Genomic DNA, 63,898 nt, shown 5'->3' with positions numbered 1-63,898 from the left:
TCGCAACCAGTTGAGGACATTAATATCATGGGGTGTACTTGTTTTCCCAATCCGCTGTTTGAATGGACTTAATTAAAAACCCGGCTAATACAATCACGATTGCATCACACTAGTTAGGTTGGCGACTCGACAGTTGAGATTGCAATGAGGGTGGTTGGTCATACACGATCGTTAGATGGAGTCGCTCGAGGGAGTGTTGTTGCGAGGGTATGCATCATATCATAACACATGCACATGCATTAACAAGATTAGTTAGAAGAATGTATTGGCTTTCATTAAATTCATAATATAATTTATGTTTGTGTAACTTAAGACTATAGCACCTACTGAGTTAATCACTCACTCTCACTCTGGGACGGTGTTTTAAAACATCAACCAGACTCTTCAGTAGATGCAGGTGATGCAGAGTACGAGGAGCACAGCGGCACGATACTGGATGAGGAGGACGAGTTGTCTTATTTCTAGTTGATGGGCGGCTCGCCCTGGTTTTACGGGCGGACATGGATCGCTAAGTAGGGGACTTGGCAAATCATTCTTTTGGACATACCATTTTTTGTACTTTTGTTGGGCAACGCCTTGTGTGACCCATAGTTATATTTTTGGACTTGTAAACCCTTAGCCTTTTCCATTAAAGTAGATTAATTGTGAATTGTGATTTATGTTTCAAGTAATTTCATGCTGCACACTTAAACCTGATTAATTATAAAAACTTGATTATAAGTGATACCTGGGAACTTGGGAGTCGAGTGTATGCACGACCCTCAATTTTCAAGGTGCTATATCCACATGGTCCATCCGTTTTTTTAGCTCATTTTAGTGGTTGATTGGAAAATTAAAGCGCGACCAAATCTCATGTGAACCACACCACAAGAAACAGTGGGAATAATGACTTCCACCAATGAAACCTTGATAGGGCCCACCGTGATGTTTGTTTGTTATCCAGCCTGTTCATATTATCACATAGGAAAACACAAATAACAAATTGATCCAAAACTTCTATGGCCCCAAGAAAATCTCGACGGTAGAATTTCAATTCACACTGTTTCTCGTGTTGAGGTACACTTGAGATTTGGATATACTTAGTTTTTAGGCTAAAGCCCTCAAATTATCGGTTAAAAGGGATGGATGGAGTGGATAAAATATGTAAATCATGGCAGAGTTTACTCAACACTCTTAGCATGATGAGTTACTCACTGCGCAGTCCGCGTCTAGTCCGACGCTGATTTCTTACTTAATGCTTTCGTAGGAAGTTCCTGCGCTAGGAACCTACGTGGGGCACGATGATGTTTTTAATAAATCCACCACGTCCATCCTTTGTTTGACCTCATTTTAGGACAAGAGGCCAAAAATAAGCCCGATCAAAGACTCAAGTGGGCCGCAGTAAAGGAAAAGGTGGGTAGAAAAATTCTTACCATTGAAACCTTCCTAGGGTCAACAGTGATGCTTACATGCCATACATACATTTCATAACGCCATTGCTACGTGGATGAACTAAAATAAAAATAAAAATTACTAGCTGTTCATAACATCATTGCTACTGGGATGAACTGAAAACAAAAATACTAGCCTGATTTAAAACTTCCGTGGCCCACGAATATTTCAACTATGGACGTTCAATTCTCCTCTACTTATTTGGCCCACTTGAGCTTGGATCCGGATCATTTTTGACCACTTGTCCTAAAATAAACTTACAAAACTGATGGACGTGGTGAATTTATTAAAAACATCATGGTGGGCCCTACAAAGGTTCTCGCAGGAACTTCATGCCAAAGCCTTTTGCATGATATCAGCGTCCGTCCTCTGGGGAATGCTCGTGCACACATGAGTTCCCCTTTTTCGCATTCTATCTTCGCATGTGAGGGCTTAGTGTGTGAGATCTAGTTTGCTCATTAGGTAGGTTTTAGTGGATTGAATAGCCTCAGACGAAATTAGATTGCGAACTGAGTTACTCAGTACGCTCTTATGGTATTAAGTAGGGGTGTACATCAAGTCGAATGAGTTGAACTAGCCTCAGCTCGAACTTGGCTCGGCCACTGGCTAACCTTAGCTCGAACTCAACTTGGCTCGGTCCTCGAGCCTGACTGGCCAGCTCGGCTTGGTTTGGTCAGCAGCTCGAGCCAAGTTCAAGCCAAGATCGAGCCGAGTTCGCCATTGAGGCATTTCCACAAACACTTGAACTGCAACTTCAAAATCCCACTGTTTTACAAACAAAAGTAATGGTTTTACATATATTTTATCAAACAGCTTCTAAGCAACATAAAAACCAAGAAAAAATAAAGAGAAAAAGGGTATTTGTTTCATGTACATATCTTCCTTACAACCAGCCACATTTTGTTGAATCATTTTATCAAACAGTTGGTGAGCAACATCAACGGCAAAGTAACCAAGTCATCGAACTGGTTAGATTCGAGCTGAATTCGAGCCGAGTCAAGTCGAGCTAGGGCCTGCTCGAACTCATTTTTGAGCTCAAAAAATTAGGTCAACCCAGCTCAAACTCAGCTTCCAACCGAGTCAAATCGAGCTTTCTTGAGTTGAGTCGAGCGAGCTAGCCTAGATCGGTTCGTGTACCCCTAGTACTAAGTAAACTCGGTTGGGCCCCCCTTGAATTTATTTAGTCTATCCAAGCTGTCCATCTATTTTCCATATAATTTAAGAGGTTGAGCTCAAAATTGAAGCATATCCAAAGATCAAGTGGATCATACCACAGGAAACAGTCAGGATAATGATTTCCACCATTGAAACCTTGCTAGGCCCCACAATGATGTTTATTTGTCATCCAACCTGTTTATAAGATCATACAGACATATACGAAGTGAAAACACAAATATAAGTTTGATCCAAAACTTCTGTGGCCCTCAAGAGTTTTTCAACGGTAGACATTCAATTCAACTGTTCCCATGGTGTGGTCCATTTGAACATCGTATGCGCCTCATTTTTGGGCTCTAGCCCTAAAATTATCCGGTAAAATTAATGGACGGAGAGGATAAAATACAAAAATCATGGTGGACCTCACAGAGTTTACTCAGTACGTTAAGTACAGTGAGCTAATCGCGCGCAATCCGCCTCCGCCTTAGACGCAGTTCCTGTCCTAAGTGGGCCCACTGTAATGTTTGTGAGAAATTCGCCGGACGCGGTCTGGTCAGGGACCCAGCACCAGCTGGCTAGCTTTGTGCCCCAACCATGATGTATGCATTTCATCCATATCATCTATCCATTTTTCCAGCTTATTTTAGGTAATGAAATTGAAATTGAGTTAGATCCGAAACTTAGCTGGACCACGCGACAGAAACAATGGTGATTGAACACTTAACGGTTGAAAACTTTTTCAGGACAGAAGTTTTAGATCAACCCGATATTTGTGTTTTTTCTTCATTTAGTTACGTGTGACCTTATCAGCCGGTTGGAAAGTACATAAATATTACAGTGGGCACTTGGAATATTTTAATGGTGGAATTCAATCACTACTGTTTCCCTGTTGTGTGGTGTACCTGTGATATGGATCTGCCTCATTTTTGGGATCATAGCCTAAAATAAGATGGAAAGATGGATGGATGGCATGGATAAAACACAAATATCATGGTGGAGCTAGCGTTTTTAGTTTGGCTATGACTCTTCGTATAAGTCTTAGGAGCTGTGATTTCTTATAAATTAGGAGAATAACGCACTAGCACCAATACATTCACATCGTTTTTATTTTTATTTTTTGTCTTCCTTTGGATGTCTTGACTTCTCGTAATAGGTAGGACTGCGTCCACGGAATCTCTCTTCGACCGGCATCATGTACTATTTTGCCCTTGTTGAAACACAAAAGCCTTATAAATTCCGTTCTTGTTTCCCTTTACTTCCAGCAACCTACATCCCCTTCAATCCAACAATCTCAAAGCCATGGTATTTTCATCTCCTCTTTCACATATAGCTACTGCATTCTTCATTCTTCCAGTTTAGCCCTCTTAGATTAATGTTATTTCCATGCAGGCCTACGGTGAGCTAGTTGAAGTTGAAGGGAAGGTGGATTGGAAAGGAAGACCGGCCATCAAAAGAACGCATGGTGGAAGACTCGTTTCTTTGCTCATACTCGGTAATGAAAATTTGAATGGCTTCTGTAGTGTATTTCGTACAATTCAATGGTAATAATCCTGTGATGTATGCTTAGGAAGCGGAAAACGCATTGCCTGGTGATTGGAGATATTTCTGATGGTCCAACATGGTGAGATTTGATTGAGCCATGTTCATCTATTAGAGATGAGATCAGTTGATATACTTGACCGAACAACTTTAAAACATGATTTCTTGAACCCATCTTTGCCAGTAGAGTATTGCTAAATCAAATCCCATCACGTTATTCATGGCGATTCAATCACCAAGCAATTTGCTTTCATGGGCTTATGGTACATTCATATTGGAAGTGGATTGCATGGTGACAAGATGTAGCAGGATTTGATTCGACCACATGCCACTATCACGGATGGACCCATGTAAAGCACGTTAGAAAGTTGTCTGGCTATTCAACTGGGCTCACCTTTGAGAATGACATATAATCTAATTAAATCCTGTCATATCATGTCAACAGGAGATACTAGTGATCCAGTCACTAGTCAATCTACTTCCATTCATATCCATGTAGTTTTGTTCAGCTTGCAACTGGAGTAGACAATTCTGGACGCAGGCTTACCGCAGCTGGTCTGGGTCAACAAAAATCTATTGATACATGCACGCCAGGCCCAGGCCTCACCCACGGGCTAACCTAATGAGTCCAAACCCAGTCAGTCTTGTCGCGTGATGCAGGTCACCCATCTGAGTGCCGCCCTTTATTTTAGGCAGATACACGAGCTGAATAGTAGTTCAGATCCAAAACTTGCGAAGGCCCAGATTGTGGTCCCGCTGTGGGCCCAGGTTCCCGGGTTCTGTTCTTGTAGTACTTCAGTGGGGCCCACCTGAATCACGATCAGCCTAATCTTTTGGCCTTGGGCGTAACACAGCATGGCATGTGTAATGGCCGGAGTGGATTTCACATACACATCGTGGTACTATGAGGTCAAGCTATGCTGACCCCACTCTAATGTGTCTCTACATCGTTTATTTGGTAGGTATCTCTAGGTTAGGGGATGTGCCAATAATAAGCCATATCCATACTATAGTATGGCTTGTGGATGGCTCACACACATCAATTTTATTTTTTTATTCCAATGGAATACACCATGGAATCCATTGTTATAGTCTCTTGATATACATTGATGCACTATCTTCTGACAACTTAAGAGCTTTAAAGTAAGTAGTTGTTTGACATAGTATTAGAGCAAAAGATTAAATGGATAAAAGTCCATGAAAAAATAGATGGACAACATAAATAAAACACATACATCACAGTAGCCCCCACAGAGTCGAGTAATGATGCAGGGAAGAACGTGAGGTCGAGCACCATCTTCCTCAAGAGGATAACTATTCCGAATCCACGGAACTTCTCTGGACTCCTCACAGAGACTTCTCGTATCCACAAGGAAAGAAAGCAGAAAAATAGAAATAAATTCTAATAAATTTAAAATTAATTAATTAATGAATAAAAACGAATTCACAACCCTTTAAATAGGGGTACCAAGCAATGGGAAAGAAATCAGAATCAAACTACAATTAAAACTTCTAGAATTCGTGACTTACTATTTATAAACGGTCGTGATGTCTACTAGTGCGTAAGGTTTTTCGCCAAAAATAGTAAGTGTCCTATTTGGCTTCACCAAACCGTTCTCCTAATTATTCTAAGCTCTTTTCACGTTGGACGCAACTCCTAAAGCCCGACAGATGAAGAGTTATAATCAAACTAAAACTTATTATTTATAGTAAAAACGAATTAAAACAGGGAAACGACTGTCGATCCAGGGGTATTTTGCAAATCCAGCTTTTGCAACCCGGCATAGCAGGGTTGGTTGGCTAAAGTAGCTCGTTCTACCCCAAAACCATATATTTTACGCCCGATTACTCATTCTGGATTGTGAGATACGCCCGATCTAACGTTCAACCGTTCGAATCACTTCTGTCGTCAACCGACCCTTTTTTGATCCATCTTAGCCATGAAACTATCCGCGACCCGCTCTACATCAGTCCCCTCCACTTCAAAAGAACTCGTCCTCGAGTTCTCATCCTGCTCTGGTTCATGATACTCGGTCAGGTCTGCGACGTTGAAAGTCCGTGAGACCGCCATGTCATCTGGAAGATCAACAACATAAGTATTGTCATTGATCTTTCGAATGATTGGGACGGGTCCAATCTTCTTATTTTTTAACTTGTTGTACGTCCCGGTCGGAAATCTCTCTTTGCGCAAATGGACCATAACGCGGTCGCCTACCTCGAACACTTTTTGTTACCAGTGCTTGTCTGCTTGTTCCTTATACTTCTCGTTCGAGGCATGTAACTTGGTCTGCACTTCCACATGGATGCCCATGATCTTGTCTGTCATATATTCTGCTGCAATGATCGTGCCAAGGTGCTTGAGCAGAGGGACCAAGTCAAGTGTGTGGTGAGGCACTTGTCCGTAGATAATTTAAAACAGTAATTTTCCTGTTGAGCAGTTCACCATATTATTGAATGCAAACTCTGCTTGAGACAAGGCCAAATCCCACTGCTTCGGTTTTTCTTTTGAAATATAGTGAAGGAGGTTTCCCAACGTGCGATTCACAACTTCGGTTTGCCCATCAGTCTGTGGATAGTAAGCACTGCTGAATTGAAGTCGTGTATCGAATCAAGTCCACAAAGTTCGCCAAAAGTGGCTAATGAACTTCGTATCGTGATCAGAAGTAATAGTCTTGGGGACCCCATGTAGCCGTACGACCTTCCTGAAGAATAGATTCGCCAATTGTGTTGCATCGAGGGTCTACTTGCATAGGATAAAGTGCGTCATATTAGAGAAACGATCTACCACCACGAACACTGAATCCATGCCGCGTTGCGTTCGTGGGAGACCAATCGCGAAGTTCATTGATAAATAATTCCAAGGACCGTCAAGCACAGGTAATGGGGTGTAGAGGCTCGTATTCTAAGATTGCCCTTTTAAGGTCTGACAAACATGATAACGTTGTACAGCTTTTCCCACATCACGCACTAATTATGGCCAGTAATACTGCTCTTCCATAAGAGCTCACGTCTTATCTCGCCCAAGGTGTCCACCGAGGCTACCTCCATGTAGTTCTTAAATAATCTGCTCTCTTAGAGAACTTTGGGGAATGCACAATCGATTTTCTTTGAATAGAAAATCGTCCTACATATGAAGGTCACTGGGGTGACTTTCTTAGCACTTCATCCAAGAATTTTTAAAGTCCTCATCCTTGGTATACAGCTCCTTGAGACAGTCGAAGCCAACCACCTCGTTGCTCATCATAACAAATAGTGATGCACGACGGTTAAGTGCATCAGCCACCTTATTCTACTGCCCTGATTTGTGCTTCAGAACGAACGTGAATTCATGTAAAAATGTAACTCATCTAGCATGCACACGATTCACGTTAGTCTGACTATTAATAGACTTTAATGCTTGATGGTCAATGTACAGAACAAACTCTCTTTGAATCAAATAATGCGGCCAATGTCGCGGTGCCTGAATAACTGCGTACAACTCAAGCTCATAAGTCGACCACTTTTTTCGGGCTTCGCTGAGCTTCTAGCTGTAGAAGGCTACCAACCTATCTTCCTGTGATAATACTCTTCCAATTCTGACGTATGAAATGTCACATTAAACCTCAAACAATTTGTCGAAATTAGAAAGCACCAAGACCGGTGTTGTAGACAAACGATGCTTGATCTCATGAAAGCTCTTATCAGCTTTATTAGTCCACTGGAACGGTCTTCTTTCATACAATTTGTTATAGGCACGACTATGGTGCTAAAATCTTGCACAAATCGACGATAGAAAGTCACCAACCCGTGAAAACTCCTCACCTCATGAATGTTTGTCGGGATCGGCCATTCCCTAATAGCTCCCACATTTTCATTGTACACACGGATGCCTGTGGACGTCACAACAAATCCTAAAAACAATAGGGTGTCAATTAAAAAACTACACTTCTTCAAGTTGAGGTACAACTTGTTAATTTGTAGGACCTGTAGCACCTGCCTGATATGTTTCCTGTGCTTTGCCTCATCCTGGTTATATATCAATATGTCATCAAAATATACCACCACAAATCGGCTAGTGAACGATTTTAGAACTTGATTCATCAAACGCATAAAAGTACGTGGTGCGTTCGATGGGCCGAAGGGCATTACTAGCTACTCATACAACCCTTCCTTGGTCTTAAATGTCGTTTTTCACTCATCACCAGGTCGGATATGAATTTGATGGTACCCACTTCTTAGATCTAATTTAGAGAACACCTTGGCCCCTTCTAGTATATCGAGCATGTCATCCAACCATGGTATTGAGAATCGATATTTGATGATAATTTTGTTGATTGCCCGGCTGTCGACACACATGCGTCAGCTTCTATCTTTTTTGGGCGTTAACAATGCTGATATGGCACATGGGCTCATGCTCTCTCTCAAAAGACCCCTATGGATCAATTCCTCCACTTACCCCTGAAGCTGAAGTATCTCATACTTCTTCGAATTCATCCGATAATTAGGGCGGTTGGGCAGGCTAGCCCCAGGAACGAGATATATGTGATGTTGGATGTCCCTCATAGGGGGCAATCCATTAGGTAAATCCTCAAGCCAGACTTTTTTGAATTCGTTTAGCAACAGTCTTAGATTTAGAGGGATGTTTGAGGGTTCCTCTTCCTCGCCTTTCACCATTACGGCGTATACCTCACTGGTTTCCTTGGATTCCTCCATGAAATTTCGAATGGTCAAGAAGGAACTTCCCTCTACTTTAGAGGCTTCAGTGTGGTTTTTTGGTGCCATAAGGGCAATGATTATTTTTCGACTATCCTTGACAAATATGTAGACATTGTCTCATCCCCGATGGGTTGCATCACGGTCCAACTGCCAGGGTCGACCGAGTAGCATATGGTAAGCTTCCATGTCGACCACATCATAAAATATTTGATCCTTATAATTTTTACCAATTGAAAATGAAATAGTGCATTGTTCAGTTACCTTAGTCTCATTTACCTTTTGTTATCCAACCAATTGAGTACGGGGAAGGACGTTTCGTCGTTGGTAGCTGCAACTTCTCCACCATCACTCTTGAGATGATGTTCTCACTATTACCACTGTCTATCATCACATCATAGACTTTTCCGTTGATAGTGCACCGAGTACGAAATATATTGTGTCGTTGTGGATGTAACTCCTTTCGTGGGGTATACAGTAATCGCTTCACAACTAGAAACTTGCCCCGATCCTCGCCCGTCACTTCATCTTCACCTGCTTTTTTTCAGTGGTTTTTTCATGTTCATCAAAGTCATGTTCTTCTTCTGCAGTCTCATCTTCAGTGCTCCCTTCGTTTATAGTCAAGTGTGCTGCAGGACGTTGAAGACAAGTATTTGATAAGTAGCCTGGTTGGCCACAGGGGTAACAATTGTTCGACTTTAGCTGAGCATAAGGATTTGAAATCCTACTAGGGCCCCTGTTATGAGTACTGCACGTTGAGGTCTGCTCCCCGTATCACAGTTTGCGAGTGTAGGAGGTTGAGGACGCTCTCCTACTGGATCTTTTCCTCGTGTAAACACTGGATTCTGCGTGGGGCCCGTCATGGGGGGTCGAGTTGAAGGATAGGGACGAGCAGGAGCTCTTGCAAGTTGTATTTCTGCCCTACCTATCAATTAAACTGCTTCATTCATGGTCTCAACAGGGTACATCTGAATTCGGTCCTAAATTGTCGGTCGCAACCCACCTATAAATTGTGCCACATTTTGTGACTCAGATTCTGACAGATCGTTTCGTGCAACTAACCGCTGAAATTCTTCAGTGTAATCTGTGACAGTTCGATTTTCTTGTCGGTAATTTTTGATATTACTGGAATAATATCTTCTCATAATCACTAGAGAGAAATCGTGATCGAAGAAGACGTCTCATCCATGGCCATGATGAGATGGGCGCCTTGTTCTGACGGGCTCGTGAGAGTTGTAATTGTTCCCACCATGTAGAAGCACCAGATTTTAATTTAAACGTTACCAATTTTACTCTTTTATGATTTGACACGTCCATATAATCAAAATATTTCTCTACTTCGGTTAGCTAATCGAGAAAATATTTTATACGTAATAATCCATTAAAATTAGAAAGTTCAACCTTACCTCAATACTCTCTTTCAACACAATCTAGATGATCGCCTCCATGGATTAGTCGTCAGGCAAAACCCTCATTAAGGTCCTCGTCGCTAGAACTTGAATCATTTAGTGTAGCCCTAGGTTTGCCATTAGTAGCGCTCTACGAAATCGGGGTTGTGTCGTACAGCAACCACGAGTGGTGGAGCAACCATATAGGTGGTGGAGCATCGCCTAGGGCTCAGTGCAGAAGTAGCGCACCGCAAGATGGTCGAGGGTTACCTGAAGCCCTTGCATGGTCAACTGACTCTCCCGATGGAAAGTTTCCATTCTTTCCGAAAGATAACAAATCCCTGAATCACCATCCACAAGATTTTGATTCATACCTTCATTGTTTGTCATTGGTCCGAAGGGAATCCTCGCTTTGATACCAAATTGACACAAGGAAGGACGTGAGGTCAAGCACTGTCTTCCTTAAGAGGATAACTATTTCAAATCCACGGAACTTCTCTAGACTCCTCACAGAGACTTCTCGAATCCACGAGGAAAGAAAGCAGACAATAGAAATAAATTCTAATAAATTCGAAATTGATTAATGAATGACTAAAAATGAGTTCACGACCCTTTAAATAGGGGTATCAAGCAATGGGAAAAAAATCAAAATCAAACTACAATTAAAACTCGTAGAATTCGTGACTTACTATAAATAGTAAACTTATTATTTATAGACGGTCGTGATGTCTACTAGTGCGCAAGGTTTTTGGCCAAAAATAGTAAGTGTCCTATTTGGCTTCACCAAACCGTTCTCCTAATTATTCTAAGCTCTTTTCATGTTGGGCGCAACTCCTAAAGTCCGACGGATGAAGAGTTATAATCAAACTAAAACTTACTATTTATAGTAAAAACGAAATTAAAACAGGGAAATGACCGTCGATCAAGGGGTATTTTGCAAACTCGGCTTGCGCAACCCAGCGTAGCAGGGTTGGTTGGCTAAAGTAGCTCGTTCTACCTCAAAATCATATATTTTACGTCCGATAACTCATTCCGAATTGTGAGATACGCCTATTCTAAGGTCTGACGGTCCAGATCACTTCTGTCATCGACCGGCCCTTTTCTGATCCAACTTGGCCATGAAACTATCCGTGACTCGCTCTATATCAAGTAACTAGGGATATCAGCTATACATACCTGTGGGGTGAGCAAACCTCAAACCTTCGCATTCTCTACTAACACAAATATTTCCTTTTGTGCAGCTACATTTGCACTTGAGAACATGTGCAGCTTACCACTTGCTGTGAATTTGGTCACATATTTCAACAGTGTGATGCACCTTAGTGTAGCTGATGCCGCCAATGCAGTTACAAATTTCATGGGCACCAGTTATATCCTCTCAATAGGCGTGGCCTTCCTCGCAGATGCGTACATCGGCAGATACAGGGCTGTTATTCTAGCTGGATGCTTGGAGTTCATGGTACGTGCATGGTTGCCACTACGATTCACATATGGGCTCTTTCCTTCGTGTATAAATTATCTTTTGAGCCTGTTTTGTTTTTGAATTTTATGTGAAATGCAAAGTAAATGAGCCATAATTATTATTTTCAGTGTTTGTTTAAGCAAAAATTATAACTTATAAATCGAGAATCATACACACCTAATAAAATAAATTATAATCATTATATTTTTACATTATAAAACTACCATCTTTATAGTGATTTTTAAGCTTATGTCCCACCATTCAAGGGTGCATCTAACTAATGGGTTGTATATATGTCCGGCGTAGATCACAGTGGAACCGACGAAACTTGACCTCATATTACCTTTTCCTATATAAATTTATCAATTTATTTACAATAGATATTTTTAAATATTGTTATTTTCAATAAACTCAAAATTTTAAAAATATCATGAGAAATTTTCAAGCCAAGAAGTAGATTTCTCACTATGTTTATTTTTGTTCCTGCACAGGGGCTTTCATTACTAACACTACAAGCTCACTTCCCGAAGCTTAAACCTCCACCATGCAATATCTATGACCTAACTTCTCGGTGTGAGAAGGTAGATGGAAGCAATACAGTACTTCTCTATGCCGCTCTCTACTTGACAGCTGCTGGGACGGCCGGTGTCAAAGCCGCACTACCATCGCACGGTGCAGATCAGTTCGACGAGAAGGACCCAAAAGAAGCTACGCAGATGTCTAGCTTCTTCAATTGGCTCTTGTTAAGTGTATGTATTGGAGCTGCAGTTAGTCTCACATTGATAGTATGGCTCCAGACTCATAAGGGGTGGGATTGGGGTTTTGGGGCGTCTACAATCGCCATGTTCTTTGGTGTGATCATCTTCGTTGCTGGAATACCGTTTTTTCGGATCCATGTTAGCCAAGGAACCACTGTTTTCACTGAGATCTTCCAGGTATGTTGATCAAATGTTCTAGTTCATGGACACCATCTAATCATAATATAATGTATGTGTGTGGTACTCCACTACTTTCTGAGGACTGGATTTTCTTGGATCAGTCATGGATATTTGTGGTTGCAGGTTTATGTTGCAGCCATTCGAAACAGAAATCTCCGTCTCCCGGAGAACCCTGAGGAGCTCTATGAGATTGAAAGAGACAAAGAATCCGGAATTGAAGTGGAATTACTACCCCATAGGGACATTTTCAGGTTTGATATTTTCAATAGAATTAAGCATTTTATTTCTTATATATACTTCTAAATTATCTATTAATTTGTAAAATGTCCACTTTCAGGTTCCTAGACAAAGCAGCAATCCAAACCACAAACGTAGAATTCAATTCATCCAAGCCACAAGTTCCGAGCCCATGGAAGCTATGCACGGTCACCCAAGTAGAAAATGCAAAGATCATATTCGGTATGATACCCATCTTTTGTAGCACCTTCATCATGAGCACATGCCTTGCACAGCTCCAAACCTTCTCAATCCAACAAGGCTCCACCATGGACGCTCGCATAGCTGGCAACTTCAAAATCCCACCGGCATCTCTCCCCATTCTCCCAGTTATCTTCATGATCATCATCATCCCCGTCTACGATCAGCTGCTCGTCCCCTTCATTCGCAAGTTCACAGGCCACACCACTGGCATCACTCACCTTCAACGCATCGGCGTTGGCCTCGTCCTCTCATCCATTTCAATGGGTGTGGCTGCGATCATGGAAGTGAAACGGAAGCGGATAGCTGAGCAACACAAGATGCTGGATGCCATGCCCATCCTCGAACCACTGCCCATCTCCACCTTTTGGCTGTCCTTCCAGTTCTTCATATTCGGGATCGCCGACATGTTTACATATGTTGGACTGCTTGAATTCTTCTACTCTGAGGCCCCAAAGGCGTTGAAATCCATGTCCACTTGCTTTCTTTGGAGTTCTATGGCAGTTGGCTACTTCTTCAGCACCATACTGGTGGAGATTGTGAACAGTGCCACCAAAGGGTCCACCAAAAGTCGGGGTTGGTTGGGTGGAAATAACCTGAATAGAAACCATTTGAATCTATTCTACTGGTTGCTTTCCATACTCAGCTTAATCAACTTCTTTAATTACTTATTTTGGGCTAGGTGGTACAAGTACCGGCCTCAGCCACCTATTGTTAGTAATGTGACTGGGAAAGTTGTTGATTTGAATGGAAATCATGAATTGAAAGATTAGGGTTTTTACTATTATTATTTCTTTTTAAAGGCAGAAATTGAAGTGTGGATCCTATCTTTGTTTGGGTTTATCTGATGTATTTCTTTCCATATAGGACTGAAATGTTTAATATTGGTTGTAACCAAAAGATGTAATTTAATTTACAGGTCATGTTTTTTTTTACTGTTTATCTGAGTAAATGTAGAATGATCGTAGTACTTGAGATTTTGTATTGCATAGACAGGGGGCATTGCACGTGCGACCCATGTGATAAATGTATGTGTTTTACCCACACCATTCATCCATTTTGCCAGCTTATTTTAGGGCATGAGCCCTAAAATGATGTAAATCCTAAACGTGGACCATGCCACAGGAAAACAATGATGTTTAAACACTCAAAATTAAACTTCTTGGGATCCACTATGATGTTTATTTGCAAGCTTGTTGGGTAGGTCACACACACTTGATGAAGTGAAAACATAAATATAATCTTGATTCAAAACTTTTGTGGTCCGAGGAAGTTTTTAATGATGGGTACTCAATCACCATTGTTTCTTATGATGTAGTTCATCTGAGATTTTTTATGCTCATGACTTAAAATGAGCTGGGAAAAAAATGAATGAATGGAGTGGATAAAACAGATACATTATGGTGGGCCCACAGAGTACCAACTAGTAGGGATTTTGGTACTTGCATGGTTAGCATGCAACGCACGTCTACCTTATGAGTCGTTTGGATGCGCGTGAAGTTTTAAATTGTAAACACTTTACAGTAAAATAAATTTGAATGGTAAACTATTTACATGCCATTTTGATTGGCTTTTTAAGTGGTAAATGGTTTACAGGTTATAAACAGAGTATATGTGTGGTTAACTTATAAAATATTTATAAACTATAAAATAAGTATTTACATCAGCTTGGGGCACCAAATCGCACCAAAATCTATAAATCACATAAAATTATTTGATTTTATTTTTTTTGGAAGGAATTGGGAGAGCATTGAAGCATGCATGCACTAGATGGACCCATCACAGTTGGCCTAAATGCAATAAAAAAATAATAATAATAATTATAGTCGTCTCAACCTTTCTTCTTGTATAGTTCATTTGATGATCAATTAGATCAATTAGCCTATTTTTTAGGCCATGGGAAAACATTAAAAGAAGTATATGATGGACAAATTGCATGTAGCATGAACGTTAAGGTAGGCATACAAAATAATGTGTTCTACTATGTATAATATCTTTTTAACCGTAAAGATTTTTACACAGTTTGAAACATAGCTTTTGTCATATTTTAAATTATACTATTTAGATGTAATATATTTACGGCCTGTAAATCCTTTATTTACAAGCAAATGCCGCTATCAAGCATCTCTTAAAATCCGATTACTTATAAAGTGAGATTCTACCAAGATGCGTCCATGCCGTACACGATCTGCAGGCACGGAAACTGCGAGTTTACTGGAGCAGGTGTGGCCGCTCAGACGTTTCTATCCATCACTTATCTTCACTCTCACCCACAGAATGTGGACCACCAAAAAAATTCTCATTTCCCCCCATCATGGTAAAGGATCAGATGACAAGGGATTTCGAACCATTTCTCCCCCACGAGCCGTCGCCTTTATATGGACGGTCGCGATTGCAGAATGATCATGCCACGAATGCAACGGAGAGATGGTTTTACTGTCTCCTACTGTTTCCTCTCATACTTGCGTGCAGATTTCTCCCAATGGTCGGTTCAATACCTGTCAGACACCTGGGCCACTTACGGCAGACTGCACACATGCCATGCAACCAAAACAGGCAGCAAAAGCTCTAAAATAGCCATACGTGTGTGTGACTTTCACCGTTAGATTTTCTTACCGCCCTCCGGATTAGTGGACCAACACTAGTTTCAATCCTCGTTACCTTCACAGTTTTCCCTGCCGGATGAGTGGCCCTGATCTTTGATACGTGTACCGTCTCCGACACGTATCCCAGCTCACGACTCCTCTCGGAATCTAGCATGCAGCCGTGCATTTTGCGCGTTGTCACGTGTCCATGAAGAGGACACATGTCAGCTTGTGTGTCTCGTGTCCATCCTCTTTCATAGAAAAAGCTGTAGATATACATGCAAGCATCCATGCACGAATCTCACAAGGAGAGAGAGAGAGAGAGAGAGAGAGAGAGAATGGCTTCGAGCGATGAGTCTGCAGGAGTAATGCCTGGTGGAGATGCACCACTTCCAGGAAAGCCAATGACAATGGGGTCACAGCTGGTGGACAAAGGAGCCCAGATGCTCCAGTCCATGAAACCTATTAAGCGGATGCAGCAGCACGTGTGCACCTTCGCCATCTACAGCCACGACATGAATCGCCAGATCCAGACTCACCACTACATCACACGTGTCAACCAGGATTTCCTCCAGTGCGCTGTCTACGACTCCGACGATTCCTCCGCTCGACTTATCGGTACCAGTTCTCTCTTCTTGCACCCGTATAGAAAGCACCCAAGATCAGTGTGGCCCACCATTTTACATGTAGATCCAATCCGTTCATCTGATTATAATCCTTAATCGAACCGTACGTGCAAAAATATCAGCCAATAGAAGACTCATTTGGGTCTCACCAATGGGAAAAATCCAAAATTTCTATATTCATTTCATGCTGGTGAATTGCACCTGATTAACGGGTTTGATGAAAGATAAGACACCAAGTGGTCTCCATACAAAATCCTGTGGGTGGGAATTTCTTGTGATGTGGCCCACCATATCTGTGCATCTGGATGATCTTTTTTCCAAAGCATAAAATCGAGAATAGAATCTGATGGACGGAATGGATTTTACATATACAAATGGTGGGTCCCACAAAGCTTGCTTGTTTTAGGCGTTGTGTAAAACATGAGTTGTAGACGATTCGGGCCCTTTCTTCGTTGGGATTGGTGGGTAATTCGGGAATAAGTGAAAGTTGTATGGGATAAGCAGGTATGGAGTACATCGTGTCGGATCGTATCTTTGAAGCCCTGCCAGCTGAAGAACAGAAGCTGTGGCATTCCCATGCTTATGAGGTGGGCCCCACTTACATAAAAAAAATTACGATACTCTTTTTTTAATAGAAGGGACTTTATTGTTATGAATTTTGACGGTCCAGATCAAAGCCGGTCTGTGGGTGAATCCTGGGGTGCCAGAGATGATACAGAAACCAGAGCTACAAAATCTGGCCAAATCCTACGGCAAGTTTTGGTGCACGTGGCAGGTTGACAGAGGTATGTTTTCTAGAAGCTTCCCATCTTCAGGTGCCGTACACAGGCGCATGGCCCATGTATGAGATCCATGATGTTGATCATGTGGTTCCATGCAGATGTCACCTTTCGAGAAAATTACCACTGTGAACGCTACCTTTTATCCAGCGTCTTTTATAAAGAGTGCAAAACTTACTTTCCCAACTTAGACCTTGAAAGTACGGACAGAGAATTTCAGGACGAAAATACCCCTGCTTTTCGCACCATTACACCTACAGACAGGGGTATTTTCGTCCTCAAATGCTCTGTCCGTACGTACAAGGTCTAAGTTGGGAAGGTAAGTTTTGCACTATTCATAAAAGACGCTGGATAAAAGGTGGCGTTTACAGTGATAATTGGCTACTCCCCCGACACCAGCCAATGGCTGATGGTCGGTGCTCTGTGAGCCCCACCATGATGCATGTGTTTCATCCATTCCGTCCATCTATTTTTCCAGATTATTTTATGGTTTGAGACCAAAAATGAGTATATCCAAATCTCAAGTGGACCACATTACAGGAAATAGTGTTTAATGAGTTTCAACCATTAAGAACCTTTTGGGGGCCATATAAGTTTTGGATGAAGCTGATATTTGTTTTTTTCCCTTCATCTGGGACTTTATGACCTAATCAACATATTGGATGTCAAATAAACAGTACAGTAGGCCTTAGGAGGATTTAAATGGTGGATATCCAATCTCTATTGTTTTCATGTGATGTGGTCCACTGAGATTTATATCCCTCAAGCCTAAAATGATCTTTAAAAATGGATGAACGGAATGGATGAAACACATACATCATTTTGGGGCCTACAGAGCACCGGCAACCAACCCCGGGGCTGGTGGCAGGGGGAGTAGCCAATCCGTTTCCCCTTTCGAGGCCTGTAAATATGCTTGGTCCACATACGTATAATAAATATCCATGGCCGACCTGATTTTCAGGATAGGACGCATGCTGAAATCTGAACATCTGATGAGCGTCCCAGATCCACTACACGTGGACCTTGCCTATCTCATAAACAGATGACTATACATTTGCATAGAATTTGGATGGTCAATTTCTATTTGACGCTCATCCATTGATATCCGTGTGGCCCACTATCTACCTAAATTAGCATGGTGTCTGACATAACATTTTATTAAGGTTTGTTTGGATCGTTGGAATTCCAATAGTAAAATGATAGTTGAAAAACTGATTTCATTTCCATGGTTTTACGTTTAAAAAGGAAAAATGTTGGCCATCTCACAATTTCACTTTCGCTTCATCATAATAGCAAGAAAAAAATTAGTAGGAAGCGCGTGCATGGTTTTATCTTGGCTAGTTTAGCTGTATCACTTTGATGTAGGACATGACACACATTTCTAGTATGGCTGGACCCAAACATGGCCAAATGTAAGCCAAAGTAATTCGTGAGATCGTCGCCCAAATCTTGGCCCAGGCCTGCTTAGGGCATGACATAATTGGGCCCTAGACATATTTGGATCAAAGAAATTCATCTTGGATGGAGAAAAATTGTTGTTTGAAGTGTGAACTGTAAATTGGTAATAACTTTTTTATCTGGTATTGTTATAAAACACACGACCTATTGATCTTTATCTAGTGGGCTTGATCTTTATATAGCGGGCCATCTGAGGTCAACCAACCTCCTTAATAGGCCACATTCGTCCATTTTGCAAGAAAATGAATGCTTTTGAGTTCAAAATTGAAATTTTGTAAAAAATATATATATATTATTTTTAGTAAATTCCGATTTTTGTCATTTTTTCTTATTTATGTAGTTTTAGATTTCGGTCTTTCTTAGAGATTGATTGTAATCATGAATGCTCTTAATTTATGACTTTATATTTTAGCAAAACTTACTTAAGTTCTATTCTAGTTGAATTAAGAACTTTTGCTATTTTGGATAATTTTGAATTAATATTTTATTTTTTCTTTATTAGTAATTTAATTAAGAAAACTTACACATTAGACATTACTCAAATAAAAATATTCAAGTTTCTTTCTCTTCTTTCTTTTGGATTCAAGAAACTAATTTGTAGATTCAAGGCTTTTAATCACTTACGAACACCGTGATATCATCTTTACTTTTTCACTTTTGCACTTTTTCATGCTCTTCCCTACATCACACTCCTTATTGGTCCACCTTAAATGCGATGCAAAATCCTCTCTGCCAATCATAGTCACCACAATTTTATTTTTATTTTTATTTTTTTAAATCCATCCTAAACTTCTATTCATCACAACATGGAAATGAAAAATAAGGCAAAAACCCTTAAATCACATGTTATAGCCCACCCGAGTGAGGCTAAGCACCATGGTGGCCCACCCAAACCTGTAATATGTGTAGCCTCCCTCACTCACCATGGTTGTCCCACACACGATAGCCTTCATGTTAGTGAGGTACAGTAGATGAACATGGTGAATGGAAGCTACCCACCATGGTGCGTCCACATATATACTTGTGTTTTTATATATAAAGACACGCACGCGAGACACAGCCACCCATCCACGCGCGCCCTAGTGGGATTCCTCCAATCGAAGAAAATAAATGTACAAATATTAAAAGGAGGATAGGGGAACAGAAGTGTTTGGTAGGGTGGAATATAGTTGTTTTGAGTTTAAGAGAGTTTTAGTACGTAGGAGCAGTGCCATGAGGTACACATGCGAGGAGCGAGGGAGTCCATCCACATGTTGGTCGCTTTGTTTAGGTGAACGCCCTTATTCCAAACATGGAAACCTTTATTCTTCCCTCATGACATTTCTGATAACATACGCTAATAAGGTGACGGTTGTTACCCTGCACTCACTTCTTTGTTTATCCAGGTGACCGGCTTCCTCTTGGTGCAGCAGCCCTAATGATGTCCCCGCAAGGGGTGAATTTAGGAATGGTGAAGCCAGAGCTTCTTAAGAGCAGGGACGATAAGTACAAGATATCAAGCGATGAGCTGAAGAAATCAAGAGTTGAGATTGAGGAGCCTGAATGGATAAACCCAAACGCGGACCACTGGAAGCAGACTGGGAAGGGTTTCGCCATCGACATCATTCCAACGGTCATGAAAACAAGGGCACACTTTCCTTGAGCTAAGGAAAACTAGGTACGTCTTGTAGTTCTTGGAATGTGTTTGTGCATATGGTACCTTGCTTTTGATGATGGTTATTACTAGTACGTTTGTATGTGTATGTATGGCTTATTATCACCGGGACCAATTACGTGGAAATAGGGTAGTAGGTTGTATGAATGGGCCTTTTTTTGGCACACGTCTGAATTTTTGTGGGACGTGCATTGGTTGCGCACTCTCAAAAGGGTCATGTGATCATCTGGGAAATATTCTTGATGGGCCAGAGTCCAGCAAGCTGACATGAGAGTGCACATGCTGGAGATGTTATGATGATCGGAACCACCCATGTTGTGGATGATGGCTCGAAGAGGCCACAGTAATGATTGTCGCGCAGCCTGGATTGAGCGTCCCCCGACCCACCAGGGTCATGGTTGATACGCATAAGCAACTCAAGAGAACAAAAAGAGGGGCGAATGGCTGAAACTGAAAATTGGGATCCAGGGAATAGGACCATTTGGCCAATACGACTTTAGTAAGATGATTTCCGTCCCTACAAGTTGGTTTCCATTGTTCAAGCACCTGCCATAACCATGATAAAAATCATCCTTTTTTGAGTGTCCCAGGTGAACCATTCATCCTTGTCCACCAATCTTTTACCACTTAGGATAGATCATATGCCAAGTGCACCTTTTACCTGCTTACTCCATGTGCATTGGCTACCTGGCAATGAATTTGCAGGCTATAATCCATTCACCATCGGATCCATGGTCAGGAGTGAATCAGGCCCACACCCTACATTTCCAATGGTGATGTATGCTGATGTATGCTGGACCCCATTCCATCACCCACCCAAATTGTATACCGGATGCTTGTAGGTTCACAGACGGCGAACAGAGGCACCGGTGCTGTTGTGTCACCCCATGCCACTCAGCTAATTCCACTTCCTTTTCACTGCATTGGGTGCTGTTGTGTCACCCCATGCCACTCAGCTAATTCCACTTCCTTTTCACCGCATTGGTTACTGTTATCCTTCATTTGTCCGCATTCGACCCTTTGGCCTAACAATGCTCCCAGAACCATAACACAGAAAAACAGCACTTAGCCGAATCCACTGCAACAAAGATAATGTTGGAGCTAGCACACCAGGTCCACTCGCTTTGTGGACAAACCAGCACACCAGTTCCACTCAGCTTTGTGGAGATGACAAAGACTGTTCAAATATCATGCGAGTCCATTTATCAGGCCCACTTGGTGAGTGAACCAGCCTAATGCCGGGCCGGGCCCTACCTGATTCCTGGCAAGAAGCCCAAATGGGTGCACCACATAAAGAAGGCAGAACTTCCTTAAGCTTCCACTATAGAAAAAAAAGGCCAAACAGACCCACCAGCAGGAAGGACAGGGTTAAAAAATAAAAGAAAAAAGAAAAAGTTGGAAGGCTTTTGGAGGAAAGGAAAACTACAGGCTTTATACAACAATTAAAATAGCAAGTTCACTATCTGAGGATGATTTTGGACCCAGCGTCCTTGCCTGGCTTGTTAAGACAGCCTCCGTCTTTTCAAAATCACATCCGCTGTGTTTAGTTGGTACTCATGGTCATTTTGCAAAGATGGCGAACATATGTCAGGCACAAATACCGAATTGTTGGCTGAATGGTTGCTCCGGAAGTTCTTCGGCCAGTAGAGACCTGTGGCTGTGGGTGGAGAAGGGATTTTGGGCTGTGGGATCTCCGGTACCTGGCCCAAGCATTCATCAAGGTCTAGATCCTCATCGGCAGCAGCTCGGTAGATTGGAGACCATTCAGAATCTCCAAGCTTGGCAAAATCAGCCTGCTGAACATCAACCAAAAAAAGTGGATAGGAGATATGAATCTGTCAAAAAAATTCATCCACAAAGGATTAATGCATGCAGAAAGTACTCTTAAAAATAACCTCACAGTTTCAGCCAGGAGTTCTTCAGAATACCTAGACAAACTTGAAAGAGTGAATGCAATCAAGCGAAATGTGGTTTTATATATTGCTATCATTATATGTATCGCATACTTGTGGTTTTATGTATTGCTATCATTATATGTATCGCATACTTGTATCACTATCATCAATAAAATTGCAGATACCAGGGAATGTTTCACTGACTAAAGGAAACACTACAAAAAACGGTGGAATTTTTTTTGATAAGGAAACACTACAAAAACGGTGGAATTTTTTATTCATACCTCAGAAGATGTTAAAAAAGACGCAGATTGCAGATTACACACGACACGAAATATTACACACACACATGATAGCTTTCCATTGTGCAGGAGCTCAAACTACAAACTTCCAAACAAAATTATTTTATTTCTGATTTTAATTTTTATGAAATAACGCAATAATTTATCATATATAATGCATTAATTTAACATACCTAAGAAGAAATCTCCCTAACAATCTCACAGGTAGACATTGGTATTGTCAATACTAACCAAAATAGCTCTGATATAATCAAATGTATCAACGACAGAGCATTTTTCCCAGAAGGTTGTTGTCGATGTCTCACAATATTTCATGATACGGTGAGAAATCAGCAAATATTATTGAAACTGGTAAATTGGCCCCCAGTGTGTATATTGCTGAACTGTGATACAGATAACATCAGCTGATATTATCAATAATATCAGTAATATTTTGAAATATCCTACCCAAGCCAAAGGAAGAAGTGGACGGTCAGCATACACAACGGTCACAGCAACTAAAATCCTCTCAGGAGATTAGATCTCCAAAGAAGGAAGAAAAAAAAAAAACTATAGATCAACCACACGTCAAAGAGAATAGAAACCCACTTGAGGGTGACAAACACAGGTATGCCCTATGCACTCCTATTCTGCTACAACTACAACAGCCATAAAATATGGATATGTCCGAGGGATGGGTGTAAATCATCGAATAGGACAAAATTCTTTCACAAGATGGTCATCTTTTACTTGTGAGCTATGGAAAAGAAGGCATATATACCCTGCAACAGGCCTTAACAATTGCAGGATATTCATCCTTTACCCATGAATGACCAATCTAAGCTCCTTACAATTTAGAGAAAGCTCACACACTTCAAAAAATCAAATATAGTTGAGTACTGCTAACAAGAAACCCATGTCTATTCGGGATCCCTGTATTTTATATGAGAATGAACATTTTATCCATTCACCTCAAATCTTTCTATAAATGAAATGAGAAAAATAGTAATGGCTGCATCGTACCTTGGAGGATCCCTGATCCATGAACCCATAGTTCTGACTGAAATCCGTTAATCCTAGAAAGTCTTCCAAAGGCCAATCGGGAATAATTCCAGGCACCGTGCCACAGCTGGAAAATGACACCTTGCTAGCAGGTAAGCCTCCACCAACACCTGGTTGGCTCACTAATACTCCATTGTTTTCACCAGACAACGATATTGAGGTTCCACATTTAAATGAGGGTTCAGAGGGTGGTTCTGTAGTTCTTTGCATGGAGTTCGACTTTGCCTTGGAAGAAGCAATTGGCTCGGTGGGTTCAAGCCCCACTTTCACCCCGGTGAGCAGAAACCTCTGGTGGGCAGAAACATAAGAGTTTGCAGTGTGGATGGCGACATCACATTTTCTACAGAGCAAAGCACGGTCCTCTAAGCAGAAAAAGTAGCCAGCCGTCTCCTGTAGTAGAAGTTAAATGGAATTAACGAACTTGAGGAATCAAGTCAGAGAGCTTTATCATGCAAACCAAGATGAAAAAACACAAATCACCATAATGAACATTCTTTTTAAAATAACCAAAAGGTGAGAGCACACCACCTGCAACCCATTGATGGGAAAAAAGGATACACCAATCCAGGGCAGGGCATGAACCTGGCCCCCAAGAAGTCGTACATAAAGCCACATAAATAAATAAACAAAATACACACAAAATGACATATGCCAAAGCCAACTATATCCATTCGGATATTCCAAATTCCCAAATTGCCTCTCTTGGAAGATCCATAGAATGAACAAGTTCAATACCATCTTAAGGGGGAAAATGAAGGGGAGAAAAATGCCAATTTGAATGGCCTCAACTCAAGTGAGGGAAGCAATAGGAAAGAACATAGAACCAAAAAGAGTTCAAAGAATAACACATTCTGCATATGGAATGTACAATCTGGATATGGAAAGTGTAAATATGTTATGCATTTGGTGATTCCGAGAAAATAGGCAGAGGAACATTATTGAACCCTAATCATTAAATAATTCCCTTAACAAGTTGCCCTACAACAGATTGATTCAAAAGGAAAACAAAAATAAGCAGAATGAACGTGGGATTCTTTGCTAAGAGAGCTCACGCCTGTGATGGACGCAAGTCTAGATCGCTTCCATCCAAGTATCTCAGGCTTCCACTTGGTGTGGGCAATCCTTCAAAATCCCAGTGGGATACCATCATTCTAAGACTGGAACTCGCTGCTCGGAAAGGATGGTATTGTCAATGGCAGGTAGACTGACCCTCATCAAAGAGGCTCTGACTGTGATACCAACCTAGTCCTTATCTCTATTCAAATGTCCAGTGTCAGTTATTGTGTGTATTGAAAAAATCCAACAAGATTTTTTATGGCAAGGAACGAAATCTAAGTACAGATTTCATCTTCTTGATTGGAAAGTAGTGTGCAAGCAGATGGAGCAAAAAGGGGCTGGAATTGGGCTGTTAAAAGTAACAAATGATGCTCTCTTGGGCAAGTGGATATGGAGATTTGCAACAGAAAATGATGCTATCATGGTCAAGTGGATATGGAGATTTGCAACAGAAAATGATGTTATCTTGGGCAAGTGGATATGGAGATTTGCAACAGAAAACGATGCCTTTTGGAGACGGGCAATTGTGGAGGAATATGGGTGTCATGCTGATGATAAATGCACACCTCAATCCAGTAGATACAGATCCTCTGGTTGCTGGAAAGCATTATGCCTAAGGAAAATGTAGTCTTACAAGGGACAGCAGTAGAGATAGGCATCGCAGAGATACTAGCTTTTGGATTGCCGATTGTATTTTGTCCTCTGTTCATTGGTGATTAACAAAGATGCAGACTATTTCGAAACAGTGAATCAAATAATTATTTGGAACACAGCACTCAGAAGAATGTCACAAAAGAGGACGAGTTAGAAGTTTTGGAACTAAAGAATCATCTGTCGTCAGTTGTGATTGATATAGAGGAGGATTTTCTTATTTGGAGATGGGATCCATCAAAAACCTTCTCAGTTAAGTCACAGGCGAAAAGATTGATCCCTGAGAGTGTCAGTAGCTCCAATGGGATGGGTTTGGTAATCTAAGGCCCCTCCTAGGGTCATAGTGTTCACATGGCTACCCAGGTATGATCACTTCTTAAAAGTGGATCTTCTTCGACACCGGAACATGATCATAGTTAATGGGTGCTGCTCATGCCTGAGGATTGCTGAAGATTTGAACCATCTCCTCATCCGTTGCTGTTTCTCACAATCAGTGCGGATGTGGGAGCTGAGGCAGCTCCAGATGGTTTGGATCATGTGGAACACAATCCAGCAACTGTTCAACACTTGAAATTTTCAGCATTCGTGTAAAAGGCACAAATCCATGAGGCAAATGTACTTCCTTGCAGTCCTATGGGCAATGTGGAAGGAGCAAAACATTCAAGGGTGTCTGTTCGTCACTTCTTTTGTGATCCGTAGAGTTAAATATCTGTTTTCTCGTGGGTGCAGTGGCGGGTTTGGCATCCTTATGATCTGGAGGAAGGCCCCCCTCTCTTGAGTGGCCTGCTATTTGGCTTGTATGCTTTAGCCTTTGGGCCTTTATTGTTAATAAGAATCCTCATTGCCAATCAGAAAAACGCAGAATGAGAGAAACTTAAACCAAACCCAAGCAGCTCTCTCCATTCAAAACTCAATAAAAATTAATAGAACCCACCGAGAGCCATCTGTTGGAGATGACTCATAACTATGAAGCACATATAAATAATACTAAGTTTCACCAACAGTTCTTTAACTCCTCATTAGTAAATTGGACTAATGAAACCTAGTCGAGCTGGACTTCCTTTAAGTGTGGAAGCACAAAACTCACACAAACATCATAAAGGGGTGTACACATGCATGAAAAATCTGCAACAGCAATGAAAAGAAATCTATAATAAATTTTGGAACAGAAGAATAGGGTAGACACCTAATTATCCCTAGCCATGTTGGAGACGGCAAAACTCTAATAGATTATTTGGATTTCTGCTGTCAGGAACCCATGGACCAAATAACTTGCTATTACGAATCACAACAAAGCTGGGCCTCTCTATCAACAGAAAGCATTCACTGCAACCAGTGCGCAGCAATTACGATGAAGAGAATGCAATAAACAGTGACCTGGTCTGCATGCTATGTCCTGACAACCATATTACAAATCAATGCTGTGTTGCAGTTGATGGAGAAGAGAAGAACAAGAGGAAAGAAAGAAAAAGAGCTACAAGGAAAACGAAGGTGAGTTACAAGCAAGGTGAGTTATTTCTTATTCAACCAAAATAAGATAGCTTTTTTCAATACTTAAAAGATCCTCCCATCACCCCCTTTTGTAGGACTCTCCTTTAAGCTTGAACTTCGCTAACATCAACCAATGACTAATCATGTCCCTTGGTGTAATGAAGAAAGACACTCTTAAAGTAATTGCACCTAAAGTTGCTAAGTTTTGTGACATCGGAACTCTAAAAAGAATCCAACCAAATAAAAGAATGAATAGAAGAGAGCATTCACATTTACAAATCAGTCTCAAGAATTTAATAATAATAATAAAAGGACCAAGGGTGAAAAACTAGGAGTGATATTTTACAGCTCCCCTGAAAGAGACAAACAAAGAAGAACACAACAATGAGTTCTGCCTTCAAAATCAGAGAGGTACAATGGTGATAAAAATTCAGTGTTGAAAGCAGGGGTCACAACCACAACAGTTAAACCCTACATCCCCAACAAGGAATTATATCATCCTCACCTTATTGATATGCATGGTCTCCCCTGGTTGTCAATTCGCACAAGTGCACACTATGGTTCAGTGACCTAGAACATCGACCGGACATGCACCATAGTACATCGAGCATGGTTCAAATGTGCATGGTCGGGAGACTATCCATCTCATTGGTCCTCTTCCAGTTGACTTTGGACTGTAGCTGAATTTCTTTTCTCAACCATTGGTTTACAGGCCACCACCGGAAGGTGAGGATTGCCCCCATTGAAGAATTTGTTTGTCATGATCCATTGAGTGTTGCCAATCAGATCATCACTAGTATAAAAAAAAAAAAAATTTTAATTAAAAAATTTATATAAAAAAAAAAAAAACTCAGCATAGCCAACCCCTGATATACATCATAGCCCGATTGAAAATCCCTGATACACATCTAAATACCCTTATTTGACCTGGACACAACGCAAAATGAAGCACAAAGACTGGATGGATACCTGACCAGTACCCACACCCAGTTGAATCGGGGTCCTAAAATTTGGAGGCCCAGACCTGGCAAGACCCGATCCGGATCAGCCCGGGCATGGATATTCTAGGACCCAACCTGATCTGGCCCAATGATTGCCCGACTAATGGATACCCTAAGCATCAAGGATGTTATATTGCCCCATCTCAAAATCCCATTTATCCTCTCTTGAAAAGGAAATGGGGCATTCTATGATCCTTAACCAAAGGACATGTAGCATCCTCATATTTTAGCCCATAAGCTTGGACGCAAGTTCCAGAAGCCTAACCCGTTGATCCATTGGACCTCACCATGTTTGGAATGTTCCTGAGAGAACCCCTCCATCAGAAATCCTAACAATTCTATCGGTGGAGTTCAAATAAACGGTCAAGAGAGAGAAGAAAGAGATTGAGAGAGAAAGAGAGCTTCCCTTGCACAAGATAACCGCAAGGACACCAGACATATGGTGGAGCTGATGATGGTAAAAATCCTCAAAGGGAGAAGAGAAGGATGCCACTATTTTTAGTATTTACACTCTCTCCGACTCCCAAGAAAACACCCAGCCCTTCTATTTTTGGTTATACAACCATTTTTCTCATCAAAAACCTGTATTCAGTTCGCAGAGTAGCCACTATGGCATTTCTCTATCAAAAAAAAAAAAAAAAATCACTGTTAAGAATTAACAAGAATTCAACCATTTTTCTCATCAAAACCCTGTATTCAGTTCGAAGAGTAGCCACTATGGCATTTCTCGATCAAAACGAACCAAAAAAAAAAAAATCATTGTTAAGAATTAACAATAATTGATTTTGAAATCCAGAGAATCCCCAACACATCCACCCAAATCCCTCTTTAAAATCTAGAAGTTAAAACAGGAGAAAACCCCATGAAATCAATTTCACAAAAAATAAATAAATAAATAAAAGAAAATCAGAGAACAAGTCGATCGATCGGATTCAAAATAAAAAACTAAATCAAATTAAATTGAAAAAACCTGGCAAATATCGCATCTGGGCATCTGAGAAGAGGAGTTGGAGAGCGGGACTCTCTGATGCTTGCTCGCGAGCTTGTTGGCCGCATGAATCTTCTGGTCGCACGCCCAGCACAGCGCCGCTTCGTCCGCGCAACACAGCACGCTCGCCTCTGCTCTCTCGCACGCGTTGCACTGTATCTTCATCCTCTCTCTCTCTCTCTCTCTCTCTCTCTCTCTCTCTCTCTCTCTCTCTCTCTCGATATCAAAACCCTAATTTCTACCGCTTCTGACGGCTGCCCCGTTCTAGGGTTTTAGGGAGAGAGATGGGAGGGAGAACGGAGAAGCAAAGGGAATTTCGCTGGGGTTTTATGAAGAGGAAGGGCAGTTTCGTAAATCCTCGCCATCTCCTTCCTAGCCGACATATTATTTACGGAAACGGATCGGCTACTCCCCCTGCCACCAGCCAATGGCTGATGGTCGGTGCTCTGTGGGCCTCACCATGATGTATATGTTTCATCCATGCTGTACATCTATTCTTATAGATCATTTTATGTTATGAGAGAAAATTTTAACTATATCTAAATCTCAAGAGGACTACATTACATGAAACAGTGTTGAATGAACCTTGACCATTAAAAACGTTTTAGGGCCATCTAAGTTTTGGATCAAGCTGATGTTTATTATTTCCCTTCGTCTGGATCTTTATGACCTAACCAACAGATTAGATGTCAAATAAACAGTCTAGTAGGCCTTAAGAAGATTTTAACGGTGGATATCAAATAATTATTATTTTCCTGTGGTCTGGTCCACCTCAGATTTACATCCCTATACGTTTTTTTATTAATCCCTAAAATGATTGAAAAATGGATGAACGGAATGATGAAATAAATACGTTATGGTGGGTCACGCAGAGCACCGACCATCTGCCACGGGGCTGATGTCAGGGGGAGTAGCCAATCTTTCTCCATTTACATGCATTGGTCACCCATGTTATGCCACGTGTTTGTACGGACAATGTATCACTGTACGGACACTGGCGCTTGCTGTCCAGTGGCCGAGATGTCACCGGTTGATATCGGTACTATCTCGTCAGCGAAATCTCGCCAAAAAAGTGGGGTTTGTGTAGCGCGTGCAAGGCACGTGTTACACGGAATTGAGAACAAAGTTTTCGCTGACCCCTGGAATAGAATGGAGGGAAATTGGACACATTGACCTCCATGTATGGTCATATTCTCCAAAGACATGTCTTTTGACAAGCTTTCGAAAATTATTTAGACTGAAATGCTCTTTGTGCTTAGTTCAAAAGTTGTACTATTTTACAGTGAATAAGAAGTTATGTGGTATTTAATGACATGTACATGGTCCTTTTTAGGCATGGGTAAGGCCCAACTCGTGGGGCTCACACTTATATATGTGTATAATTAAACTGCCCATCCTTCTTGCCATGTCATTTTAAGGCTAAGGCCTAAATATTAGCCTGATCCAGTGCTCGTGTGGCCCACATAATAGAAAATAATAGTGACTGTTGAAACTTTCTAGACTCACTGTATGACGCCCTGTCACTGTGGCCACATGTGGACGAGCACACGTGGGCAAGCACATATGTGGGCGGGCCCCAAGATGGCTAGCAGGCTACTGTATAGCTGGCAGGCTACTGTGCACACAGTGAAGGTGAAACTTTATCCCACATCAGAAGTGTCGTCTGAAGTAATGGTAGTTATATATAGAGTTATCACCCTATACTGTATGAGGCCTTTTTGGGGCGATCCCGAGAATAAAGCCGTGCGGGCTATGCCCAGAGCGGACAATATCATACAGTGTGGGCGTAGGCTGTTACAAATGGTATCAAAGCCGAAGACGGCTCTGCCCTCGGTGAGGGATATTGTGACACCCAGTCACTATGGCCACATGTGGGTGGGCACACGTGGGCGAGCGCACATGTGGGCGGGCCCCAAGATGGCTGGCAGGCTACTGTATGGATGGCAGGCTACTGTGCACACAGTGAAGGTGAAACTTTGTCCCACATCAGAAGTGTCATCTGAAGTAATGGTAGTTATACGTGGAGTTATCACCTTATATTTTATGAGGCCTTTTGGGGCAACCCCGAGGACAAAATCGTGCGGGCTGTGCTCAGAGCGAACAATATCATACAGTGTGGGCGTGGCCTGTTACACACTGTGATGTTTGTTAGAATTGGACACTGCCTAAGTCATGACTTTTTGGGCCCACATCTAGCTGGGCGATAAGATGGATGGATCGGATCACCCCATCATGGGCCTTAGGCTACGATACCAATGGTTAGGTAGTAAAGGAAGTGAAGAACACGTGGAAACCACAGTCCATGCAATATAATAACCACGACCCATGTAACATGACAACTACGACTCATGCAAACCATGATCCATATGGGCCCACATTGATGTATGTGTATAATCTATGCCGCTCATCCTTTTTGTCGTGCATTTTAGGACTAGAGCCGAAATATCAGCCTAATTCGATGCTCGTTTGGGCCACAAAATAGAAAATAATAGTGATTGTTGAAATTTCCAAGCTCATCGTAATGCTTGTTAGAAGTGGATACTGTCCAAGTCAGGACTTTTTGGGCCCACGGCGAGCTGGCCGACAAGGTGGATGGATCAGATCACCCCACTGTGGGCCTTAAGCCATGGTACCAGTGGTTTGTTAGAAGTGGAAGTGCACACGTTGCAAACCACGATCCATGCAATATGACAACCATGACCCATATAACATGACAACTATGACCCGTGCAAACAACAACCCATATGAACCCACATTGATGTATGTGTACAATCCATGCCGCCTATCCTTTTTGCTATATCATTTTAGGGCTAGGGCCCAAATATCAGCCTGATCCGATGCTCATGTGAGCTACAAAATAGAAAATAATAGTGTTGAAACTTTCCAGGCTCACCGTGATGCTTGCTAGAAGTGAACACTGCCCAAGTCAGGACTTTTTGGAATCACGGCAAGCTGGCCGACAAGGTGGATGGATCAGATCACCCCATTGTGGTCCTCAAGCTATGGTACCAGTGGTTTGCTAGAAGAGGAAGTGAACACGTTGCAAACCACAATCCATGCAACATGACAACCACCGACCTATATAACATGATAACTACGACCCATGCAAACAACGACTCATATGGGCCCACATTGATGTATGTGTATAATCCATGCCGCTCATCCTTTTTGCAGTGTCATTTTAGGGGTAGGGCCCAAATATCAGCCTGATCCAGCACTAGTGTAGGCTACAAAATAGAAAATAATGGTGAGCGTTGAAACTCTCTACGCTCATTGTGATGTTTGTTACAAGTAGACACTTCCCAGGTCAGGACCTTTTAGGCTCATGGCAAGCTGGCCGACAAGGTGTATGGATCAGACCACTACATTGTGGGCCATAAGCTATGGTACCAATGGTTTAGTAGAAGAGGAAGTGAACATGTCACAAACCACGATCTATGCAACCTGACAACTACGACTCATGCAAACCGCAACCCAAATGGGCCCATAATAGGGTGACCTAATCCATCCACCTTGTTGGCCAGCTTACCGTGGGCCCAAAAAGTCCTGACTTGGGCAGTATCCGCTTCTAACAAACATCACAGTGAGCCTAGAAAGTTTCAACAGTCACTAATATTTTCTATTTTGTGGCCCACACGAGCGTTGTATCAAGCTGATATTTGTGCCCTACCCCTAAAATGACACGGCAAAAAGGATGGGCGGCATAGATTATACACATATATCAATGTGGGCCCATTTGGGTCATGGGTTGTAGTTGTCATGTTGTATGGATCGTGGTTTGCAACGTGTTCACTTCCTCTTCTACCAAACCATTGGTACAATAGCTTATGGCCCACAATGGGGTCATCTGATCCATCCACCTTGTCACCTAGCTTGTCGTGGGCCCAAAAAGACTTGACTTGGGCAGTGTCCACTTCTAACAAACATCACAATGAGCTTGGAAAGTTTCAACAGTCACCAATATTTTCTATTTTGTGGCCGACACGAGCGTTGGATCAGGCTGATATTTGTGTCGTACCCCTAAAATGACACGACAAAAAGGACAGGCGACATAAATTATACATATACATCAATGTGGGCCCATTTGGGTCATGGTTTTCATTGGTCATAGTTGTCATGTTGCATGGATCGTAGTTGTCATGTTGCATGGATCATGGATCGTGGTTTGCAACGTGTTCACTTCCTCTTCTACTAAACCATTGGTACCAAAGCTTATAACCTATAATGGGATGATCTGATCCATCCACCTTGTCGGCCAGCTTGTCATGGGCCCAAAAAGTCCTGACTTGAGCAGTGTCCACTTCTAACAAACATCACAATGAGCCTGGAAAGTTTCGATAGTCACCAATATTTTCTATTTTGTGATCCACATGAGCGCTAGATTAGGCTGATATTTGTGCCCTACCCCTAAAATGACACGACAAAAAGGATGGGTGACGTAGATTATACACATACATTAATGTGGGCCCATTTGGGTCGTGATTTGCATGGGTCATAGTTGTCATGGATCGTGGTTGTCATGTTGCATGGATCGTGGTTTGCGACGTGTTCACTTCCTCTTCTACTAAACCATTGGTATCATAGCTTATGACTCACAATAGGGTGATCTGATCCATCCACCTTGTTGGCCAGCTTGCCGTGGAACCAAAAAGTTCAAACCTGGGTAGTGTCCACTTCTAACAAACATCACAATAAGCATGGAGAGTTTCAACAATCACCATTATTTTCTATTTGTGGCCCACACGAGCGCTGGATTAGGCTGATATTTGGGCCCTAACCCTGAAATGACGCTGCAAAAAGGATGGGCGGCGTGGATTATACACATACATCAATGTGGGCCCATATGGGTCGTTGTTTACATAGGTCGTAGTTATCATGTTATATGGGTCGACGTGGTTGTCATGTTGCATGGATTGTGGTTTGCAACGTGTTCACTTCCTCTTCTAGCAAACCACTCATACCGTAGCTTAAGGCCCACAATGGGGTGATTTGATCCATCCACCTTGTCGGCCAGCTCACTGTGGGCCCAAAAAGTCCTGACTTGGGCAGTGTCCACTTCTAACAAGCATCACAGTGAGCCTAGAAAGTTTCAACAGTCACCATTATTTTTATTTTATGGCCCACACGAGCACCGGATCAGGCTGATATTTGAGCCCTAACCCTAAATTGACACGACAAAAAGGATGGGGGGCATGGATTGTACATATACATCAATGTGGGCCCATTTGGGTTATGGTTTGCATGGGTTGTAGTTACCATGTTATACGGGTAGTGGTTTTCATGTTGCATGGGCCGTGTTTTGTAACGTGTTCACTTCCTCTTCTTCCAAACCATTCGTACCATAGCTTAAGGCCCACAATGGGGTGATCTGATCCATTCACCTTGTTGGCCAACTTGCCATGGGCCCCAAAAGTCCTGACTTAGACAGTGTCCACTTCTAACAAACATCGCAATGAGACTGCAAAGTTTTAATAGCCACCATTATTTTTTATTTTATGGCCCACACGAGCACCAGATCAGGCTGATATTTGGGCCCTAGCCCTAAAATGATACGGCAAAAAGGATGGGCGGCATGGATTATACACATACAACAATGTGGGCCCATATGGATCATGGTTTGCATGGGTCGTAGTTGTCATGTTATATGGGTTGTGGTTGTCAGGTCGTGGTTGTCATGCTGCATGGACCGTGGTTTCCACGTGTTCACTTCCTTTACTACCTAATCATTGGTACCGTAACCTAGGGCCCACAATTGGGTGATCCGATCCACCCACCTTGTTAGCTAGCTAGACGTGAGCCCAAAAAGTATTGACTTGAGCAATGTCCACTTCTAACAAACATCACAGTGAGCATAGAATGTTTCAACAGTCACTAATATTTTCTATTATGTGGGCTACATGAGCACTGGATCAGGCTGATATTTGGGCCCTAGCCATAAAATGACATGGCAAGAAAGATGGGCGGCATACATTAGTGTGGGCCTCACGAGTTGGGCCTTGCCCATGCCCAAAAAAGGGTTCCGCGCACATCATTAAATACGACGTAACTTCTTATTCACTGAAAAACCACACAACTTTTCAACTGAGGACAAAGGGCATTTTGGTCCAAGTAATTTTCGAAAGCTTGTCAAAAGGCCACCCTCGGAATATTTGAATGGTTGAATTTCTTTAGGAAATTTGACCATACATCGAGGTTAGCACGATCAATTTTGGAAGAAGGCAGTCAACGACTAACCGCTCGTCCTTACATTTTCTAACATGGCAGAGGTATCCATACGACCGACCGGGTGTATTACATTTAAAGATGGTTGATTGAATAATTTCAAACATGCTTTACATGATTATCATTAACCTTAAGGGGGCGTTTGATGCATGGTATTAGATGGGATTAGGTGGGATGGAACTGCATTTGGTCCTAATGCCAATTCCACTTAATGTTTAGGAAGAATCGAAAAGCTAGGAATTAAATTAGACGGAATTGCCTTGGGTCCCGTGCCAGTTCCACTCAATGTTAACAAGTTGTGTAGGTCCCACCATGATGTGTGGGCTATATCCACACCGTCCATCCATTTTTGAGATCATTTTAGAGCATGGAACAAAAAATCAGGTAGATCTAAAGCTCAAGTGGACCCACCATAGAAAGCAGTGAGGATTGAATACCTACCATTGAAAACTTCTTTGGAGCCTCATAAGTTTTGGATCTACCTCATTTTTAAGTCCATGCCATAAAATGAGGTTACAAAATAGATAAACGGTTTGAATATAACACATATGTTATTCTCAATATTTTCAAAAGATGGTGAGTATATCCATTCAATGTACCACCATATTACAAACATAGTATGGAATTAAGCTTATCGCATAGTAACAAGGGACAATCCCCACCATATGTAATAAGTATGTTTTTTGAATCCCATCCCACCTAATCCTTCCCAATACCATGCACCAAACACCCCCTAAGGCTTGTTTATAGTCTCTAGAATTGACTATAAATGTGGGGCCCACATGTTTAATAGATTTTAAAATCCACGTAAATCTTGCATGGAACCAAATGCAATGCCATCCCACCTAACCCAACATTTCTCATCCTCTCTAAATGTTAGATGAAATTGCACGATACCAAATGCAATTCTATTCCACCGAATTCCATCTAATACCCTACGCTGGCCTCATAGTTTTTTTGAATTGGTATCTATTACTAGAGGACACAAGATTAAATGGTATAAAATTGCATTAGGTTGGATTGTCACCATTTCTACGCAATGATTATTTGTCTAAAAATTTTATGTTATTTTGATTATATGTCAATGAACTAGATTTATAATTGATGATGGTCACCTGCATGAGTGTACAACTCAATTGTCACATGTGAAGGGCGCATAGTGTGAATAAAAGACATGCATCAATACAAGGACGCATGTGTGTGATACAGAAGGATACTTTGACATGCGTGCAACGCCACTTGCTGGCACCCGATCCGGAATTCATGTGTTAGATGGAACACAACACCTATTGGGCCCACAAGCTAAAATGTCTCAATTATTTGAATGGTTGATGTTCTCTCTACTATCATAAATAATATTAGCCTATCATCAGGCTTCCCGCTTCAGTCGGAAATTAAACTTTTGATTTTTTAGAGTTGAATGATATACGACTTAAAAGCTTTTATTTTTTCTTGGTCTAGAGATGGCGTTTGTCACATTTATCTATTGATTGTAAGTTTCTTAAGGAAGGATTACAGCGTTGATTGCACAACATGGACGGTTCTGAACCGGCCACGTCAAGGACATGACAACTCAATGGTAGGTGAAGGTTAATGCGAGCTGACGACCTGGAAACGCGGTGCGCACGGGTGAGACGACGGATCCTCGTGGTTTGCGTGTGCGCGGGACGCGGGTTTCCCGCCAACTTTTGCAAGAAGTTCCTGCGCCTAGACGCTGGGTGGGGTCCACCGTGATAATGGTGAGAAATTCACTTTGTCCATCCGTTTTTCAAGCTCTTTTGGAAACGGATTGGCTACTCCCCCTGACATTAGCCCCGTGGCTGGTGGTCGGTGCTATGTGGGCCCCACCATGATGTACCTGTTTCATCCATTCCGTTCATCAATTTTTGCAGATAATTTTAGGCTTGATTCCAAAAATGAGAGGGATATAAATCTCAGGTGGACCACACCACATGAAAACAATAGTGATTGGATATCCACCATTAAAATCCTCCTAAGGCCCACTGTACTGTTTATTTGACATCCAATTTGTTGATTAGGTCATAAAGTCCCGGATGAAGGGAAAAAACAAATATCAACTTGATCCAAAACTTTTATGGCCCCCAAAAAGTTTTTAGTGGTTGAAACTCATTAAACACTATTTCCTGTAACGTGGTCCACTTGAGATTTGGATATAACTCATTTTTGGTCTCGTACAGTAAAATTATCTATAAAAATAAATGGACGGCATGGATGAAACACATACATCATGGTGGGGCCCACAGAGCACCGACCACGTGCCATTGGCTGGTGTAAGGGGGAGTAGCCAAATTCAAAACTCAAGTGGGCCACAGGATAAAAAACAGAGATTCAATGGCAGTCGTTGAAACATTCATATGGCCACAAAATTTTTGCGCCAGGCTTCATTTTTTATTTTATTTTATTTTATTATGTGTGTGTTTTCACTCCATCCTAATGTGAATGAAATTATAAACGGTTTGGTTGCCATATAAACATCAAGGTAAGCCCGGAAGGTTTCAACGGCATGCATTTCTTTCCCTAATTTTTTCTCTCGTGTGGGCTACCTGAGTTTTGAATCTGCCTCATTTTAAGCTGATCATCCTAAAATTGGCTCTTAAAACGGATGGAGAGAGTGGATTTCTCATAAACATCACATTGGCCCCAGTATCATAGCACCGAAACTTCCACCATAAGCCTATGACAGGAAATCCGCATCATGTGTAACGCGGCCTGCCATTAACGACACGGATTTCATGCGTTGGGTGGGCTAACCACGGTACAATTCAGGCTAATTAACTCATGGGACCCACTTGCGCGAGAAAACCGTTGGATGGTCCATATTACGAGCAAACGTGCAGGGCAACACGGAGAGTTCCTGACTGGAGTTAAAGGATTGGCTACTCCCCCTGCCACCAGCCAATGGCTGGTGGTCAGTGCTCTGTGGGCCCCACCATGATGTGTGTGTTTCATCCATACCGTTCATCTATTTTTATAGATCATTTTATTTCATGAAAAAAAAAATGATTATATTGCAATCTCAAGTGGACCACATTACAGGAAACAGTGTTGAATGAACGCTGACCATTAAAAGTGTTCCGGGGGCTATAAAAGTTTTGGATCAAGCTGATATTTATTGCTTCCCTTAATCTGGGTATTTATGACCTAATAAAAAGATTGGATGTCAAATAAACAGTACAGTGGGCCTTAGGAGGATTTTAATGGTGGATATCCAATAATTATTGTTTTCCTGTGGTGTGGTCCATATAATATTTATATCCTTATCATTTTTCACATCAAGCCATAAAATGATATGTAGAAAAGGATGAAACACATACATCAACACATACATCATGGTGGCACCTACAGAGCACCGACCACCAACCACCGGGCCAATGACACGGGGAGTAGCCTAGGAAGGTTTTTTCACTTTATCTGACTGAAAATGACCGTATAAGCTTCTTAGATGGCATATAAACAGCAAGGTGGAACCTAGGAAGGTTTCAACCGTGGGCATTCCTTTCCCAATTGTTTCATCTCCCATGACTCACTTGAGTTTTGGATCCTCTTCATTTTTTGTAGCATGTCTTAAAATGAGGTTGAAAAATAGATGAACTAATATAATTTCTTACAAACATCTTCCCCGAAAGGCTTTCACAGGAAATCCATGTCCCATGGTGTGTGTGTGTATATATATGCGTGAAAATAGTACTATGAGGTCGATCATATGGGAAGTTCCCATGAAGTCATGCTGTGTATTGAGCATCAACACTGTGCATTTGATAGGTCCCTTTTAGGTTACTGTATATCCCAAAAATCAGCCTCAGGTGGGCCATCCCATCTAAAACCACATGAAGACATGCCTTAAGCATATAAAAGTACTTGGTGGGGGCCACTTGAGTTTTGAATGCGGATGAAACTTGGTCTAACCCCTCATCCAAGTGGGACACACACGATGGATGGGCTGGATTTGTGAACCACATCTCAATGGGCTCAATAAATGATTATGAATATTTTAATGAGAGGGTAACCCCTTTCAACTATTGTATGTGGTGTGGCCCATCCAAGTCTTGGATTACCTTGATTTTTAAGCCCGTGGCCCACCATGGAATGGTGCATCTTGCTAATGGGGTAGATGGTTTACACACATCATGGTGGAGGCACCTCGTTTCAACACTTGAGGTCTTGACATCGATTCCTAGCGGGGTTGGCTAACATGGAGTGTGTGTACTGACATGGGTGAGTACTAACAAGCTAACCCAAAAAAAAAAAAAAAAAAACACGTCCACTTTAAGCAGGAACTGGCCTGACTTGGATAGGCATACGGAGAGCATGCTCACCACTTCCATGGGATGAACGGCTTCATGTGCATGAGATCCACGCCATGTATGCAGCACGCAACCCAATGTTCAGCATTGCCTTGAAAAGAACACTAATCCAAAACTCAGGTAGGCCTCGCCATGGTACACTATAAAATCATGCTTAAAATCTCTAATACACATGGTGTGGCCCACCTGAGTTTGGAATGACATGATTTTTGGAGTGCCCCTTTGTTCAAGTGAGAAGCATCATATGAATGGATTTGGATGGTGTTGTTGTTCAATTTAGATGCACGACCACATGTATAATGGATGACTTAATTTTGGTTAAATGTGTGCAATTAAATTAGGTGTTGGGTGTGTTAGAGTCGTGTTCGACTTGAATTAAACTGAATGCTTGTGACCATAAATGTCGAATTAATTGGATTAAGATGAGAGCTATAAAGATTGACCTGACTATTCAGCCACCAATTACTGTAAGAATATGGTGATTTAAGAAGGGAATGATTAATTGTTCTAAATGAATTATTTTTTCCTTGAAAACAGGAACTTTTCTTTCAACAGTGATAACTTATATCGTGTTTCCCAATTAAAGTAATAATGGATAGATAAATTAAAAATAAATGGCTTAATTGTCAATTTTATTAGTTAGAACTTCAATGTCAATGTAGTATAATTGATAGGAAGAAAAGAAAATAAATAAGCAAAGAAAATTACCTACAATCATCTATGCTAATGAAAATGGTTGTGATCTTAATGGTACTCTGAACATGTATGGTCATAAGACGATTGTGAAAATGTCAAACGATTGTAAGATGGTCAGGGGACGATCGTGGTACAAGGTCAACAAATAAGACCGAAAATGTTCTAAGTAAGAACTCAGTAATTTGAATATTTAATGACGAGGTCATGAATATATTTACACTAATCTATCGGTACACCATAACGATGTCTTGGACAATGGTGAAATTAAGCTAAAAAGCTAACTAAAGACTTCATGCTTGCTACAACATAATATTAGACAAAGGTGGAGGAAACTAAGTTAAGAAATTAATAGCCATACTGGAAGAAAGAATGGATTATCAACATAAAGCTAGAAGGTTGTGTGTTTGTGTTGGTGTGTCAACCTTGAGCTTTTATTCATGTATTGCTTTCATAGAATTGGAAAGGTAGTGGCCGTAAGTAGCATTCGACCTCATAAGAGATCTTATACAACTCTCAGTGATCATTCATGTAAGTATACCCTATAGCATTCAATTACATATATAAGATCACAAAAGCATCTTGCTATTTAAGTTAAGCAACGTGCATAGAAAGTTTTATTGACGTCTTCATCGGTATTAGACTCTTACATATGAATATTTGCCAGAGTCTTTGCCTCACTGAACTCTTACTTTTATAAAGAATTACTTTGGGTGGGATTTTAATATTTAATGATTACTATAGAATTGCTTTGATGGAGCTTTAACATTTAAATACGTTCATAGCTCCTTTCCTTTAAAAGTCCTCTACACCATGTGGTGTAAATGGCTGCCACATGACATCATTTGGATCATCTAAACTAATTGTGACCAGCCAGGTATAAATAAATAGCAAACATAAACCACTTTGGGTCCCACACAAGATTAATGGTGAACATCCCCATCCCAACTCTTTCCTATGGTGTAGCCCACTTGTGCTTTCAACCGCCTACTCTTTTCTGGGTGAAAATGAGGCAGTGCATCTGAGGGACGAGATGGATCTCACAAACATCCTCCCCAGCATCATGATCACATAGGCAGGCCTATGCCTGGTGAATTACGTGAGCCGCTCATTCAAAGAAGCCACTACAATGCATGCATAATCTAGATTCCTCGGGTCCCATAAATAAATGGGCCGGGTCCAGATCTGACTTCAATATCCGGCCACAAGTTAGGTAGATGGAAGTGTCTCAACAGTGTATGCGGAATTAGTCACCCATCACCGTGCAATCATGGACAGACGTGGATAAGACATGGGCCCCACCCTTACTCTACCGTGATCGTGACTTTAGCTAATGATGGGACACGTGAGCCATTTGTCTCGTCGCCATCATCAAATCAAGACCGGAACAATCATGGATTCATGGGCGACAACGCTTAGGCCAATGATTATTGATTAGCGGTCACATAGTTTTCTCTGGCAGGATCTTTACTCTTGCCCAGTTCCGATGAGTTTCAACACCTGGTCATGGGTTCGAATATCCACAAGTAACGAAATTCCACTAGCGTGTAGTTTACTCTGGGAGAGTGGGATGGATGATACGCATGCACTTTAAAAGTATAAAAATTTAGAGGTGTGGCCTGTAAGCAGTTGAAATTAAACTATTTAAATGATTAAAGATTTTGAGCTTTGAATTTGGGTCACTTAGTTCCTAACAATTTTCTAGCTTATCTTCCATTAAAAAAAAACACTTCATTTTACAATTTCTATACCCCACTGTGATAGATGTGCATTTAGTGGATGGATCAAATATTCAATGCATTTTTAAAATGATCTCTAAATCTCATTATATAGTAGACATGTGACAAAACGATCTTAAGGCACAAGAAAGGAACCAAGCTCTTATTAAGAAGGAAAAAAAAAGGAACTTTGTGTCATATAGGCCCAACGTATTGCTTATCATTTTTCATTAGGCTCGAAAAATATCTTAGGCACCAAAGTAAACTTTATTTGTACGGATGAACTCAAAAAAATGAAAATATCTCTGTCTTTTTCAACTGCTTTACTTTAACAGGTAGAAGTATTTTCATCAAAAAACCAACGCCCGTAACTTAAAAATCGTATTTGTGAGATAATTTTTGGGAGGGTAAAAAAAAAAAAAGCATTGTACGGACTCATATGCATTGCTAGTTTTTTCAAAAAAAAATTTCTCTTCATATAATTAGAAAAGGAAATAAATAAATAAATAAAGGAAACAAAACCAGAGTAAAAAACAACGTAGGCTTGATTTGATAGCCACAGGATTAGACAATATCATCTAAAAAAATTTAACTTATAATAATTTTATAAAATTGCACAATGCAATGTAAATTAAACCGTCCAAATCATGAGACCCACCATCGACAAGTCAAGACCGAATACCAGATTGATTGAACGACTCAAACTTCTCACCAAACAGACAACTACTTGCTTTGCTCTGTCGGCTAGTTTTCCATTTCAACCGTCCATTGGATGTCCATCAATCGGCCAGTTTTAAATTCAGTTCAGCATTAGTCTTTTGTCTATGAAAAATTGGAACAGGCGACCAAGATCTTGGCGTTCAGTTCTGTCTAATAAACGCCAAGTGTATAATTGTGAGTGCGTGAGTATGGACAACCAGTCCCTGCCAGAGTACGGAATTTTTTCTCTTCATTTACTGTAGAAGTTGCTCCAATACGTCGCACATATTGCAATGTGATGCGTTTGGTGATTATCCTTTGAATCTTAAACATAAAACGTTTATAAGATGAATCCCTTGTATGAAATATACACTACAAATAAAGTGTTTTACCATCTGGAGTTTGTCTATTTTGCTTTAAAAATGGACGGGCACCATGAAATTTATAAAATTAAAGAAATGAAACATTAAATATGATAAATATTTTGGTAATCCCCCATCTAAAGGGATATCTACCACACAAACGTTTTGGATCATTTAAAAGAACCCAATTACAAGGTATGCAGTCTTGAGGGTCACATTGCAATAGTTCCGGATGTATTCAAGCAAACCTCTTTACTCCCGAAAAATAACGTAAAGAGGAATCACGAGATATCGCGAATTTCTCTTTCAAGAATAAAGTCGGCTGTGGTGTAGGCTACTCAATCGGAAAAGAATTCGGGGAAATTCAGTTAAACCGTACCTTCTTGTTTTTAGCTAGTACGACTGGATTTCATGGTCCAGCCATTTATAAACCGTTGATATGATGGGCCTCACCAGGATCTGCTTATGAAACAAAAATCCCCTGAGTTGGTAGATCCCATATGATATCTCTCTCAATTGTTGGACCCGCATAATGGATGGTCCAAGTTTATTTGGGTAACACATTTGATTAGTAATCATTGGAGGGACTAGAAGATGGTCGGTCCGGTATTTGTCATTAATTAGTTTAGTTGGGCAAATATTGAAAATGGATGGCTTTATTAGGCTAAAGTAGAAGTTGAATAAGTTAATTCAAATAATTCTAAAGATAAACGGTAAAATTAAACATTTATCTAAGATAAATAATTTAATTACTCAAGGGCTTGTTCGGCATCTCGCTTCTAATCCAATTACAGCTTTTCAAATAAGACTTATTTTAATAAATATTTTTGGTCTAGCTCTTGTTTTAAACATGCTCACTAAGTGGTAAAATCACTTTTTCAAAAAAAAATAATAATAATAAAATCTCTTATTTGAAATAAGCAGGTTTGGTTAAACCTATAAATACTAAATTTTCTTAGGGATAGTTGATATCGTTTTTAAAGATACCACGGCTCCATTATAAGAACGATCAAGAAAGTTGCTTTGGTGGATCTCACCATATATGAATTATGCCCAAAATGACAAAAAAAATGGATGGCTACACTCTTTATATTTTAAGACATTTGGGCCATCCATTATGTTATACATTATATGTGGATCGTCCATCATATGGTGCCCACCTTTGATGGGGCATGTTCATTATGTGATTCAAACCTTCAAAGTGGGTCGTCCATCATGCGAGGCCCATTTTGGATGTACACTATTCATTATTAGGGGTTGACCTTTGTTATGGACCGTCCATTATGTGGGGCCTACGTTGATGTAGGTTATCCATTAAGTGGGGCCCATCATCAATGCTAATTGTCCATATGAGATCCCTCAATGTCCACTACCCATCACCCATCACACGGTGTCCACATTTGATGTGTCCATACCGTGGGCCCAACCTTCAAAGTGGATTGTCCATCATGTGTAGTCCACTTTTGATATCCACCGTCTAGCATGCCTTTTATGTGGATCATATATTATATTGGGCTACTTTAGAGATGAGTTGTCCATCATGCGAGACCTTGGATGTGGATCATCTGTCACGAGAGGCTACACTTTGATATGGGTCATCCATCATGTGAAGCCTACTACGTCTATTATGTGGGCCCACCTTGATGTGGACCATTTGTTGTGTGGGCCCCACTTTCAATATGAGTCGTTCATCATATGGTCCCACCTTTGATGTCAACTGCCCATTAAGTGGGTCCCACCTTTAATGCATATGGTTCATTATGTTGGGCCACACTTTGACTTGGGTCATCCATCATATGGGGCCCACCTGTAATGTGAATCGTGCATTATGTGGGCCCACCTTGATGTGGATTACTCATTAAATGAGGCCCCACCTTAAATGTGGGTTGTTCATCATGCGGGCCCACCTTTGACATCCACTATCCATCATATGGGTCCCACCTTTGTTGTGGACAATCCATCATGTGGGGGCCACATTTTGATTCAACCCATCCATGTCCCACATCCATCACGTGGGTTCCACCATTGTTGTGGACCATCTGACGCAGTGGAGGACGTGAGGTCAAGCACCGTCTTCCTCAAGAGGATAACTATTCCGAATCCACGGAACTTCTCTGGACTCCTCACAGAGACTTCTCGAATTCACGAGGAAAGAAAGCAGGAAATAGAAATAAATTCTAATAAATTCGAATTTAATTAATCAATCAATAAAAACGAGTTCACAACCCTTTAAATAGGGGTACCAAGCAATAGGAAAGAACTCAGAATCAAACTACAACTAAAACTCCTAGAATTCGCGACTTATTATAAATAGTAAACTTACTATTTATAGACGGTCGTGATGTCTATTAGTGCGCAAGGTTTTCGGCCAAAAATAGTAAGTGTCCTATTTGGCTTCACCAAATCTTTCTCCTAATTATTCTAAGCTCTTTTCACATTGGGTGCAACTTCTAAAGCCCAACGGATGAAGAGTTGTAATCAAACTAAAACTTACTATTTATAATAAAAATGAAATTAAAATAGGGAAACGACCGTTGATCCAGGGGTTTTTCGCAATTCCGAGTTGCGCAACTCGGCGTAGCGGGGTTGGTTGACTAAAGTAGCTCGTTCTACCCCAAAATCATATATTTTACGTCAGGTAACCCATTCCGGATTGCGAGATACACCCGATGTAAGGTCTGACGGTTCGGATCACTTCTGTCGTCGACTGGGCCTTTTCTGATCCATCTTGGCCATGAAACTGTCCACGACCCGCTCTACATCACCATCCATCATGTGGGGCCCACTTGATATAAATAGTCCATGTGGGTCCACATTTTGATGTTATTGACAAATTCTAAATCTTTATAGTCTGGACCAATCATTAGTTCCCAATCATGAGGTAAATGAAATGGTATATGTAACACCTGGTCCATTCGTTACTATTTTCCATGCTTATGATGATTGAAGCCCTTAGCTAGACATGGATTGATCATTCATAGTACACACCCAACTGACCGGAACCCCAAGACCTTGAAACCTATCTCATATAGACCGCCCCATCGCCGCGATCGTGGAGGTACCACCCGTGTGTCGGTATGATACTCCGTTAGTGAGATACGCCGTGAAGAATAGTAAGTGTATCATGTGCGCATGGCACCATGTATTTCATTCCACACATGTGCACAACACATGTCAAGCACACATGTACATGCCACACATGGGTGAGAGAATCTCTACCCATGTGTGTGATGTCACATACCCATACATCTTCTCTCTCATGTGCATAAAAGTCAACCTTTCTCCATGCCATACACTATGCATGACATCATCACACCATGCCATCCCATGCTCCTTTAATCCACCATTAATTGCAAAGCATGAATTAAGTACCATAATCCTAGCCTAAACTAATATTAATCACATTAGCTTAACTTAACCAAAATTTTATCCATTTCTTTATAAATACCCTCCATCCCTTAGCATTTTACCATTTTTCCATAAGAGAGAGAGAGAGAGAGAGAGAGAGAGAGAGAGAGAGAGGAGTGATCTTGGTGGGCCATCAACTCCATCAATCCCATACCTTCCATCCATCTCAACCATCAATTTCATCCCTTCCATCCATCTCAACCATCCATCTAATTCATCAAGGTGAGTACACCCACTCCACTCTTGGTTTGTTTGTTTTTTCTTATTATTTGTATGATTATTAGTGGAAATGATTTGAGAATAATGATATGATCAATGGTGTGGATACATAAGAGAGTACATATAAATAATAATAATCAATACTTGTGATGATATGATGATAAGGATGTGATTAATGGTATGGATGCAAAAAAAAAAAATAATAATAATAAAATAATTTATATAAGCTTTATGTGGGACCCATTGATAGTGGGCCCCACCAGAATGTTGTACCCATCCAAACTGTTCAAGTATGGCAATTTGGTTAGCCACACGCTCACACATGCACACGTGCATACATACCAAAGAAAAAAAAAAAAAAAAGGCAGGCGTTTGGACGCCTGCCGCCGTTTGAAAGAAAAAGAAGGGAAGAGGTGTGGGTCCACAATGGGCCCTACCCATGATGTATGTATTAAATCCACGCCGTCCATTCAATTTTTCAGATCATTTTAGGCGTTGAGCCAAAAAAATGAAGCCAATACATTTCTCTGGTAGGCCACACCATCAAAACTCATGTAAAAACATGCTAAAACATATAAAAGTACCTTCTGGGGGGCCCACCTGAAATTTTTATGTATTTGAAACTTGGAGTGACCCCTTAACTTAGTGGGACACACGCAATAGACGGACTAGATCGTCCTGTTGTGGGCCCCATATATGAGAAACAAAAAAAAACACAAAAAAAAAAAAAACAAAACAACACAGCGTCTCTGTTGACGTTGCATGCTTTTGACGCTGGAAAGAGATGGCCCCACCACAGGCCCTAGCTTGATGTATGTCGAACATCAGCATCGTGAATTTGATGGGTCCCCTCTTAAGAAGGGGTCATGCCAAAAATCAACCGTACAAAGAACTTAGGTGGCCCACACCGTCTAAAATAATGTGCAGACATGGCTAAAACATATACAAGCACTTGCTAGGCCCCACCTGAAATTTGGATGCATCTGAAACTTGGACTGTCCCCTCCATCAAGTGGGACACACACAATAGATGGACTGAATCGTCCTGTTGTGGGTCTCATATATGAAAAATAAAAAAATAAAAAAAAAATAATAAAAAAAATAAAAACACAATAGCGGTGACGCTGTTGCTGCCAGCGTCTCCACTGACGCTGGAAGGAGGTGGGCCCCACCATAGGCCCCACCTTGATGTATGTCGAACATCAGCACCCTGCATTTGATGGGTCCCATTTAAAAATGGGTCACCCCCAAATTTCAGCCGTACACAAAACTCAGGCGGCCCACACCTTTTTATATATATATATATATATTAATAATAAATAATGATTACAAAAAAAAAAAAAAAGATTTGGATCAATCTGATCACGAGGTATGTGTTATATCCAAACCGTCCATCCATTTGGCAAGTTTGTCTTAAGGCTTGAGAAGAAAAAAAAAAAGATAGATCTAACTATCAAGTGGGCCAGACTACAAAAGTGGCAGGGATTGAACGTAAACCATTGGAACCCTTTTTGGGTCAGAAATTTTGGAGCAGTATGAAATTTATTTTTCCCCTTAATTCAGGTCTTTATGACCTTATGAACAGATTGGATGGAAAATAAACGGTATGGTGGGCCCTGTAAATTGTTTAACGGTGAAATCATCATCTCCACTACTATTTGTGGTGAGGTCCAGATAATCTTCGGATATGATTCATTTTTGGATGGTGCTATAAAATGATCTCAAAAAAAAAAAAAAAAAGAAATAAAAATAGATGAACTGTGTATATGCAATAAATACATCTCTCTGCACCCATGTAACTTTGATCTCCTTAACTGTCTGTACAACTCGAAGCTCGAGCATGTAAAATCATGTGTTAGGTCCACCTGAAATTTGGATGTATCTGAAACTTGGTCTGACCCCTCAACCAAGTGGGACACACATAATGGATGGGCTGGATTTATGAACCACACCTCTGCGGCCCCAACAAATAATTATGAATATTTAAGGGAGGGTAACCCTCTCAACTTGTATGTGGTATGGCCCACTTTGATGTAGGTGTTATGCCACTTAATCCACCATGGTTATGACATGATTTATATTCAAGATCCCCATCGTTTATTTATTTTATCAACTCCTTTGACGGTATGTTACCAAGACTCAGGCCCATCCAATGATTAGATAGCCGTTCATTATGAAATAATGTAAATTGAACTCTCATCACAAAATATTTTTTTTTATTATAGGCCATCCTGATGATGCATTAAATATTCAACCCATCTAGCCTATGTACCGGGTCCCCTCTAGGGCATTGTCCCAAAGATCAGTCAATCCAACCTGAATTGGACCACACAATACAAGGCTGCGAGAATAAGGACTTAACTATTGAATCCAACCTAAGGCCACCATGGTGTATCTATTTAATCCATGCAGACCATCCACTTCCTCATATCATTTTAGGACTTGGACTAAAATAATCAAAGCAGACCTAAGTCGTAGGTGGGTCACACACAACTCAACCTCATGGGAAATCCCCATGGACTCTACTGCATAGGACTCATTATGAATTCCATTGATATGTGAGCCCAAGAATGTTAAGGCCCGTTTTGAGTGAACGCCATGTGGGTCCATCAGTGATAGCCTTGTTTGGGCCAACCATTGGGCCTCTTCGATAAGAGTTTGTAAATTTCATGTGTGGAATGTATGATGAACTGGTATTGTAATTTTTGAAGTAATGATGATTAATCCTTTAAATGGGCTGATTATGGACATCCCTTGATCACTTGGCACTTTGGTTAGAGTGCGGCCCCAAGTAATAGGATCATGATACTTGTGTTTAAACTCTTAAAAACATGTTTAATTATAACAAATATATAAACTCTAGTGGTGTGAGGGTGTGATATTACCTGTTTGGCCCATTGATCATGTGGGTATTTGATGTATGTATAGCCACCTAATCATAGGCAATGGTGGAGTATATGTAGTATACGTAGTCATCTAATTGTATGAATGTGAAATACGTATAGGGCCACCTAACCGTATGAAATCAAGTGGCATTGATGGCCATTCAATGACGTAGGTTTGTGCTTATCGATATAGATACCGTCACTTGAATCACATATAACTAAGTTGTACACTAACCGAATGTGATGTAGAGTTATATTACCCAAGCTAATGCTATTAAGGTCCTGGATTCTATACGCTGTGATCGCTAAACCGTAAATGGTACGATGAAACGTGGCTCTTGGCCCTTAACTATGCAGCACCAAATATGAGCCATTAACTATGTGACGTGTGAAGTGGTTGTAATATGAGACTTATCATAATTGGTGTAGCCATGTATTTGTGGCCTATGGGCAAGGCCCATTGAGATATATTTCTGGCCCATATGATGAGGCTCATTGTGATGTATTTGAGGCCCATGTGTAGGGCCCACCTATTGTGTATTTGAAGCTCATGGGTCATGAAGCCTGATGTGGTGTATTCATGGCCCATGAGCTAAGGCCCATTGCGATGTGTAGTGCACATATGATACGGCCCAATGTGGTGTATATGCGGCCCATGAGTGAGGCCCAATGCGATGAATGTGCGGCCCTTGTGTGAGACCCGAAGCGATGTATCTGAGGACCGATGTGGTGTGATTTCACCATGATGTATGTATTGATATTTATGTGGGCCATTCCTTGGGGACAATGTTGTTTAAATGTCTACATTGTCGAAGCCGATTGTTGAGGCTGGCTATGAGTATGTGATAGCATAGCATTATGATACATGCCCATACGCATCATCTGCATGTTTGTTATGAGATGTGGTTGACCATTGCATATGTCATTGGACAGATTGTTATGAGACTCCTTGATAGGTGGAGGTTATCTCACATGAGTGCACGGTATGCACAGGATTGATGCATGATTGTATTGTATGACTCATGCATCTTGCATTGTGTGCCCTAGCGACATCAGGGCCGTAGCCTCCACGGGCATATTGTGGATGGCCAGATGGGACACCGAAAATATTTGGTTCTAGCATACGGGCGCGCATAGACGTCCCTAGGTGAAAATCCCTAAACCTCCGAGGCCAGGAGACGCCCCAATGTCGAGACCGAGTGGATACATGAGCGCCCGAGTGCCGAATACCAGGAGGCCGCGTCTCCCACTGTGTCGTGGTCGGTTGGGAGGGGGTGTGGCCTTACCCGCCCGAGGGTAAGGGCATTACTAGGCTGAGTTTGACCAGCTCGTGAATGGGTCTGCCATCGACCTGCCGAATAGGTATTGGCAGACTATTGGCGAGGCGGATAGTGAGGTTTCTTACGCTCACTTGGACTGTGCTGCTAAAAGAGAGACAGTGTCATTTGGAGTGTACTAAACCCCGGTGATGATCCCAGGGATGAACTGTATTGATATGTGGACTTATTGAGCAGGAGTTGCATACTCATTCATTCATTCACTCACTATTCACTCGGGCTGGTGGTGCGCAGCTATTTGTTGTGTGTACCTTCGCAATGGCCAGGATTTCAGTTGGGGCGCGCGACTAACCTGAGATCAGGAGTTTACCACATTGAGTCTGACTATCCAAATTAGGTATGAGACTATTTTGGATAGCAGTTGTCACGCCCCAAACCCGGGGACGGACAGCTTCCGTGATGCCCCGAATCCGGCACTCGACTTCCATACAACAAGTCCCGAGTTCGGCGCACCACAAGGAAGATTTTTGACTGAATTTTTTTTTTTTTTTGTATATACATGTAATAATACCTGAGCATGAAGATCCATAATCAAAATACCAAGCAAAACTCTCCATTATAAATCCTGATAGTTACAAGTACCATGCTTTCCAAGGGTACACGACATTAACATTGCCAAATCGAAAAATAGATACAATGCATCGAGAAAGCTAAGTCTTCCAAGCTACTCCTGCCCTGAAAAAAATGGGAAATAGGAGACTTAGACAAAAAGTCTAGTGAGTACACACGTATGTGCAGTGTATCCTACATGCAGGCAAGATAAATATGCTACAGGGAAATCATACCACAGCCATAACCGTAGTACATGCATCCGTAATCACATCATCATCATCATATTGTCATGCCATAATTATACAATATCGAAAATACTGAAAAGTCCATGAGTCATACAATATTAGAGTACGCAATATAAATCAGCATGTAAATAATGAGTGATAAAGAGCTAAATATCAGATGTCGAGGATGCAATGCAATATACAGTTCCCGATGAGTTCACGAATACCATCAGCCGTATCTAAATACTGAAACATCGTAACCCGAAATGCTAAATGTTACTAATGCAATGCAACATGTGATGCGAATGAAATGACTGTGCTGTTGGAGTGAAGTCGGGATGGTAGTACGTAGTATCGCAGACTATGGGGTCTATCACAAGGAACTTCTATCCAAAATAGTCTCATACCTAATTTGGATAGCAAACACAATTTAGTAAACTCCTGATCTCAGGGTAGTCGTACGCCCAACCGAAATCCTGGCCATTGCGAAGGTACACGTAACAAATAGTTGCGCACCACCCCGAGTGGATGGTGAATGAATGAATGAATGAGTATGCAACTCCCGCTCAATAAGTCCACATATCGATACAGTTTATCTCTGGGATCATCACCGGGTTTAGTACACTCCAAATGACACTGTCTCTCTCCCAGCAATCCAAGTGAGCATAAGAAACCTCACTATCCGCCGGCCAATATCCAGCCCATACCTACCCGAGACGTCGATAGCGGACCCATTTACGAGTGGTCAAACTCGGCTAGTAATGCCCCCTACCCTCGAGCGGGTAAGGCCACACCCTCCCAACCGACCACGACACGGTGGGAGACGCGACCTCCGGTATTCGGCACTCGGGCGCTCATGTATCCACTCGGTCTCGACGTTGGGCGTCTCCGGCCTCGGAGGTTTAGGGATTTTCACCCAAGGACATCTATGGCGCCCGTATGCTGTAACCAAATATTTTCGGTGTCCCATCCGGCCATCCACGATATGTCTATGGAGGCTACGGCCCTGATATCACTAGGGCACATAATGCAAGATGCATGAGTCATACAATACGTCATGCATCAATCCTGCGCATACGTGCACTACGTGAGATAACCTCCGCCTTATTAGGGAGTCTCATAACAATCGCCAACGACATATGCAATGGTCAACCACATCCCATAACAAGCATGCGATGATGCGTATGGGCATGTATAATGATGCTATGTTGTCACATACTCATAATCGTATCAATAACCGACATCGACCATCAATCACAACAATGTAGACATTTAACCAACATTGTCCCCCAAGGTATGGCCCACATAAAACCAAACATATAATGGGCCCACAGCCTTACATAAAGGCCTAATATACAACACAATGAGCATCACTCAAGGGTCACATGTACGCAAGCCCTGCTCATGGGCCTCAAATACATGACATATGGGCCCTGCACATGAGTCTCGCATACATCAAATAGGTCATGCATCATGGGCCTAATACACATCTCAATGGGCCTTATTACATAGACCTCATATTCATATTAGGCCTTAAACATGGGCTGCATATACATCAAATAGGTCTCGACAAACGAAATCGACCTTAATAATCGGATTTGACACTCGGAACCGGGCTCGATAGTCGGCCTTGACAATCAGAATCGGCCTCAATAAATCGGCCTATACAATAAGTATCGATGAGAATGGGTCTAACTAGGCTTAAGGAAAGGTCACCATGTGGCGTTTAACCATCATTACCCAAAAATGTGGACATTCAACCAACACTGCTCTCCAAGCAGTGGTCCGCATAGAGTTAATTATAAGGTGGGCCCAAATATCCAATAAGTGGTCTTAATTCATCATCACAGGTGAGCCTTACACGTGAAGCACTTGGACCTACACATCATGGCGGTCGATACATTGGGCCGTACCAATGGGCCTCCTATACAACAAGTGGGCCGCATAAATGAGTCGTACAATGCACAATAGGTAGGCCCTGTACACGCAGCAGATAGGCCCCACTAGATGGTTAGTGAGGACATAAAATGCATACATCTAGTGGGTCACACATTCCACAGACAGTGTGAATAAAACATACATCGAGGCTAGTCCTCTATGACCTGGACGGTTAGGGTGGAATATATGAGGTGGGCTCTGATCAAAACGAATATGGGCCTAGACAGACTATATGCTACAGGTATGGGCCTATTAATGGGCCCTAGGGAGAGAGTGACAATGCAGACATTAAACCAACATCATCCTTACAATGTGGACATCAAACCATCATTGCTCCCAAGGCATAGTCCACTATAAAATCAACATAAATACCATGGTGGAATCACACTACAATGGGCCTTATGTACGACTTATTGGGCCTTGACCCATGGGCCTCCAGTACATCAAATGGGCCTCATACATGGGTCTCGTGTATTCTTATCAAGGTGGGCCTCATTATATGGGCCCGGGTTTGGGGCGTGACAGCAGTCCCTTGTGATAGACCCCATAGTCTGCGATACTACGTACTACCATCCCGTCTTCACTCCAGCATAGTCATTTCATTCGTACCACATATTGCATTGCATCTTTGAATCTGATATTTGGCTCTTTATAACTCCTCATTTACATGCTGATTTATATTGCGTACTCTGATATTGTATGACTCATGGACTTGTCAGTATTTCCGATATTGTATAATTATGGCATGACAATATGATGATGATGATGTGATTACGGATGCATGTAATATGGTTATGGCTGTGGAATGATTTTCTTATAGTATATTTATCTTGCTTGCTTGTAGGACACACTGCACACACGTGTGTACTCACTAGGCTTTTTGCCTAAGCCTCCTATTTCCCATTTTTTTCAGGGTTGTAATAGCTTGGAAGACTTAGCTTTCTCGATGCATTGCATCTATTCTTCGATTTGGCAATGTTGACGTTACGTATCTTTTGTAAAGCATTATACTTATAACTATCGGGACTTATGATGGAAAGTGTTGCTTGGTAGTTTGATCATGGATCTTCATGCTCAGGTATTACTATGTATATAAATAAAAAAAAAAATTCAGTCAAAAATCTTCCTTGTGGTGCACCGAACTTGAGACTTGGTGTATGGAAGTCGAGTGCCGAATTCGGAGCATCACGGAAGCTGTCCGTCCCCGGATTTGGGGCGTGACAGTATACATAATTTCTATTGTTTGTTGCCTTTGATGAACAAAAAGCCAAAAAATATACCATCGTGACAAATGAGCAGCATTTATCTTAGGGTGTATTTTGCAGCCTGTATTTGGAATCCTAGGAATCCCCTGGAATTGAAATCTTTCCATTGTGTTTGCCACTTTGTACTTGGAATCAACTTCAATCCAAAATTAGCCATGCATTGTGTATCTATTGGGGTTTGAATTTAATTACTAAATCAATTTTAATATATCTATAAGTGATGTATATAGTATTTGATACAATGGTTGTAACAAGTATGCTAAAATATATGCTTTGCATGAAAATGATGAAATTCTAAGTCTCGGATGTGCCACAAGCACAAGATCATGTCTTAGTGACTAACTAATGATTTTTAACCATTGATTTACATGGATAATGTTTAGACAGTTTTGACCATCATATTAAAGCAATTATAATAATGCAATTGATAATTTAATTATTTTAAGATACCATTAGTGGGTTATGTGCTCAATAGAGTAATAGTATGGTGACACACATGTTACGCAAAGAATTTTAGATGTAATCAAATCTCTCACCGTGGATTTCGAACACCCTTTTTGAGGGGATTTGAAACGCCCAGTCAATATGGTGCCCAACGATTTGAAATTCCCTCAAATCCCTCCAAATCCATTGTGCCAAACAACCCCTTAATTTATATCCATTTGGATTGTTCATCTCCAGTGTCATTTAAATTGGATCATTCAGCTTCGCCATTAGTCTAATCAGGCTGCTTATTGTTAACATTAGCCTAGTCAGCCCACCTATGATTATGGCTCAATGGTGTGACCGATAGGACTTATGGCTCCATCATGTGGGCCCAACAATTGTTGAAACAAAGAGAGAATTAAATAGGCTCTGTAAGCAGAAGTGACGGCTATTTCAAAATATTAACCATACAACGTTTTATCCATGCTTGTATTTTATTCAAAGTTGACAGAATTCAATCATTCCCGATCACCGATTTGGTGGACCCTGGATAAACTGGAAACACGAGTGGTACGTAGAATGTAGAGGCAATAGAAATTGCACACGTGTCATACAATATCTCAAATTGATCCAATTAATTAGATTGTGTGAGGGCTAACAATTTAGAATCGCAGCCCTAGAATGGATTAGTTGAGCAATCCTAACCTCTGATTAGTGGACACTTGATCTCTAAAATAGGAACATTGGATCTTTTCATTTTCAACTGTCCAACAAATGTATAGCAATGCTATAGTCGGATAATCAAATGAGTATTGTTTTTGGTTTATGGTACATATGAAACTGAGGCCCACCATTTGGATGGTTTAATTTGAATCAATTATATAATTACTATTCGATTTCTAAGTGCTTGTGTATCGTCATCGAACTCTGCCAGAGTAGTAGAAAAGATAAGAAGTGTCATTTGTCGTTCGATGTGGGGAGATGTTTTCCATGTGAGGTAACATGAGAAAATGATCAGCAGTTCGTTCCCGCTACTGACTCACACGTTTGTAGCATCTGATCCGTACAAAAGACGGACAGCACGATGATCCCTTAATGTAGAAATCAGTCCCATACTCTCGTTCCATAATCAACACCAGTACAATGAGTCATACCATCGGCTAAACAATGATCTGACCTGATTTTGGCACCAGGAGATCATGATGGTGTGGCCCATCTTTTCCATGGACTGGATGCTATATTAATGCAATAATTTTCTACGAAGAGATGGCTGTATGTGAAAGCTCAAATACAGTCGCTGTATGTAATGCAATAACCTTCCCAGCGGATAAGATCTTGAAAGAATCCCATCGTTATCTAAAGCTCGGATTTTGTTAACATTTTATGTATCGGAGAGCTTTTATTGGTTTGCTCCAATACATCCCGATGTACTGAAATATGATAAATTGGTACTTTAGTCTTTGAATTTTGGTTATCTTCCAATGATCCAAACCGTTTGCATGACGATTTTCACTTTTATAGTTATATAAAAATTTAAATTGGATTATTTTATACTTTAATTACTTGGCTCTTTTGCTATGAACATGAACGGTTAGAATAACCTTTATAAAATCAAATGGTTGAAATGTTCAATACGAGGAAATTTTTGGGCATCCCGATTGAAGGAGGGACTCTCTCAAATAAACGGTTTGGATCGTGGTAGAAGACCCAGATCGAACGGCAAGGGCCCCGGCGTTTCATATTGCAATGGTTAGGGATGTATTCCATCAAATCTCTAGCTTTCAAGCTTAAATTAGTGATGTGCAGCGTCACTGCTTACGTTGCTAATCGTCTTTTCAGTAAACCACTCCTATGCTGACACGTAAGAAAGATGAAAAGGCTCGTGCATGTAGCAAGGTTGACGGACGGGTGCGATGCGCACCTCAGCCTACAGTAGAAGGATGGTGAGATTCTAACCACGAAATTATCCTTTTGGGTTGAAAAATGATAAAAGATAATAGGCCATGCCATAGGTGGGGCTCTACGGCTACAAGCCCTTCTCAACATTCAAGCTGGTTGAGTCATCGTGTGGGCCACACATGTCTGTGACCACACATCTTCCTCCCAAATCGGTGCATATCATACCATATATCTCATTATCATCCATGAACGATAGGGATACATAGGCTTATATATGCCCTAGACAGCCTGATACAAGGCAAAAATATGTGGTGAACCATGTCCGGAAATTGATTTTTAATCCCTTGTAAGAAGTTGGGTGTGGCACGTTTTACCCTTGAAAAAGCTTTACAGAGAGTTGGAACACTGACGACTGAACAAGGCTTAAAGTGTCGTCCAAAACTTGTGTTAGAGCTTCTTATAATATAAAATATAAATGCACAACTTGTATATATTACGGATAAGTATATGAATGAATACAGATTTATACATGTATATACACACACACACAACACAGACTTCATACTTCTCTTGTAGCTTATCTGTAGGCTAGACATGTGCCATAGGATCATCATATGCTAGAGCTATGCATACTTATGTACAGCTATACAAGTTTGGCTATAAATAAATATTTTGTATTCTAACGTCCATAACCTTTTAACACTAAGATGACCAATTGCAAATTCAAGCTACTCATAAATTTATACAGCTACCATCAAGCCATGCATGGTGTAAAAGTCACGCCAATAGGATTATTGTAAGCTTTTGAACAATAGCATGAAAATGGGCAGACAAAATTGACTGGAGAAACAAAATGGGAAGAACCATTATTTTCAAACATATAAAAGTGATTGCAAATTTCTTATGATTTTAAAGTAATAGTTCGATTTGACGATTCTAACAATGAGATATGTCTCATAAACAAGGGCGGTTGTAAATATTGGCCCCATTTAAAGAATTGGGACCATCCATCACTGTGATTGTTGCACATGGCTTTCTTTCCATCATATGAATGAATGAATAGTTTAGATTAATGATAAATCTCCTTGTATACCATTTAAAATATGTGAGATGTCCTCGTGTACCATTTAAAATATGTGAGGATTTAGCAAACCCTATTCTAAAATAATTAAAAGGTATTAATCTGCCTTGTACATGAACTTTAAGATTATGATCAGCTTAATGTTAAAGCCCCTTGATATACATTAATACCATATTATCTAATGGACCGAGCTTTTAGAGAAAATGGTAATTTGACATAGTATCCAGTAATAGTTTAAATTCCATTAGCTGCAAATATACCTTCCTATAATATATTTTCCCACCATTCCTTGGGATGGTTGAAAATGATTATTTCCAATGGCCTTGTTTCAATGACAAGTGGCCATGAATAGAGGTTGGGATTTCCCAACCAATCTGAATTTTTTAGTGTAATTTAGCTGGGGCAGGTTCCATAATTTAGTTGGTTTAATTTGAGTTAATGCATGTCAGCATGCGTATCAGGGATCATGATCTTCCGATTATTAAAAAACTCCCCTCAAACTAAACTATTCAAACGTGGACCGAGTTATAAACCAACTAGCCCCCGAACTATATAATTCCCTTACTAGAAGATCAGTGGACATCTAATGGACGGTTAAAAAATAATCGGAAGTCCGAAATCAACAACGAAGTCTCCATTATTTAGAGGATAGGACTAGGAACTTCCAACAAATCTTATTTTAGGTGTATATTGTATCCCCATGATTTGGACAGTTAATTTAAGTTGCATGCATCACACGCGTACAATGTATATATACGTGCATCCATAAAACCATCGTTGTCTTTCCAGCCATGTTTGAGGGAAGAGAGGAGTCTTAATACCATCCACACACTCACTACGTACGTGGCATACATTTACCTTAGTCCATACCTAAAAATGGTAGGTCCCACTCTAAATGTAGCATTTACATAGCATCAGATTGATATGATGAGATCCTAACCGTGTTCGATCATCAGTAGACAGTCATCATTTGAATAAGACCCACTAACAGTCATCAATCTAAATGTCCACTGGCCAAAGATAAAGGTATTCGGATGATTTGTAATTTCTAGGTTAAACCCATCATAATGGGCCCACAACGTGGGATCAGTTGGATTTAGGTACAACCATGCCACGTATACACCTATGATGTATGACACAAAGGCAGTTGCATCTGCACACGTGGCAGATATGCAACGTGAACTAACCGTTCAAAAATTATGAAACCTACCGTAAACTTATTATAAATCTAATTGATGTAATTAAATGCCTGTAACATCTAGTCTACCAAAAAATGTTTATTGAATGTCGACTGATTATTTTTCATCTTGACGGTCCATTATATATTAAAAAGTAATATACAGTGTTTGGCAGTGGCGTTATGCTATGTATCAATAGAAGCTTGCTTACACATATTAATCACACAGCTAGCACACAACCCCATTATACACTTGTGTAAGTGTAGCTCCATCCACAGTTTAGTCAGCAATTTGGATGGTCTGGATTACCATACAACTTTCATGTGTGTTTGAAAAACAAATGGACCACTGTCCACAATTGAATTAGCAATTTGAACGGTCTAGATTATGATACAACAATCCTAACTGTACCGTTGAAAAAGTGGCCCACCATCCATAGTTGAGTCAGGGATTGATGGTCTAAATTGATGGCCCACCCATCAACACTTGGGTCAGTGGTTTCGATGACAGTCTGGTGTATATCTATGCCATGTGTATGGTTGAAACCAAGTGCCCGCCGTACAGCCCTCGCATTGTTGCGGCAGAAATAAAGTGGCCCACCATCCACAGTCGATTCAATGATTTGGACGGTCTAATTGTCGTACATCAATGCCACGTGTACAGCTGAAACCAACTGGCCACCATCACAACTAAGGCAGTGACTTTGGTGGCCTAGATTGCCGTGCAATTATGCCATGTGCGTGATGGAAACCATGTTACCCACAGTACACTGTCTAGTTAGGAAATGGATTGCTCTGTGGGCCCCACCATGATGTATTTGTTTCATCCATTCCGTTCATCCGTTTTCATAGATCATTTTATAATATGATATCAAAAATGAGATATATTCCAATCTCAAATGGACCACATTACAGGAAAAATTTTTGAATGAATGTCGACCATTAAAAACTTTTTGAGGGCCATAAAAGTGTTGGATCAAGCTGATTTTTTTTTTTCCATTCATCTGGGTCTGTATGACCTAATCAACAGATTGGATGTCAAATAAACAGTACAGTTGTCCTTAGGATGATTTTAATGGTGGATATCCAATCACTATTCTTTTCCTGTGGTGTGATCCACCTGAGATTTAAATCTCTCTCATTATTTTTCTCAAGACCTAAAATTATCTGTAAAAATGGATGAACGGAATGGATGAAACACATGCATCATGGTGGGGCCACAGAGCACCGACCATCAGCCACCGGGCTGGTGGCAGGGGGAGTAGCCAATCCGTTTCCATTTGGATAATAGCACGACTATGCCAGGTGTACGGTTGAAACCAAGTAGCCCACCACCTACACTTGAGTTGGCGATTTGGACGGTCTAGATTGTCACACGACCATGTTATGTGTACCTGCATGCCCTCCATCCATTGTTAAATTAGTAATTGGTCTTGATTAATATACAACTTTACCATTTACACAGTTGAAACTAAGTTGCCCACCGTCCACAATTGAGTCAATGATTTGGATGGTCTAGATTACCCCACAATTATGCCATGTGCACGTCGAAATCAAGTGGTTCACCATCTACGGTTGAATAAGGAACGAGGATAGTCCGAATTTTTATACGACTATGTCACGTGCACCATGTGAAATCAAGTGGCCCACAATCCATACCTGAGTCAACATTATACAGTTAGGTTCCAGCTTTTATTAGAATCCAGCTATTTAGATAATAGAAAAAACAGCTAGGCCTCATAAGAACATTAGAAAATTCCTCCTGTAAATATCTACTCTCAAGGATTTGATAGTTCCCAATGGATATAGTAAGCCTATTAAATTTAACAAACTTACAGGCGGTGTTCTCCCACTAAATTTGAATCGAATCAAGCTCGCCACAAAGTTTTAAGGTGTCTCGGGTCCATTTTTGGTCAGGTCACTGAGTTTAGGGACATGGACAAGTTTATTAGAAAATCAACATGGATTCATGTTAGGAAAGATCAACTATTGAGGTTTTCTAGTTAGATAGCTGATGAAAAGTTATTGGAAGATTGGTTCAAGTCATGCTGAGATGAGCCAACTCAACGAGTTAAGCTTGCCAACGAGTTTCACGATGGCTCAACTCGATTTCTGGTTGAGTCCAGCTGACTTAGCCAAAGTTTTCAAGTTGGGTCATTGAGTTTTAGAACTATGGAAAAAATGTTTTAGAAAATCAACATGGATTCGTACGTGCTTGGAAAGATTGACAATTAAGGTATTTTTCTACTTAGATGATTGATTGAGAAATTTAGGAAGGTAAAAAAGAACCTTCACATGAGTTTTATTCATTTAGAGATTGCATATACTAGGCTTTCTAGAGAGTTACTTTGGTAGATATTAAGAAAAAAATGAGCCTTTAGAGAATATATGAGACAGATAATGAATGTAAGGACCGCTCTCATAAAGAGATAAGTTTCCAATTAATGTAGGTTTACATTACAAGTCAGTATTTAGCCTATATCATTTTGCTTTAGTTAGGAACAAATTAATAAGACATTTATGTTATTTGCGTATGACATAGCTTTATATTAAACACAAATTTAAAATTATGAAGGAATGCTTTAGAATCTAAAGGTTTTAAAATTAGAGCTGAAACAAATTATATGAAATACAATTGCAAAATAACAAAAGTGGAAACAAGAAATTAGTTAAAATTGTTGATGAAGTAACCCAAATGATTATTTTTGATATCTTAGATTGATAATTTAAGATATCAGGGAGATTGAGAGGATATTGCTCATAAATTTGAGTTGTGTGGATGAAGTGAAAATGACATTCTAGAGTTTTTTGTACGTGGTCGTTGAAACTAATAAAACTAAGTGTAAAATTTATAAGATGGTTATGAGACCAACTTTGTTTTTAAGGAAAAGAATATTAGGCAATCAAGGAACAACATACCCATATATAGAATGAATGTAGCTATAATGAGGATGTTGAGATAACTTAGTAGCAAGATGAGGAAGGATAAAAGTAGAAATTAATAACTATATTCAAAAGAACTTGGAAGTAATAAAATGAACTATAAAACGAGGAAAAGTGAACTTGGATGGTTAGACCAAGTGCAATCCACACCAAGATATGCAGCGGCTAAAAGTGAAGTGTTAAAATTGAAAGAAGGATATGGGTAAAGGGAATGAGACATAACTTGATGATTTATGATTTAACTGAAGATTTAGTCATTGACAAATGTTTTAAGTGCAACATAATTAGCATAAGTGACCTCAATAGATGGGATAACACTTAAATGATGATGACGGCCTCATAAATCATGACTATATAGCAGGTCGCACTGCTGTCAATTTCTTCATACCAGAGTGTACACAACCCAACCTTGCTGCTATACATACTGCCTTTTTGAAGGACTGAAATCCTGGACAGCACCTGTTTTTAAATGGCATGTGAAACACCCAATCTATGTGGGGCTCACAATCTGCATACGTAAATCGACTCCAACCATGCATTAATTGAAAACCCTTGATCACTTGAATGGTATATAGAAAAAATGAGATTGATTTGGAAAAAATTCCAATGGGCTACACAAATGCAAACAATGTAAAGTTGCTCTAAAAACCTCGAAGTTCATCGGGCATGACCTGTATAAGTTATGGATCCTATTGATTTGATTTATGTATCTTCATTTCATCCCAATGAGTTACACTTATTTAATGGGTTTGATGAAAGATACATACCTCTTTCCTATGGTATGGCCTACCCTAGTTCAAAGATGTGGTTGATTTTCATTTTCCAGCGCCTAAGAGAGGATACAACCTGATGGAAATAGTAGATTTTACACATTCAACATGGTGGGCTCATAGAGTTGGGTGTTTTACCTTTGATGTAAAACTGGTGTTTTAGAGGATTTTCACCCGTTTGTCAAGGACAATGTTGTCATTCACATTGGTTGGCCCTCTCAACCCTTGTAAAAATGGTAATAACGGGGCCCCAGATTTACTATGGACAATAATCTAGCAAATTAGAATGGACCAGGATGCCGTGTTGCCCACAAACCTGCATTGTGTTGGGGTCCTTCCTCATGTTGAGTGGGACCCACGTGTGGTCTTAAGTAGTTTTTAGTACCACATGTATTTGATGGGTATTTTAATCTTTTGGTCGAGCAACTAAAATGAGAGAAAATGGTTCTTTTTATTTAGAGAGAGTTAGAGAGCAACACGGGAAGAAATGGGGTTTTGTAAAAGGGAAAGAATAATGGCCTTCTACCACTTAAATCTCTACATCCGGGTTTGTGAAACTTCATCTACAATGCCAGTTTCTTCGATTATCTTCTCCAAAATTTCAAGGGTTGTTGTGTGGAAAATTTTCTACAATATCTAGTTAGTGAGCATTCATTTCTTCGTGTTGCTTGCAATCCACTTTTGGGTGATGTAGTTTGGGTATCTAAGAGAGGTCTCTTGATTATTGTACTTCTATTATTTTGATTATAGTGGATTTGTGCCAAACCAGGTCTGTGATTTTTCCCTTCACATTAGATAAATTTTCACGTTAAAAAAATAAAATAAAATCTTAGGGGGGGCGTTTGGCGCATGGTATTAGATGAGATTACATGGGATGGAATTGCATTTGGTCCCGTGCCAATTCCACTCAAATGTTTGGGAAGACTGGAGAAGCTTGGAATTAGATTAGATGGAATTGCATTGGGTCTTGTGCCGATTCCACTCAATGTTAGCAAATTGTGTAGGTCCCACCATGATGTGTGGGCTATATCCACATAGTCCACCCATTTTTTGAGATCATTTTAAAGCATGGGCTAAAAAATCATGTAGATCTAAAGCTCAAGTGGACCCCACCATAGAAAGCAGTGGGGATTGAATACCTACTATT

At 40.8% G+C, this 63,898-nt stretch overlaps 3 protein-coding genes across 5 annotated transcripts; 2 read left to right on the top strand and 1 right to left on the bottom strand.

The window, feature by feature from the left end:
* The first annotated feature begins 3,969 nt into the window (after positions 1-3,969).
* Positions 3,970-13,855, top strand: LOC131239115 (protein NRT1/ PTR FAMILY 4.5-like). Its single transcript, XM_058236673.1, has 5 exons — positions 3,970-4,078; positions 11,447-11,664; positions 12,159-12,602; positions 12,729-12,856; positions 12,943-13,855. Exons 1-5 carry the CDS (start codon positions 3,970-3,972, stop codon positions 13,853-13,855), a joined length of 1,812 nt encoding a protein of 603 aa, XP_058092656.1.
* Positions 13,856-15,963: 2,108 nt separating this feature from the next.
* Positions 15,964-20,350, top strand: LOC131240929 (oil body-associated protein 2B-like). Its single transcript, XM_058239473.1, has 4 exons — positions 15,964-16,285; positions 16,798-16,880; positions 16,964-17,078; positions 19,916-20,350. Exons 1-4 carry the CDS (start codon positions 16,006-16,008, stop codon positions 20,170-20,172), a joined length of 735 nt encoding a protein of 244 aa, XP_058095456.1. The 5' UTR covers positions 15,964-16,005; the 3' UTR covers positions 20,173-20,350.
* Positions 20,351-21,477: 1,127 nt separating this feature from the next.
* On the bottom strand, positions 21,478-28,811 carry LOC131240928 (B-box zinc finger protein 22-like). Of its 3 annotated transcripts, none has more exons than XM_058239470.1 (3): positions 28,592-28,811; positions 23,384-23,812; positions 21,478-22,019 (listed from the first exon to the last, which is right to left on the bottom strand). In XM_058239470.1, exons 1-3 carry the CDS (start codon positions 28,772-28,774, stop codon positions 21,687-21,689), a joined length of 945 nt encoding a protein of 314 aa, XP_058095453.1. In that variant the 5' UTR covers positions 28,775-28,811; the 3' UTR covers positions 21,478-21,686. The 3 variants fall into 3 exon arrangements, with proteins under 3 accessions (XP_058095453.1, XP_058095454.1, XP_058095455.1); XM_058239471.1 differs by having other exon boundaries at positions 21,478-21,980; XM_058239472.1 differs by having other exon boundaries at positions 21,478-21,977.
* Positions 28,812-63,898: the final 35,087 nt, after the last annotated feature.

The sequence above is a fragment of the Magnolia sinica genome, chromosome 3, assembly GCF_029962835.1.
Source record: "Magnolia sinica isolate HGM2019 chromosome 3, MsV1, whole genome shotgun sequence".
In the NCBI taxonomy this organism is placed as follows: domain Eukaryota; kingdom Viridiplantae; phylum Streptophyta; class Magnoliopsida; order Magnoliales; family Magnoliaceae; genus Magnolia; species Magnolia sinica.
Note: the sequence above shows the minus strand (reverse complement) of the source record. Positions and strands in the feature narration are given on the sequence as shown.

Bases quoted from the DNA above. Each gene is read 5' to 3' on its own strand.
- LOC131240928 (XM_058239470.1), bottom strand. From the start codon at position 28,774: ATGAAGATACAGTGCAACGCGTGCGAGAGAGCAGAGGCGAGCGTGCTG. The intron at 23,813-28,591 runs GTTTTTTCAATT...CTTCTACTACAG, and splicing joins CCAGATGCGATATTTGCCAG to GAGACGGCTGGCTACTTTTT. The intron at 22,020-23,383 runs GTACGATGCAGC...TTTTTTTGACAG, and splicing joins TGGATCAGGGATCCTCCAAG to ATTCATATCTCCTATCCACT.
- LOC131239115 (XM_058236673.1), top strand. From the start codon at position 3,970: ATGCAGGCCTACGGTGAGCTAGTTGAAGTTGAAGGGAAGGTGGATTGG. The intron at 4,079-11,446 runs GTAATGAAAATT...CCTTTTGTGCAG, and splicing joins CGTTTCTTTGCTCATACTCG to CTACATTTGCACTTGAGAAC. The intron at 12,857-12,942 runs GTTTGATATTTT...GTCCACTTTCAG, and splicing joins CCCCATAGGGACATTTTCAG to GTTCCTAGACAAAGCAGCAA.
- LOC131240929 (XM_058239473.1), top strand. From the start codon at position 16,006: ATGGCTTCGAGCGATGAGTCTGCAGGAGTAATGCCTGGTGGAGATGCA. The intron at 16,286-16,797 runs GTACCAGTTCTC...TGGGATAAGCAG, and splicing joins TTCCTCCGCTCGACTTATCG to GTATGGAGTACATCGTGTCG. The intron at 16,881-16,963 runs GTGGGCCCCACT...TTGACGGTCCAG, and splicing joins GGCATTCCCATGCTTATGAG to ATCAAAGCCGGTCTGTGGGT.